At 35.9% G+C, this 52630-nt stretch overlaps 9 protein-coding genes and 1 long non-coding RNA gene across 14 annotated transcripts; 6 read left to right on the top strand and 4 right to left on the bottom strand.

The window, feature by feature from the left end:
- Positions 1-3939: 3939 nt before the first annotated feature.
- On the bottom strand, positions 3940-4394 carry LOC119080926. The gene is made up of 2 exons (XR_005088402.1): positions 4130-4394; positions 3940-4069 (listed from the first exon to the last, which is right to left on the bottom strand). It is a non-coding gene; the product is annotated as an uncharacterized LOC119080926 (long non-coding RNA).
- A 3617-nt stretch (positions 4395-8011) lies between these two features.
- LOC119080924 lies at positions 8012-10462 on the top strand. Its single transcript, XM_037189544.1, has 4 exons — positions 8012-8166; positions 8936-9082; positions 9692-9855; positions 9919-10462. Exons 2-4 carry the CDS (start codon positions 8956-8958, stop codon positions 10084-10086), a joined length of 459 nt encoding a protein of 152 aa, XP_037045439.1. The 5' UTR covers positions 8012-8166; positions 8936-8955; the 3' UTR covers positions 10087-10462.
- Positions 10083-10462, top strand: LOC119080925. Its single transcript, XM_037189545.1, has one exon. It carries the CDS (start codon positions 10118-10120, stop codon positions 10292-10294), a length of 177 nt encoding a protein of 58 aa, XP_037045440.1. The 5' UTR covers positions 10083-10117; the 3' UTR covers positions 10295-10462.
- A 765-nt stretch (positions 10463-11227) lies between these two features.
- Positions 11228-13187, bottom strand: LOC119080923 (zinc finger protein 558-like). Of its 2 annotated transcripts, none has more exons than XM_037189543.1 (5): positions 12865-13187; positions 12398-12797; positions 11936-12272; positions 11580-11802; positions 11228-11516 (listed from the first exon to the last, which is right to left on the bottom strand). In XM_037189543.1, exons 1-5 carry the CDS (start codon positions 13020-13022, stop codon positions 11309-11311), a joined length of 1326 nt encoding a protein of 441 aa, XP_037045438.1. In that variant the 5' UTR covers positions 13023-13187; the 3' UTR covers positions 11228-11308. The 2 variants fall into 2 exon arrangements, with proteins under 2 accessions (XP_037045438.1, XP_037045437.1); XM_037189542.1 differs by having other exon boundaries at positions 11870-12272; positions 12865-13171.
- Positions 13188-15649: 2462 nt separating this feature from the next.
- Positions 15650-18244, top strand: LOC119080922 (esterase B1-like). Its single transcript, XM_037189541.1, has 5 exons — positions 15650-16142; positions 16200-16518; positions 16734-16861; positions 16919-17547; positions 17761-18244. The coding sequence occupies exons 1-5, from the start codon at positions 16002-16004 to the stop codon at positions 18194-18196; spliced, it is 1653 nt and encodes a 550-aa protein (XP_037045436.1). The 5' UTR covers positions 15650-16001; the 3' UTR covers positions 18197-18244.
- Positions 18245-20005: 1761 nt separating this feature from the next.
- On the top strand, positions 20006-21549 carry LOC119080921 (multiple inositol polyphosphate phosphatase 1-like). The gene is made up of 2 exons (XM_037189540.1): positions 20006-21205; positions 21272-21549. The coding sequence occupies exons 1-2, from the start codon at positions 20043-20045 to the stop codon at positions 21516-21518; spliced, it is 1410 nt and encodes a 469-aa protein (XP_037045435.1). The 5' UTR covers positions 20006-20042; the 3' UTR covers positions 21519-21549.
- Positions 21550-22965: 1416 nt separating this feature from the next.
- On the bottom strand, positions 22966-36831 carry LOC119080920 (PAN2-PAN3 deadenylation complex subunit PAN3). 4 transcript variants are annotated; one of them, XM_037189536.1, is made up of 17 exons: positions 36217-36831; positions 31862-31929; positions 31557-31649; positions 30585-30744; positions 30411-30523; positions 30205-30340; positions 29993-30142; positions 29779-29919; positions 29593-29709; positions 29414-29537; positions 29262-29347; positions 28440-28606; positions 28238-28374; positions 27970-28164; positions 27739-27901; positions 27508-27676; positions 22966-25469 (listed from the first exon to the last, which is right to left on the bottom strand). In XM_037189536.1, the coding sequence occupies exons 1-16, from the start codon at positions 36245-36247 to the stop codon at positions 27572-27574; spliced, it is 1986 nt and encodes a 661-aa protein (XP_037045431.1). In that variant the 5' UTR covers positions 36248-36831; the 3' UTR covers positions 22966-25469; positions 27508-27571. The 4 variants fall into 4 exon arrangements, with proteins under 4 accessions (XP_037045431.1, XP_037045432.1, XP_037045434.1 ...); XM_037189537.1 differs by lacking the exon at positions 36217-36831 and adding an exon at positions 35408-35449; XM_037189539.1 differs by lacking the exon at positions 36217-36831 and adding an exon at positions 33125-33269.
- A 1334-nt stretch (positions 36832-38165) lies between these two features.
- On the top strand, positions 38166-39612 carry LOC119080918 (syntaxin-17). The gene is made up of 2 exons (XM_037189534.1): positions 38166-38637; positions 38706-39612. The coding sequence occupies exons 1-2, from the start codon at positions 38322-38324 to the stop codon at positions 39221-39223; spliced, it is 834 nt and encodes a 277-aa protein (XP_037045429.1). The 5' UTR covers positions 38166-38321; the 3' UTR covers positions 39224-39612.
- A 12-nt stretch (positions 39613-39624) lies between these two features.
- Positions 39625-41160, bottom strand: LOC119080919 (protein LLP homolog). The gene is made up of 3 exons (XM_037189535.1): positions 40883-41160; positions 40723-40815; positions 39625-39929 (listed from the first exon to the last, which is right to left on the bottom strand). The coding sequence occupies exons 1-3, from the start codon at positions 40973-40975 to the stop codon at positions 39675-39677; spliced, it is 441 nt and encodes a 146-aa protein (XP_037045430.1). The 5' UTR covers positions 40976-41160; the 3' UTR covers positions 39625-39674.
- A 1455-nt stretch (positions 41161-42615) lies between these two features.
- LOC119080917 (protein argonaute-3) lies at positions 42616-46088 on the top strand. Its single transcript, XM_037189533.1, has 6 exons — positions 42616-43245; positions 43457-44877; positions 44944-45293; positions 45349-45496; positions 45567-45815; positions 45883-46088. Exons 1-6 carry the CDS (start codon positions 42795-42797, stop codon positions 45967-45969), a joined length of 2706 nt encoding a protein of 901 aa, XP_037045428.1. The 5' UTR covers positions 42616-42794; the 3' UTR covers positions 45970-46088.
- The last annotated feature ends 6542 nt before the right edge of the window (positions 46089-52630 follow it).

Raw genomic sequence — 52630 nt, 5'->3', positions numbered from 1 at the left:
AGAAGTTGTTAAGATGTTAAAATTTTCGTATTATTGGTTCACGTGGCAACAATAAACCGATTCCTTCTCTATGTTCAGGTATACCATAAAACAATGAAAATGGTTTTGATCGTTTCGTATTTTCAATTTCTGAACTGTTTTCTTTGACAATAAGTCTAAGTAGCATACAAAGAATAGTTGTTACTGTCTTGATAAAAAAGTAATTTCTTAAAGTTTTGGAACGTTATCTTACGTTATCTTATTAAATTTGTTACTTCTGAGGTTACTTCACATATCTAATGTAACTACCAGTGTTTGTTTCAATCCATCACGTTTGTCACATTTGTTTTATCATAAATCTCCCCAAATAAATCTTAGCTCATGTTTTCGTCTTTTTGGTCAGTTAATACTCTATACAGATGATCAACCGATCATTCCTAAATTGTAAGGCTCGGAAAAGTGCCTTTACCTGATACTTCAGGTCAGGTCAGATTTTTATTTTTGTAGAAACTTATATACAAATAGATTGTGGATCTGAGCACTATTTCACAGGACTATCAATGATTGACGCTGTCGGCAAGTCGGTCACTTTATCGAACAATATTTTCATGGACAATGTGATCGAAAATTTTCCTAACAAATGCTATTGATTTTTAAATTTCGTATCTCCAAAGACCGATTTAAAGGCAGTGCCATCGCTGATTTTTGCGGTAGTGACGAAACAATTTCCACAATCTTATAGATTGTTTGATACATTTGATACAAATTTATACCTGCCAGGATTCAGGTCAGGTCTGACCTGATCACTAAATTCATGTTTCAGGCCAGGTCAAAATTTTTAGAATCAGGTTCAGGACATAACGAGTGTCAGGTAAATCTAGCCCCAGTAAAAAAAAATTGTAAATGATACTTCTCAAAAGCCTAAATCGAACGAATTCAGATTTCTCACTCCTCAGCTTCATACAAAATTTTCCTCACTGAGACAGTTAGAAGTCTGAATTCGATCGATTTAGGGATTATGAGAACTTTTTTTTCACTCGACAGGTCAGGTTCAGGGAAACCTGACCTGTTCCGAGCCTTCCTAAAATTGTATATTTGCTAGGGACATGAACAACCTCAAAGTTTTTGAATTTAATTTAAAATTTTGATGAATCAATTAGATCTTCGATATAAGAAATAATTAACACAAAAATCGTGTTCATTATCCAATTCAAGCTGTTTATTCTGTGAGAAAATAAGAGACAGATCTTGGACATGTCATTCTTCAAATCTGTAGAGAGGAAATGTTTATGACTAAATAGCCTCAATACAAACAACACACACTCTACGGATAATAGCGGCAGAGTCAAAATGACCCAAAATTATATCGGCTAAATTCGAAGTTTTTGGACAAAATGATGTATGGACGACTTGTTCATTATCAAAAATAAGAGGCACCTTCCATAAATCACTTTTCGATTGGACCACAGGAACCACCTGGAACCACTTGCAAAAATCAAGCAAAATTTCGACTCTGCCGCTATTATCCGTAGAGTGTGTGTTGTTTGTATTGAGGCTATTTATTTATGACTAATCTCAATGTGTTGGTCGTTTCCTTTCCTTTATATTCAGATTTATCGAATCATCTCAAGTCCAGCAATACTAATATAGAAGAATATGTTTACGCACAACAGGCTTACCAGGTGCTTAGGTGCTAGGGTAACTAAACTACCCACTTACACTAATATGGAAGAAACTTATGGTCAGTTTATTATATGAACCTGACATGGCAAGAATATATAATCAGCGAAGATTACGAAGACAGTGAACGCATATTTTTCACTGATATAGGCATTATTGGTCGAAAGCTGGACGTTTTGTATTCCGTCTGTTTGTGCATTTGGTGTATTATCGAGTAATTTATGTCTTTCCATGTACCATGGTGGAGACTTAGAAAGATAAACAAATAAACAAACGCTATATTCACATGCTTCTCATCTGTTATCAACAACAACAACCAACGAGCTCTGGCTAGTGTTCCTTTTTATAACAAAAAGTATGGTTAAACAAACGAAGTAAAAGATTTATCAAATACCATGTAATTAAGTACCGGATTTAATGAATATACGCTAGGCATCAGGCTTGCCGTTTATTACAGTTTAAAGATAATATTGTTAAGTAATATCTACGCACGAATGATTGATCAAAATGGGATATTTTCTGCTGTTAAGATGCTGTGTATATACTGCGGTTCTGAATTTATTCGATAAACATCTAATGAAAGCTTACCAAATAAATCTAGTTGAACACACGAAAAATATTTCTTGAGGACCTACAGCTTCGACATTATAACGACGCAGAAACAGGTTCTACACGAATAATGTGGAAAAGCGAGTCTGCAATCTTTGACCCCCAACAAAACAAAAAATGTAAGTCATAAAAACTCATTATTCATCGTCGTATTCAGGGTCTCTGACCTTTTCCTCTACATATATTTATATGTACGTATACGTAAATGTTTTAAGAGTAAATAAAACACGACGAATACCTAGAATCCAAGAGTGAACGACAACAGCATAAATATGAAACTTCGAAGAAGATTATGTTCTGTTCTGGGTGAAAGTATGTTAATATAAGGCTAACAATATACACAACACAAACAGCTTTTTTTTGTTGTTAAGTGAATATATATAACATTGCTCCTAGTCTCATACACAAAACCCCACGTCGTACTTGTTCATGTTAAATTGATAAAATACATCAACGTTCAACACATTATGCAGAATGTAAATGTTCAAAGATTTTCGAAATGTTGATGCTTTGGCTATGTTGTGTGTTTAACAAATTTTATCTTTTTTTATTTACTATTTGAAAGAGCATGAAGTGGAATTGAAATAACTCAATTCGATTACAAAAACTAGCGAAAAAAAAAATGCGAAGCAATTGCCCGTCTGGTTTAATTCAATGAAAATTCAATGAAACAAATTCCGAAATTTACGACCCTTGTTTGGATGTATGTACGTACACGGCTTTACTCAAACATTTTCCATCCAAACAGAAGGTTTTTCGGTTGTATAGTATACATTTATCGATCTGTTGTTTTTTTTTTCCTTCTGTGTACATTCATACGAGTGATCTAAATACAATATATAAATATATAGGAAAGAAGATGTCTGTCTACATTACCCGAACCTATAATAGATTTGGGAAGATGGAGTGTACAAAATAATAATTCATGAGCGTTCAGACGTAAATGTCGATACAATGCTCCGGCATCAACGGATTTATGTAAAATTGGAATCACTTAGACTTGTGAACGAAACGTTTTATATGGCAATGTTAATATATTTGATGGATAAATTAGAATATGTGGAACGCACCTATTCAAGCATCAATACATTTAATGGTTTAAACACCCTAATGGAGAGAAATTTCCTCAACTGCCATTTGAAATGTTTAACAGATTTATGCAGAGATTATTTTGTGCTAGAAAAATACATCGACCTACTTGTACCTACACAAACGAAAACGTTTTCAAAACTCATTATTCATTTTTAAATCTACTGACGAAATTATTCGCTTAAAACTCGGTAAAACTAATTAAACAGCAAAGTGATTCCGAAACGAAATTTCTCCTGTTTAAACAATTAAGAAAGCTCTCGGAAATTCGCATAAACTTTGAGGACAATATTTTAGAACTGTCGCTACATTGTCGGAGATTATTACCATTATACTTGTGCAGAATCAAAATAAAATTTAAAAAGTTTTTTTATTTAGTTTTTCATTAACACTATTACAGTCCTGGGTTCTGAATGTGGCAATTTAAGTTAATTAGACCAAATACAATTAGAATTTAAGCTAATACAAAAATGTATTGTCTTGGAAAATGTTGGTATGGGGGGACATTTACTAAAAATTATTAAAACATCGACGGGAACCAACTTTAACTATTACCAATTACACTTTTTGCAAGCTTCGGAGTTTCTGCATATTTCAAATTTATTTTCATTACATAATTAACATAATTACAGTTAAAAAACACGATTACACCATGCATCACTAACTTTCATTATCGCCTAATCACATTTCCCTTTGTGTGTAATAGTATATTCTAAAAGAGACAATGCAATCAGAAAATATATTTCCATTTGTTAACGTTCTGTGAACTTACGATGCTTTGAATAACCACAATCGGCGGCCTGTACTAAGCAAGGGCTGTCAAACGTTCTCGGTGGTCCACCGTTTGCATTGTCAGCGGTCGGCGTTGCACACACAGGATCCACTTCTCGAGAACAAGCTACACAGGGTAACATTGCTTCAGCGGCTACTGATGCTATTATAGCAACACAAGTAAAAATTAAAATTACGCTTCTCATTGTGAGTTTGTTTGGCTATGGTTTGTTCGGGACTAGAGTTGTGATTTTCATCGGTTTGAATGAGTTGAAAAATTTATTGTAATTCAAGGCCTCTGTTGATAACCCAACCTGATTTGATAAGCATTATTGCAATTAGAAATGAGATTTTCATTTAAGTAGATCATTTGCATAACTATACAAAAAAATGAATAGTTTCAATAGCAAACACCCGTGAATCCATTTTCAGTGCTGGTCTTTTTAACGTTTCAGAGTGATAATGGTCCTAAGAAACTCAGTCCAAAATAAACGTTTTTCGGAGTTTTTACTGCGTAATATTAATACTCGAGCACCGTCATACCCAGTGATTGGGAGGGCATTACTGTACCGTGTAACGTAACATACAAATCGGATTAGCATTAAATTTGATGCTAAAATGCTCGGTGGAGCTAACCGTTTAAGAAAAAATTTAGGTTCTGACTGAAAGAATGAGCTCAGACATCTCTGAGGCTCTGAGTTGATCGATAATGAGGTGACTTCAACTTGACAAAAAAAAACCTTTTGTGGAATTTTGTGTCATTTTAGAATAATTCAAGGCTACCTGGTGATGTATCAGCAAAGCACCTACAAGGATAATAGAAAAAAATAGAGTAGTACTATAGTCAAATTTTGACGTGGTAAAACCTCTATTACCCTGCTAGGTGCTTTGGTATCAGAAATTGGAGCAACAAAATTGCCAACCTTTCCGTACGGCCATATATCCCCCTAATATGTTTCTTCCTTGATTATTTAATATTTACTTCGGAAACAGGAACATCGTTTTTTAAATGCAGTGTAGTTTTAATGCGAACCGAAGGCAAGGAATGTGACTACACGTATATAGAGCAAAATTCCCATTCCCATCCTAGTCATGAATGTGAACAGCTCATCTTCATGCCAACAATGTCGTAATTAATATTTTCGCAAATATTTAAATTGTACGGACGTTTTTTACGATATACATTTTTATGACAGAGAAAAAAAGCAATGAGGTTGTAATGCAATGTTAAATAAAACAAAAAAATGAATGTAAATGCAGATCCACAAAAAATGTTCTTTATTTTTTTTTACGGGTGTTCAGATTACTCCAGTAACAAAGAAGTGAGTCAATAAATTAACTAATTACTCAACTCTGTAATTACATTTTATTTACATTCGTGGAACGAAAGTGTAACGAAAAGCAACATTTCATTTTTCACATTCAGAAGTAGTTGTTGTATGCACTTGCACACTGACGACAAACATTTAGAACGCAGAGTGTGAATGGCTTTTCGATTCATTAATCAAAACGATAGTGAAATAACTCAATTTGTTCGTCTCTATAGAAATTGTACACAAATATTCCATGATTAAGAGGCATCGATGCTTTGCTAAAAAGCATACATTTTTTGAACAGTGGATTTTAGTTTACTTTGATGCCTCTGCTTTGCGATTTTTAAATACTGTATTTTAGTTTACTTTTGATGATATCTTTCCATCAGAATCCTCTTTGAAAAATGTACGACCGCAATTTCGACCACGAATGTGGTAGCTTTCAACAGAAAATACATTTGGTTGTAGCAATTTGAGTTCTGAGAAATGATGAAATGAAAATTTCGTTAAACTGCTCACTGCTCAGAGCTGTTGAAAGCTAACACATTCGTGGTCGGAATTACGGTCGTACATTTTTGAAAAAGGATTCTGATGGAAAGATATCATCAAAAGTAAACTAAAATCCAGTATTTAAAAATCGCCTTAATGTATGCTTTTCGGTAAAGTAACGGTGCCTCTTAAGAGGCACTGGTACTTTGTTAAAATTGTAGCCTACATTTGTGTGCCTCATATTTCATTTTTGATTATATCCTTCATAGCACTAGAACCCTTTTTAACGGATGTTTAGCCTCTCTAATATGATCTGTCAGGAAATAAACATTTTTTTTAAACCGCCACCAGTATAAATTTAATGATAGCCTCTAAAGTGACACAAATTTAAAATTTTTAGTTCAAAATGTAAACAAGTAGGTCATTTCAAACAGATTTATAGAAATTCGCACATATAATTGTCAAATATTATTATTTAATTAAAATTTGTCAATAAACATTTTATTATCGAAACCAAAATACTGTCAACAACTAGAGCATGTGTGTCCAAAATATATAATAGTACACCGGCAACTCTCATCTTTTATAATATGACAACATAGTAGGGTTGCATATGCAGGCCCCTCTTGAAAATTCTGTTCTACTGCTTGGTTGCAGATGCTATGTATCTTTCCATCCGAATCCTTTTTCAAAAATGTACGACCGCAATTCCGACCACGAATGTGTTAGCTTTCAACATAATTTACATTTGGCTGTATAGTAGTTGTTTGACCAGCTCTGAGAAAAGTGAACAGTTTAACGAAATTTTCATAAACTGATCACGTTTCTCAGAGCCGGTCAAACTGCTACAACCAAATGTATTTTCTGTTAAAAGCTACCACCACATTTGTGGTCGGAATTGCGGTCGTACATTTTTGAAAGGATTCTGGTGGAAAGATATCAAAAGTTAAAAAAAAATCCAGTATTTAAAAAACGACCAAATGTATGCTTTTCAGCATTTCTTAAAGTGTGTTTGTAGTGTTTGATACAAAATCTTTTGCTTCATGTATTTTGCTATACATTTACATTCTACTGTAATACAGTGAACGACATCTCAAATGTCTCACTGTCATTTTTTTCAGAGAATGTCATTGTGAATTTGCAATGACACAATAAAATTCTCAGAAAAATTTGACAGTGAGACATTTGAGATGTCGTTCACTGTATACTAGGCATGCACATGTTTACTTTAAACAAAAGAACTTGAGGCAAGAAGTATAAGAAAATGCTAGCAATAGTTGATTGCTTTCCCATATAGGTGTAACCTCGATTGTTGCTAAGAGATCGTCTAAGGTTCAATGTTCGAATTCCGTGTATTTAGGATTCTTTTTTTGCAATTATTTTACGATTATTGCGAAAATTAAGCTTAAATATTGTGTTGGTAGTGATTTAACAGCGTAGTTACGCATTTGTAAATATATGAAAATTGTTTCAAGCAAATATGCGGAAAAAATAGGCTGTCAATTATTCATAATTGATCGCAAACACTAATTGAACTTTTTTTCTCTAATTTATTTCCGTTGTATAAATTGAACCCAATTTATTGGAATTCCATTTCCCACATACATATATTTTCTGCAAACACACCGAGTCAAGCCACACATGCTAAATTCGTAAATTACTTTTTCAGTTTGAGTTTAACAATGGTCTCAACTTAATTTTACTAATTGCTTCATTTAACGACGAATGCATTATTTGAGTTAAATTTTTTTTTTCAGAAAAGTATAAACGTTGAGCCATGTATATACGTCGAACAAATATATACGACAGAATGCCACAGAAAATAAATCACCTGCAGTAGAATTATATTATATCTACTTGTTCGCCGTATCCACCATCCATATTTCTATTTCACTGTTTAGTTCTTTAATGAATTTAATGAATTACACGATCCGAAAGCTGTTTCTTTCTCGGTAATATCAGTCCATCTCTCTTCAGCATACATTCAAGACAACCAGGGAAACTAACTCACAACATACTCGCATATATAACACTTTTGTAAAAGCGAGACATGTACCGTGTCGTTGCAAGGTGGTATAGTCGCATTATATATTCCATTCAGTTAAATTTGATGACGACATCAAATTCATTCAGCAAGATTTCTACTAACTGACGGTTAAAGGCGCGTTTCGTTCAGTTTGGAAGTTTGTTTTAGTTTTTGTGGTCGAAATTAACAAGTGGAATTATTTAATTATTTGTAAGTATTTGGATAAGACTTGAATAACGGTCCCTAGCATTACATAGAATGACTACATCCACGAGAAACTTAATATTTCTCGTTGCTGAGACTATATAAACCGCAATTTAATTTGTTTTATTAAGTTGTTGTGATGTTTTGATCGTACCACACCCAAAATAATAATTCTGTGTACCAACACGAAGCACGTTTGCCATATTTCCAGATCTAAATTTAATTCAAAATGAAGACAGTTTTAGTGGAACAGTTTAGAATATCTTGCCTTTAAATTTCGACTTTCCCAACTTTTGAACCTTCCTAGACGTAGACAGATTCCTTAACATTCATTCTTACAAAGAGTGCTGTTTCAACACAAACACAATGATGAAATGGTTAACGAAGAGTAATTAATACATAAAAAAGATGTATTGTCATACGCATGCACGGGTGTGTTAAGTTAATCCGAACGAATGCAATTATAAACATAATAACTAATTCTAAAACATCAACGAAAGTAATTGCAGAGCCAATTGTTGACATACTTTAACATCAACAAAATAGATGGTTAAGTTGTACGTATAAAATTTGTCTACACCGGTCGTTAGAGGACAAAATTGTGTGCGATTAGGAACATTCTCAATATTGACACAGAATAATCGAAATATTGTAATTTTACGTGTGACTAGGGCGTGACCACAAGCTTCCTTCAAAAGATCGTTTTTTTCGAGAGCTATTAAAATTGCAGTATTACATTGCTCGTCGGGATGTGACTAAATGAATTCTTTTTCAGCCAAATGACTACAATCTACGATGACTACTATTGAAGAACGTTCAGCATACTTGAACAATCCATTCAATTCAAAGCCGCTATTCGGAGATTACTCAGCATTTTACATTACCATTGCAATTTGCACCGTTCTGTTTACATTCCTCGTTGGTGAGTAGTGTTTTAATACGTTAAAGTAAAGTAAAAAGAGCAGTCGCAACGTACCACGGGTATGAACTTTTTATATCACCCAGCATCTGTTGTACAGCAGTACTAAATAAGCAGTGAGATCTGTACATAGTACACACGCGTTGTTGAAAAATGCTAAATAGCTAAACTTTTAGAAAGAACGGGTCTATTAGTTCAATTGATGTAACTATTTTCAATTGACTGATTTCAGATTTTTTACTAAATTTTTTTGAACATGCTTTGAGCTGTATAAGACCGCATTAGTCAGAGCTTTTGCCTTTTATTCCTGAAGTCATTATCGATAACAGATGGTAACCATCTGGTTAATAGTTAGTGTGTTTATTCCCGCAATTAACTCGATATTTTCGGCATTACGCTAGACAAAGTTTGGCAAAGTTTTACTTTAGGGGACAAGTCGCGATCGGTATTTCTTTTGTTCCAATAGATCGAGTATGACCCACTGATGTCATAAATGAATATCGAATAATTAAGTTCCCAAAGTTTCGAGCCAAATTTTTTATTTCTGTAAATAATTTGAGATCAAAACGTGCTATGTTCTAATGCACATGACTTTCCACTATTTTCATCTAGCAATCAACATTATTCTCGGCTGCTGCTCTCGTCATAAGTATTACTGGCAAGACAGACATACAGGAAATCGTTGGCTGGTTTCAATTTGGTCGGCAACACCACACAAACAACCACCACTAGATTTTACTGAACTACAGGACGTTTCATACTTCCAACAAGCTCCGGTAAGATTTTAAAAATTAAATTTTCTTCTGCGAATTTGAAAATTTTACTTTTGATCAATTCAGTTGGAACAAACCGAATACGTCGTTTCGCCACCACGACCTGACGAACCCAGGGGATTCGGCCGATTAGCCCATCAACTCCATCATCATCAACAACAGCAGCAGCATCACCAACATCATCCACAAGCCGAAGAATACGTTGAATTGCAGAAACGCGAGAGTGACATTTAATTAGCATTCGTAGTCCATCCCTATATTGAAAATGGTGTTTCTGGTAATGTACCCCGCAGTTGCACTGCTGGCTATGTTTATTGTGGGTGTCATTATAATTTTGTTGCGATTCGGTCCGGTAATTTGTGGTGTAAGACATCATGCGTTACCGGATATAAAGGAGTGGGAAGATGAAAAGGCATACGATCAGAGGGTTAGTTATGCATAAGTGCTAGGAGCCATAAAAATGTTAAATTTTAAGTTTACACATAACGTTCAGTGTAACGATAGTAATCTCACTTTGGCCTTAAATTTGCAATTTATTAACATTCCACGCAGCGTACGATTTTGTGCGTTGCAGGTATCTAGTAGAGTAGAATTATGGTAACTTCTAATAGTAATAAGTATTCGCATGCACAATTGAAAAAAGAGTTTTTCACACGTACAAGCGCAAAGAGCTATTTTCAACGTCTTTAGCCGTAACTGGGGGAGAAAATATTCTTTTGACCTGTGCAGTCACATTCCTCGTCTTCGACTTGGTTTGTTACTTCTGCTCATGTAAAAAAATATTTGCTCGTTGGCTGCGTAAGCCGACTTAGATGTTCCGATGAATTTTTAGTCGTTTCTCAGTAGTACCATGGGTTTCAGATCTGTGTTCATTTTGTGCATCTATCTACAAATTTGTAAATGAAGAATCGTCGATATTAAGAAGGAAATTTAAATGATCCGTCCAAACAAAAGTATATTTAAGAAATGATCCACGTCCCTGCATCTCATATTTGTACCGAGCATGTAAATGTTTTTTTCTATTTTAATAAAAGACAATTTTTAAAGTAAACTGTTTTTCCTTCTGGTAACGGTACAGTCACTTTTTAGACTATCACATGAAGAAAAGGACGGATAGACCTCAAAATACCACACGCACCGGGTCTACGAATTCTGGGCTTGATGAAAATCAATTAGATAGTACAGATTGAGTGGCTTTACTTGAATTCTAACCAACGCACTACAACCATTCCCTGCACTGCACTGTAGAGATTTCTTAAAAGAGGACCTCTCGAAGCTATGGCCATAAATTCATTTAAGTTTGGAATGTTACAGAAAAAGAGGAGGCGTAATTAAAAGCAGCGAACGTCAATCATTTCAATTCGATAAACTTGAAAATTCAAACAAAATTTATTGGAGGAGGTTTCAATCAATGAAACAGTGGCAGGTCACATAGCGTCCAAATACAACATTTCCTTTAGTCCGAATGTTTTCTCTCGGTGTGAGCCTTCAACAAACAGTTATAAGCAAAGGCCTCGCCACATTTACAACAAATAAATGGTTTTTCCATCGTATGGACTCGACGATGTACCCGCAGAGTATACGCATTTTGAAATCGCTTTCCACAGTCGTCGCAATGGAACATTCGCTCGGTATGGCTCTTTTGGTGTTTGTACACCGATGATCTGGTGGAAAGCAAAAAAAATTGTGTAAAACAAAAACTCGAAAGAAAAACGGCATCATCTTACCGGCTTCTTAGTAGCTTCCCACAGATTTTACATGGTATCGTCGGAGGAAAATGTATGGTTCGATGGATTTTCAATTTTTCCGCTTTTGTGTAAGCTTTTTCGCAAATGTCGCATTTGAATTGCGGATCGATGCAATGGACGTTGAGAATATGACTTTTGCGGTTCATTGGCGAGTAGAAGCTCTTATCACAAAATGGCTCTGTACAAGTAAATGGTTTCACATCTGAAATTCAATTTGAAGAATTTGGTGTAAACCCCGAATAAGCTAGAACAAAAGAATGTTTACCGACCATTATGTCTGTTCAGGTGATACTGCAACGATTGGCTTTCTTCAAATATCTTTCCGCAGAACTCACATTGTACGTCACCTGTAATCTTTTCGTCCTTTTCTACATTAACGATTTGTCTAGCAGGGCGGTAGGTGGTTGGATTCCGTTTCGCGTTCAGGAATGACTTCGGTAAAGGCTTCAGACGAATGACTTTGATCAGTTTTTTCATTGGCTGTGAGCTCGCAGTGTTGACGACCACTTGATCTTGTTCATTTTCCTTGCACAACCGTTGGCTTGAGTCATTTACCATTGAACTGAGAGAGCTTTGTGAGCGTATGGACTTCTCTCGAAATTTGTGTACGAACCGTAGGCTCAAAAAACATTGTTCACAAAGTTTGTTCGGCAAATTATCGTTACTGGATATCTAAAAAATCAATAGAGAATTGAAAAATGTTGTCGTGCCAAAGGTGTTTAGACAAAGAAGCAATCCGGTTTGTTACAACATCAAACTTTCAGTCAGTCATCTACGAGTTTTGACTCTCAACCTACCCTGACAGTGGTGGATTGTTCGATAATTTCCGTTATATTCGAGGGTGTAATTTCATCACAGCCATCAAACGGTTCCTTCGAAAATATTTCGATCCAATGGCCCTCATCTTTCACCATACAGAGCCTGCACATATTTTTGAATTCAGTGGGCACTGAAGGATCTCCTATCACGGCTTCACTTGAGATCGGTTCAATTTTTAGCATCGTTGTGATTGATCCGGCCGATGCATTTGAGATACCTTGAGAGTTATCGCCGATGGGTAATTCATCCAATTGTTTATCAAAAATTAACGGAGGTTCCTCCTCCGACTTTATCACAAATAATGGATCCTGTGTATCGTGTACATTAGTTACAGTTGTCAACGTCGACGTCTTGTGTTCTGTGTCAGAAACGGAATTTCTGAAAATCCATTTCTATAGCTTAGCTCGAAAATAATTCGAATTAAAAGCAAAACGAAAAGACTTACAGAATCGAAACAACATCTACCACAACAGTACGTCCAACAGTTTCATCCGTTGAAACTTTATTGTTTTCCGTCACCGCGGTGTTGTTAATTTTCCGTAATAGGTTCTTATAATTATTCAGCCTCTTTCTGCGAGGGGCGCGATTTGCCTTGTTACCCATCTGATGGTATGGAAGTACGAACGAACAGACTTAAAGTCGTTTTAAGTTGAATGCGAAAGAAACTCTCAAATATTGACAGGAAATTAATGTGACATTTGTAAGAACATGTTCAATTTACATTGCAACAAAAAAAATTAATGTCACCCTTAACACATATAACGTATATAACTCTGAATAGTGAACGGAACACGGAAAATACACAATCCTACACAAATATTTTTATGATCCACTTGGACTCACAAATTCAACGTTCATTAGATCGATCACCACTTTTAGTATTATCTCTTTAAAAGATTTTAGCCAGTGGTATTACAATAGTGGTATTTGAGTACAAGTGAATTAATACAGACCACCGGCTGCTTAGATTAATGATTTCTTCTTAGGCGCAATGAAATCTATAATCTATAGATAGATTCAGTGATGCTTAAAGACCACAGCCTCGGACCATATTTTGGTTCAATATTCTGAGAAAGAAACATTGCTTAAATTGTAAAGGGTGTATAGATCAAATCCTAGTAACTGTAAACCAGAACACTGACAGGTACAGGCTACACCGTCATCCATAGACTGTTATGATGAAAGAGAAAGAAATATTTTGACAAGTACCCCAAGACAACTTATAATAGACTGGTCTTCGGTCCTCTCGCTCTCAACGCAACATGTTGAAAGAGAAAGCAATATTTTGACAAGTACCCCAAGGCAAGTTATAATTAACTAGTCTTCGGTTCTCTCGGTCTGATCATAACAGTCTATAGAGAACCCTAACCCTCAACTCGGTGAAAAAAAGATTATTGTCAATGTCGTTTGAGATGTCAAACGAGCTGTCATTTTTACAAAGCTAACCACAATGTTACAAAAATTTATATGGAGCTGTCATTGATTGAGGTTAGTTTTGTGAAATTGACAACTCATTTGACACTATAGAGAAGAAACCGTTACGTGACACTGATCTATTGAGATGCTGTTTAATTTTATGTTTTGTCCGGATCTACAAAAACTTTTAATTTAATGTTTCTTGTATAGCGTAAGTGTTTCAGCTCAATATTTTACAAGCAAGCCATGAGAACCTCGATGAGAACCATTCAAACATTTGTTTCTACTCAAACTTGAACAAAGTGACTGCTAATTTTCACTGCACATTCTTTCAGGTTAGGGTTCTCCTTGGATGATTTTTGACATTTCGAATAACCTTGGACTTGATCTTTATAATACAAGTTCAAATTAAAGAGAACTATTGCGGTATCCGAGCCGACAGCTAGATGCCGTATTCACACTTCAGTTTTCGTCGTTAGTCGTTTATAATGTGTCGTCCTCCATAGCAATAGCAGTTTTTTCGATTTCTCGAGCATGAAAATTTTTCTGAGTATCGATCTTGGACGATTCAGTTAACGCAATTTCAAATGTGGCCCATTATAGTCCAGCTATAGTTTCTGTTACCTTTAGTCAGAAAACTAAGACGCTTTCCAGTGTAAAATTTGATATTTCACGCAAATCCAGTGTACTTATAAAAGTACAGGCCTGACTTTAATTACATTGGAGCTCGTACAAGAATTGTATTTCATTTAGCCTGAGCCCAGCTAAAGTCGAAATTTCGACATTTTAAAATGGTGATATGTCCAAGATGAAGAGAGTTTGAAACTCTTTAAATGGCATTGATAGAGGATTCCATGCTCTATTCCATTTTACAAAATTTGTCTGAATTGTACAATTTTTGAAAAAGTTTATTTTCATCCTCCTCGGCGAAACTTGAACTCCTCTGTAATACACAGGTAGACCCTTCTTGCAACAAAACAATAATGCCTGATCAGCCTGCAGTCTAAGCTTTACAACAATACCAAACTTACCATACCAGCCTCACAACAAGTATCTGTTACGAAATTTTGTTTGCAACAAGGTCACCCTACGACAAAATTTTCAATTTATAAAGTGCCCGTTCCTTTAGGATGAGTGGAATTGTCATCCATTCTTCATAAATAAGTGGTTTAAGTTATTTGAAGCATTTCTTACAATGATTACGTGTATCTGTAGTCGGTTAAAGCTAGCCGTTAGAGCAAATTTACCCAAAATTATGTAGAAATCAGCTTTAAACGACTTGGAGTATAAAAACTTCATTTCAGCACAATTTAGTATTTAAGTACAAATGTGACCTCTGCTATAGAATTTCTCTTCTTTTCGGCCGTAGAATTCCTGGAGAAGGATTCTTCATCGTAACCCCAAGTGAAGGGTGGTTTTTAAAGAAGTCTTAGTTTCTGAATCCAAGTCTTAGTTTCTGAATCCAGGACAGTTCTTTCTGGGACATTCTGGGAAAAATGTGTTTCCGGACTACTAATCTAGTAGATGTACATATAGCGGAATTTATAATAAAAATATTGAACTAAAAGATTTTGAGATATTTAACAAAATGAAGTAACAGATTTGGGATCATTAATAATTTGCATCTATTTCTATCACATTTTTATCAATAACTTGCGTCTCTATCACGCTCGTGACATACTTTTCTATATATTTTGTACTTCCTTAAGATTCAATCGTTTATCAATTTCGTGTTCTGTTTGACGAACTGTAATAATGGGATTGTTTCACGACTCGTTTGCTAGTAATCCATTCTTTCCATTTAGTTTGTCTATTTTCAGAATTTTCATTAGTCGATTCGATAGCCAGTTATACTTTGATTTTATTGCAAATCTGCTGAGTGATAAAAATCAATTCAACATACGCTCATTTTCCGGTAATATAACTGGCTAAACTCCATGCTCTACACAAACAAACAATTAATTTCATTTGTTTATCGATCAAAACGTTATCTCCTCAAAAGTTAATGTTCTGATAAGAGTAAGTTGAAACGGTTTTTTGCTTCACAATCTTTAGTGGAAAGTGAATGTCAAGCATCTCCGATATCCATTTACTATTTGCTTTTTCTGTCGAAAATTGCATTCATTATTCGACCTATCGATTAGTTGACAGTAAAAAGTGATTGAAATGAGCCATTCGACGTTGGTAATTGACACGAATTCTGGTCCGGTTCGTGGCATCAAGAGAACAACAATCTTAGGGGATGACTACCTAAGCTTTCAAAGCATACCGTATGCCAAACCACCGATAGGATCATTGAGATTTCGGGTAATAAAATTTCGAAATCCTGTTTTTTGTTTAATCAAATTAACTCGTAAATTGAAGGATCCCGTACCCATTGAACCTTGGAGTGAACCAATCGATGGGACTATCCAAGGACCGCCGTGTTGGGCTTTCGATAAAGTCTATCAGCAGACTATGGGCGATGAAAATTGTCTGCATTTAAATGTTTTCACTAACGATGTTCATCGCAAAAGAGATGGCAGTGTTTATATGAAATGCAAGAAACGGAGACCGGTCATGGTGTACTTGTATGGGGGAGGTTTCATGTGGGGATCAAGTGGAATCGAAATGTATGGCCCCGATTATTTGATGCAGAAGGACGTCGTATTTGTGTCGCTCAATTACCGTGTAGGAGCATTCGGTAATGTGTATATTTGATACGGACTCATGACTCATCCGTATTTTAGTCTATGTCTCCTCGATATCTTGATATAATTGCTTTAAACTTTAAATTCTCTTTAATCTTCAAAAACCATTCCGTCACGAAGTTTTTTAGATCTGACTTATACATAAGTTATCGTTGCGGTTTCATATTTCACCTCTAAATGTTTCATTCGTTCTCTTTGTCAACGTTAGGTTTTCTCAGCATCAAAAATCCCAAACTAGCGGTACCAGGTAATGCAGGCTTAAAAGATCAGGCGATGGCTCTCAAATGGATTAAGAATAACATCCAATGCTTCGGTGGAGATCCAAATAACATAACGGTTTGCGTTAAACAAAGAATCGGTTAACTTATGTAAATGACCGGAAATCTCTTGCAGCTATTCGGTGAAAGTGCAGGTGGATGTTCTGTTCACTACATGATGATGTCAGACCTCGCTAAAGACTTGTTCAGCAAGGCCATCTTAATGTCTGGTTGTGGTTTGAACAACTGGTCAATCGTTGCCGATACGAATTCATATAAAAAGTTGGCTGCTTTATTAGGATGGGACGAAACGGGTGGCGACGAAAAGGCCTTGGAAGTACTACAGAATGCTGATCCGGCCGATATTGCAAAACTGCAAATGGTTTTGACGACATCCGAAGACGATAAGAAGCAAAATCTATTTGTATTCGGACCCGTTGTCGAGCCTTATGTGAGTGAACAATGTGCTCTTCCGGCGACACCTTTAGAGTTGGAAAGATACTCTTGGGGCAAAAAAATCCCATTATTAATTGGAGGAACGTCCGATGATGGCCTGTATTTGTATCGCCAAACGGTAGATAATCCAAAGTCCTTGAATCATATCACTTCATATCCGGAGTATTTGGTTCCGGTTGACATGGGACATGCGATTAATAGTGAAACATGTAAAGAGATTGGAACGAGGATAAAGAAGTTCTATTTTGGGGACAAGGAACCTTCGATGGATACACTTCTGGAATTCATTGACCTTGTAACGGACAAATGGTGAATTTTAGAATAAAAGCAATGGCGTCTTTAACACATCGGATATGAGTCACAAAAGTGTCACACGTTCAATTCTTATAAAGATATTCGTACGCACTACTTGTCCATATCCGACGTATTGCAGTTCGATGTCACTTTATAACGTGACCATCATGCGTCATCTGTTTGGTATTAGTCATGAACTTCCCTAAGACTGTTATCATCTCGTTCCAGGTTCTGGCATGGTCTACATCGCACAATTTTGGCACGCATAAGTGATGATCGCAGTGGACCAACATACGTCTATCGATTCAACTTTGATTCAGACACATTCAATCACTACAAAATTAGAGTCTGTGGCAAAGGAGTTCGCGGATCATGCCATGCGGATGATTTGTCCTATATTTTTCGAAATATCTTCGTAGAATCGATTCAACTAGATAGTGCAGAATGGTTGACAATTTCCAGAATGATTGGTATATGGACAACGTTTGCCGAATTGGGTAATCCTAATGATTCTCTCATCGAGCCGATTGATTGGAAGCCGGTTCAGTCTATCGACAAATACATGTGTTTAAATATTTCGACCGATTTGTCGTACATAGAGTTGCCGGAGAAAAAACGAATGGAATTCTGGGACAGTTTGTACGAAAAAGATAAATTGATTTGATTTTTTGTTTGATAATAAATCTTAACTTCTCGTGACTGTGGCTTTGAAACAAACATTTTAATCTTTTAGAGAGCATTTCGTGGTGTTAACCTGATACAGACGGCAAGCATATGACCAATACTCTCTCTCTTGTTGCTGGAGAGAGCATTGATATGAACAGTATTATTATCTTGTTTATTACTTCCATCATAGCAATAGAACAGATTTTTCTAACGGTCAGTTGGCCCTTCATTTTTGAAAATTGCTGCTGCGTTCCAATTAATTTAATTATTTTTTTCTACTGCGTCGAGAAGGCCCCTCTTGAAAATTCTGTTCTAGTGCTTTGTTCAGTGCTGTGCTTCCATCGATCAAAGTATTTTTAATCTCTTGACTTCAATTTTTTAAACATATATTTTGCTATATAAAGGGCCGTTTTACTCAGAGCTTGTCATTATTTTTGTCTTAATTTAAAAAAATTATTTTTGTCGTCGTTATTGATAATTGATGAATAGCCGTATGTGACAGGTTAATCTAATAATTCAGAAACTGAGTTAGAAATTCTATCTTATCCTTTTCCTATGACATGGAGTCTCCGTCATGAAGATGTTCAATGTTTTGTCAAAATACGCACACATGCGTGTGAACATGTGATTTATATATGACAAAATGCCTGTTGAAATAGTTGAAGATTTATTCTCGATTAAATAGAACAAACTAACAGAGCTGACAGTGCTGGTATGTTTACCGACATGCTTCTCGATTGTTAACAGCTTTGCTGGATGATGAGATTTGTACAATCAATTGGCCTAAAGCAGTCACTTAACTCGCTGAACTCTCTATGTTCACAGTGGATTCGGCAGTTTTCAATAATGATAATGTTTTGTTTGAGATGTCTATCTGGAGTGTACCTACAACTTTTGTATAGTTAAACTTACAAATGGTATACGACCATGCAATCTACAATAGACAAGTAACACACACGAAGGAATACTGAGAAGAAAAGGTTGAGGTGCTCCTGTTCCTACTCTGAAGTAGGAGACGTATAGTTTTCCGCTGAGTAGTTCTTACGTGTACAACTGTGAGTTCAATGATTGCAGTCTGACCGAAATCGAAAAGCAAATCGATTACCGTTGGCAGCGATAATGATTTATGCTGCACACCACAGTTGCAACTGTTACACCAACTGGAATTTCGATGAAGAAAATGAAGTTCGATCAATAAGAAGAAAGTGCAAATAGACTCTTTCTTCTATAAGCAAAGGTCTATAAGATGAAGCAACAACGATCGTCGATCGAATGAACTTTCCACCAAAGAATACTCCAGCAACTAGCTTTGATCAAGAGATCGTGATTGCTCAAAGAACTCCACCCAACATTTTTTTTAAGTTTTGCTAAGTGGAAATTCAGGAGTACATTTAAGGTTGTGAAAAAACTTTATATAAATAACCTAAAAGCTTTATCAAAAGTTTTAACCTTTTAGAAACGGCTATGTCATCTTCCATGTACCTACAACAATGACAAAAAAAGTGAAATATTTTATGCTAAAAAATATATTAGATCAAATGAAGTAAAAGATTTACATATAAAATACCAAAATATATTTTAAATAAATTCTTGCTATTATTTTGTTCATGATTATGCTTGCCGTCTGTGAAAGGTTAAGAAGCGCAACTGGTGGTTGACGATGATTTTTTGTTTGTAAAAATGAATCGATCATCAGGCGGAATGTAATTGATGTTTTTATCATTTTTTTATCAAGCATTTTATCTAGTTTCTAGTAGATATAAAACCGTTTCAGCATCACATTTCAACTTTTATTAGTGAATTAAAAACTGCAAAGTGTAGAAGAAAAAGTTTTCAAAACGAAAATGATAAAAGTTTTAATTTTTCTTATTTGTGCTGTCTCCATCGGACTTGCTGATCCAAACTATTGTTTTTCGTCGGATCCACTTCGATTGAGACTTCATTTAAACAAATATTCTGTGTTCACTGCGTACGATGTCGTACGTGGAACGTTCAACCCAGCAACATCAACTTGCACTCCATCAAAGTTTTGGTTTTACACTCGTCACCCTTCTCGCCTTCCTTTCAATGAAGAAATTGGAAGAATTCGAAACATTCAACCACAAGTCGAAAATATTAAAGCGGCCAGAAGTGCTGGACAGGGAACTCTTTGCCAGCAAGATTTCGATTTAATTGACACATGGAATTTCGATCCGAACATAACAGCTGAATACGAAACTTTACTAACTATATCCGGATCGAACGAAATGAAAGAAATAGCTCAACGATTTCAACAGGCCTTTCCTACCCTTTTGCCAACGACGTATAATCGAACACACTTTGTCTTCAAAAGAACAGCACCCGAACGTTCCGAAGCTACTGTCAAAGCATTTTCAGATGGATTATTCGGTGATTATGAACAAATATTTATAGAACCAACACCCGATCCAGATATGCTTTTGAGACCTCATGAAGCAGACTGTTTACTCTTCGATGAAGCTAGTGTTAGATCAGCTGTGGAGCAAGCTGCGTTTATAAATGGACCGCATTTCCAAAACATGTTGAATCGCGTTAATGATAAACTGGGCCTTACCGGAAATCAACGTTTGACTGAGAGACAAGTTCGCACTCTTTGGGAGATCTGTTATTATGAGCAAGCCTGGAATATGTCAGTTCCAGCACCATTTTGCGGCACTTTTTCGTTGGATGACCTCTTGATTTTGGAATACTTGGAGGACCTTCACTTCTACATCGACTGGGGTCATGGTGGTCCACAACTTCTTTTCGAAAATTTGAATTGTGGAGTCATTCAAGAGCTTCTGGACTTTATGGACAACGATGGTGGAGATGATCGCGTTCGACTATATGTGTCACATGCCGACCACTTCCAATTTCTTTTGGTAGCACTGCGCGTTTTCGGAAACGATGAACCGTTGACTGCGGCAAATTATAATCAACAGGCCAATCGAGAATGGAAATCTTCTATTATCTCACCAATGGCTACAAATATTGCTGCGATTCGTTACGAGTAAGTTACAAGGTGTCAAGTTTGATAAATCAATGTTCGTTCAAATTAGTCAAATAATAATTTTAGTTGCCCTGGAGGCGATAACGACATCTTATTCTTGATAAACGAGCAACCGCTGGTTATTCCTGGATGTCAATCAAATGGTCTCTGCAAGGTCAGTTTTATTCGACAACGTTATGGAAGATTCATTGGCGCCAATTGCACCGTTATTTCATGCAGTGAAACCTCGTTCGCAGTTACTAGCTTCCAATCGAACACGATAATTTTTGCAACACTTGCCTTCCTGAATATCTTCATTTTGTTTTGGAAATAGAAAGAATAATTTCCTAATTCTGTTTCGGAATAGAAGGCTCTTCATAAACGAGTAAATTTTTGTTTAAAAAAATTGAACAAAATTGATCAAGAATTTGGCAATCGGAAAAGTTTTCATTAGCCGTTTGATTGGTTCTGCTACGGAGCTGTCGTTTTCAATGCATTGACGATTCAATAAAAAAACAAAATTAACAAAAACATAATTGTTTCATTTTGGAGCATTTTATCGTCAAAGAAAAGTAGATTTCTTGAAGCCAGACCAGTCCTCGGACCAGACTTTCTCAATGTAAATAAGTATCCCTAGTGCGTACTTGAAATTATTTCCCACCTAGCCCAATTGCGGCATGTGCAAATTTTCTAAAAGTTTTCATCTTTAACCTGTCACATCTGTTATCGATAACGACGAGAAAAATAATGACATAATCTGGTCATTTATTACATATGTAGTAAAATGCATGTAGTAAAAATTGAAGTACAAGATTTGAAATTACCAGATTAAAAATACTTTGATCGATGGAAGTAATAGACCCGATAATAATACTGATCATATGCTTACGGTCTGTAACAGGTTAAAATTGCGCATAGCGCAACTGCGAAAGCCCGTACGAAATACATTTCAAATGAAACAAAAATTTACGATGCAATTTTAGTAACACAAATTTGAAACTCTTTTACTAACTTTCTATTCGGTATTGAATAACGTGTTGATGAAATGAGTTAGATGCTAGACAAATTAGTTTTATTTCCTCAAACTTCCCCGCATAGATGTGTAGGGGGTGAAACTGAAATAAATAAAATAAAATGAAACGTAGAGAAAACCGACACCCACCGTTGTTATTTGATTAATAAATGTTTTCTCTAGTGGAAGCACAGAATCTGATTGATACACAACAGATTATTTTTAATAAACATATATTTTTCGTAATGTTTCATTATACATTTTGACATAAATTTGTTTCCATTTACATCAGTAAATCCTTAAAATAAATCAGATCGAAAAATAAATTATCCAAAAATATGTTACACAGACACATTGCGTTTGTAATTATTTTCACTTTCCAGTTCTTTACAGTTTTTTGTTGTTTTATTTGCATCGAAAATCGATTGTTATACATTGTTTTTGTTGTTTTGCTGGGTGGTGCGCTCTATTTCAATATTTCTTTTAAGCCACACTGCTCCAATCATCTCTGTTTTTCTATGTAATTAATACTTTCTCACTTTTCTGACTTAATTTTAGTTTAAAATATTTTTTTTTTCGTTTTTATGCCATTCATTCTTTGTTTTCACTTCATTCTTTTCATTTTCTTTTAATTTTTAATTGTTTTTTTGCTGAACGGAACTATTTTATTTAACATTTCGTTTGCATCGCAATAAGTCGGTATCTGTCGATGAAATATAATCTATAAAACTCAATGCACAATTCATTCGACAAAATAATTATTTTCTCCTCTTCTTCGAAGAAAGAAAAAGCTGCGAAATTAAACATAAAATCACAGAAGAAAAGAGTTTTCCTACTAAAAAAAAACGAAAGTAAAGTTAAGAAATAGACACAACTAACTCCATCAAAAAAATGCTAATTTTATATTCTTTGTAGGATGATTATTTTGTTCTTTCTTCTTCTTTTAATCAATTAATTTATTAATTTTTCAACATCAATTCAACTCTAAATGTAACCAAAAAAAAATTCTTCAAACTTTTCCTTTGTTGTTTTATTTTCGTTTTTTTTTCTCTTACGTCGAAAGCTGCCCATTTTAGAAAATACTATAAATTGTACGTATCGCATCTTAAATCAATTTTAGATTTTAATTACTTTTTCCTTGTCGTTTCAGTACTAGTTTTATACTTAAATATTCATTCACATTGTCACAATTAAGATAAAATTAAAAGAAAAGAAAAATTAAATTATTTCGTCATTCATCACACATCCATAATGGGTTTCCTATATCAGACAATCATCGTTGCATGTTGTAATATACTAAAAAATGTCTTTTTTCTTTGTAAAATGTTCTCTTTTCCATTAACTTAATTAGTACAACAAAAATTTGTGCTTCTTGGTTCAAAACATTTTTCATTTAAATTCTCTGAATGATATCTTCTGTGCAGCTTAACGTTTTGGATGCATTACAGTTTAATCAAATAAGGATAATTAAACAAACGATTTGATAGTACTCGAAATCATAGAATTGAAGTGAGACCTTGGGATGAGAAATCTTTTTCATCCACAAGTTCCTATAAACTCATATAAAAAAAAGTTGATCAGTTAGGTAGCCGTTTTAAGCACGTCAAAATGTGGCATGTTATTGAAAAATGAAAATGAAAAATTGCTTCTGTTTTCAGCACTTTTCGTATCGTCATATAATGTCAAACTTACATTTGCTGCTAAGCTTTCTCTTTTGAAATGAATCAACCAAAGAAAATTGGTAGCAAATGCAGGTTTCACATTTTACAATGTGAAAAGAGCTGCAAACAAAAGCAATTTTTGTTAACTTTACATTGATTTGATATGCAAATCAAGAGTAAGCAATGTGCTCTGGCCAGAGTTTTCTCATGATGAGAGATGGATGATTAATATTTTTAAGTGAGAGATGCTTTCTACAAATGAAGTACAGTCAGAGACAGAAATTTCAGCATGAACTCGTTTCAACTGATCCACACAAGCAAACAAAACTGTTTATACGTTTGAAGCTTATACACGCACGCGCTGTGCATCTTGTAAACTTCTACTCTAATTATTCAAAACAAACCAAAACCTTTCCGATTCTGATATCATTCAGAGTTTTATTTTCCTATTCATCATTTGCAGACCTCAAAGCAATCTCTTGAATTCTCTTAATCAGATGCAATCAGTTGTTTTTCGAACTTTTGAGTCTTTCACCCGGAACATCTCTTTCGGAGAGATGTTATCTGTCTGCAAATGGTTTTAATGTCGATTTTTCGGTGATTTTTATTTAACGAAACTTTTGACTGGTTACGAAACATGGAATTTTCTTTTTGTTTTAAATTTTAGTTTCTAAATCACAATTTTTATCCTTATTTACACTACTAAAGTAAAAATTATAAACAAAGAAAAATTGAAGAAAAGCTGCTTCTCCACAAACATATTTTTGAAAAATCGACGGTACGTCGGTATCGGCGGAAACGAAACACATTTCTTCAGTTGCATTGATAGGGACGATGTTTTTAGGCCTTAGATTAAGACACTCGAAAAATCTACAAATTTCTTCAAAATCAAAAAAGAGCTTCGTTTTCAAGTAAAGAACAATAAAACAAAAGAGGAAAATTAAATCCATCGCAGCTTTTCATAACTATATTTCATATTATTGATAAAAAAATGCAAAAAAAATTATTGTTTTTGTTGGTTGACATGCATATATCGCCATACAATCATTTAAAAAAAATTTAGATGCGCTTATTTCTTAGTACCACTAAATTCTAATGAGAAATCTTTTTATACTGTGGCGACAATCATAATCTACTAAAAAATATTTTTTTGTTTAAAAAAAAATGTATAAGAAACGACAATATTTCTACCGTAATCAATCACAAAGAATTTCAAAACACAATCTTTCACTTATTACGACATTATTCATGAATGAAGCATTCCAAAAGAAATTAAATTTTTTTCTTGTTAAAATAAAAAAATCACAAAAATTGAAATTATACTTCAGTGAATTCACAGGATATGTCCTAATGACATCATTATCCGATCCATTTTCATTTCAAATCGTAATTGTATCTTCATCTCTTTTTTTTGTTTATCCTTTCGTGTTGCTTTATTTTTCGTTTAATTTAGTCATCATAAAAAAAATAACCACGTGCGTAATGTCTCATCAAGTCAACCACATTCATTGTTTCCATTTTTTTCTTCTTCATTTTATCTGAATTCATTTCCACTAAAAGTAACTAATTGCTAATAAAACGGTGTGTTTTTTCTTGCTTTTCTCGATAAAACCTGCAACAAAAAAGAATTTGATGAAAAACGGACAATTTACAGAAGTAGGTAGCTTCGAAACGACAGCACCAAGAAGGTTAATCTTTAACACGTTGCCAGTTATTGTGACTCGTCAACTTTAGGCACACTGGAAAGTGCTAAGGGAGTCGAGGAATACCTCCGAATAAATTTTTTTAAATCCTCGACCAACTTAGGACTTTTCGGCGTGCCCGTGCTCGAACATTATCCCCTACGTCTAATTTGCCAATGACACAAGTAATAGCAGAGGTGAGCCCTTGCTAGCTTGGGATAACCACTGTGGAATTTTTTGGGACAGGCCAATGGAATTTTCGGAATTTAGTGGAATCTTTGGAAGTTAGTGGAATTTTGGAATTTGTTGGAATTATCACTTTTGAAACCACGGAATTTTCGGAACTAAAAAAAATTGTGGAACTCAATGGAATTTTTGGAATTGAATAGTGTAATTGAAACAGTTCGGACAGATTTTTCCACAGTGGTTATCCCCTCCGTTTATTTTTAAGCAATAGTTTTTTTTAGTAATCATTCCCACAACAATAATATGCTCGAGACCATCCAGAGTCAAATCCCTCAAAAGTCACTGAACGAGAATTATGATTATTCGATAGTTATAACTACTCGAGGGCTTTAAGTCGAGCCAGAGTAACTCGGTAACTCCTGCACAGTTATGCGGCTCAAGATTATCAAGAAAAACCAATAGAGCTTGAGTCGAAACTGAACTAGTGAGGAAATTAACGTTGCCGATATTTTCTTATACCATAGCAAAGGTAATATTAACCTGTTACAGACGGTTGTCATCTGTTATCGACAACGGCAGAATAAACGACAAGCTCTGACTCATGAGGTGTTATATGGCAAACAGAATGTTCAAAAAAATGAAGTAAAAGATTTGACATCAATCTTTTGGAAATAATTCGATCTTTGAAGTAGTAGTCTGTTCATATAGTAAAACTGTTAATATGCTAGCCGTCTGTGACAGGTTAAAGCCGTTATGAATACTGTTACAACTTCTCAAAATCTGAAACTTGAAAAACCTATTAAGTTAAGACAACAGAACGTACGATGGTCGTGAGATATTGCCACTCTCATTACTGGTTGTTTGAAGTCGTAAAAGGGTCCCACTAGACTTTCCACCATCTCACTTCGGACTTTCCAAATTTTGGACGAATTTTAGTTTCACTTTTGAATTTGGATTTATATAAAACCTTGTTAGGTTGGTCAAAGTAAGTATAACAAAGTGGCTACAATTTAGGGCTCGGAACAGATCAGATCAATCTGAATTTTTTTCGGATTGATCTGAAATTTACCCGATCTGATTCTGATCTGAAAATTTTGATCTGATCTGATTCTGATCTGAAATCTGAAGACTCTGATCTGATCTGATCCAATCTGAATGATCTGAAGTCCCAAGAATAAAATTTGAAATTCCAAAACTTGCTACTATTATAGAAATATTTTTGATTTTATTAGTTCCCCTGCACTCGCGGAGCCCAGCAGTTCAAGAATTTCTAATAAATTAGCGTTTGTTTAGTCATACTGATTTTCAGATTTCAGATTGATCCGAAAATTTCCAGATTCAAATTTTCAGTTTTCAGATCAGACCTGCTTCCAATTTTAAGATTTCAGATCAGATCAGATCAAGCCGCCAGAGGTCTGAATCTGAATCTGAAATTTTCAGATCGCTTTTTTCCAGATTCAGATCAGGTCAGAACGATCTGTTTCGAGGACTACTACAATAAATTAAAGTGATGGAAGTCGTTTAAAAAAAAAATTGGCTTCACGGGACATAAAAAAAGTTTGTTGGAAAATGTGTCCGATTTTGGTACGTACGTTTTCAAAAAAAAATCTTGGCTTGAAATAGCTAACTTCCTTAATGAACATGAGTATTTAAATTTAAATTATGGTCAACTAAGAAGTTGCAGCATCTTCAACTGAAAAATCACACACACAAACATTCACACACACCATGTCTCATTCAACAATCATTTTATTTTCAGTATTTATGGACGAACCAATTTACCTTCACAACATCTGTGGAAACAGATTAAGTCAATAATAATACACCGCGGAAATTTTAATAACTTTTATACGCTTGAGGTCAGCTCGGCAAACGACTGCTCCAAGCAATGCTTTAATTCGGCATAAGTAACAACTAAAACGGACTGTTCGTCTCTGGACATTAAGTTGACCTGAAATATGGAAGAGTTAAACCAATGCAATATAAGCCTCTACTGTCGGGTAAAATGCATACCTTTTCTGCTGTACCAGCGTCAAGTTTATTCAAACATTGCAAAATATGTGCGTGATCCAGCCAAGGTCTTCCATCTTCGGTGATCATATGGAACAGATAGTCTCTAAATAATTTGAGCATGTAGCGATCGCCTGTCTCAGACCAGGTGGCGTCTAAACTTAATCTTTACAAAAGAAAAAAAATTAAACAATTGGCACAATGACGATGCAGTCGGATATGTTTAAGACGTACTCAGGTCTTTCGTTAATACAGCCTAATTTCACCAGCATTCGATAGAGTCGACCATTTTCCAGTTCTTTAGCCAATTCGTCTTCCTGTTTGTCGCACTGTGTTTGCAAAGCATCCAATTGAGTGTAGAATCGGGCGCCGATCATTGGCATCAAATCGGTGACACAACGTCTCGTCGATGTGATCGTTAAAAGATATCTGAACGAACAAAAACAAAATTGTGAGTCAGGAAACTCGAGGATTTTCTTAGAATTTCACAAAAATGTCTTACAAAATCAAATTCTTCAAATCGGACGAATAATTTCGCGTTACATATTGTATGCTGGATTGGATTTTTTCTTCGTGAACGGATTTATAGCATCGACAGGCCAATGCTAGAACCAATTTGCCAAGTGATGTTAGATCCTCCTGCGCAACCATTTCGAAAATTCGTTATTCAAGCAGATTTCCTTTCAAACAAATAGTTGGTTTACCTGTTGGTAGTTGGATATAGCACTCATTTGGTTCGTTTGGTTCGGATCAAAGTATGCGATATCCGAGATACCCAGGAAACTGAAGCGGACACGTTTTCCGGTTACAATAATTTTTGTCGGATCGAGTGTGCGACAAGCCAGACCGGCTTGATGTATTGCACGAAGGCCTAAAACAGAGACACACCAAATGAATGAAATTTAAACGGACATATAACAGAGTCATAGTTAGTTCCAACCACTTAAGTTGCTACCCGGCGACCCCACCGACACAATGTATTAAAAAGTATCTAAAAACGAGAATAATTTCTGAGAGTTACGTATGTCTAAACATCAAATCTTGTCTTCTGACTTCTCCTACATCAATGCTAGCGAGTTGACTTTAATGCCGAAAAGCTGTCTCTTTTTTATAAAAATCCGTGCTACAAAAATCGAGATATAGTTACGGTCAGGCCGTAAGTTATTTGAGTAAGTTATACAGTTACGGAGCAGTATTGGTTCAGTCGGTTGTTCAGTCGATTTTTGAAGAGGTGTACAATGTACATCATAAAAATTCAAATCAACAAGGACCGTGACCAAAACTGTCCTACCAAATTATGGGCAAAATTCACATCCTTTGCTTAAATTGCATACCTCCGAGACACCCAACAAGAGAGTTTAAGATTTATTTTAAAAAATAACGAGAAATGTCTGTGAACGCAAGAATGGTAAAAGTAACTCGTTGTTCCAATCTCTAAAATCATTAGCAGTGACAAAAGTGATTAATATCCAAGTCCGACGACCATACGATAAACGTTAATGAAATAATCTTCAAAAGTAACTTACCAGCGGTCAGTTGCATAATAATGGCCCATATCTCCGTTTCTTGTAGCAATGGTCCGTTCGGTATTCTTTGTAGATTGGATTTGTGACTGTTTCAAACGGTCGTACGATTAATACAACGGTAACCAGGCGGACAGAATTTAGTCAATACGAACCTAAATGGTCGAGCATCTCCTTGGAATGGATCGGTGTAGCCGTTCGTTTCGTTCGGTGGCGTAAAATATTTCGATAATAGCGTCTGCGAGCCGGGATGATAATCGTAAACTAATACTAGGGCGGCTATAAATAAACGAAATGATGACTTGGAACATCGCTGAATTATTGCCGGGCTTACATTGATCGCCAAAACATTTTGTCGTAAAAACTTCTTTCAGTTGTACTACATTGGAGTGCTGCAGTCGTTTCCATTGATCAACAACGGTCAAACACTTCTTTGATTGCAATCGGAAACCTGAAAGACGAAGAACGAATTTTTAGATCGAACTTTCTACAAACATTACTTGTGTAGGTGACACCATACCATGTATCCTACGCAAACAATATTTTATGCCAGTCGTATTGTGCGTAGCTTTGTAGGTCTGTGATAGAGTAAGCTTTCCATGACCTGACGGTGGTGTTTCGAGAGGATACAGTGAATGATAGTTATCGATTTCTTCGAGATCTGTGAATGTTTAAAAGTAATTAATCAACGTCCACACACCTTCTACCACCGCATCTGAAAAGTGTCTACCCACCTGAGTTTGGATTTGTATCAACAAGGTTTGCAGTTTCATTTCTCCCCAAAATGTCGTTACGCATTTCATCTGGAATGAAAAATGCCGAAGACAATTGTGTTCGAGGTTGCATCCCTATAACATTGGAAGCCGGTCCTGGATACACATGACCTGAAAAGCATTGACAGAGGTTATTCGGCCATTGTACGAGAACGAAGATTTCAAAAATTCACCTGGATGCGGGTAGTTAAGGCTTTGTGAATTACTGTGTGATGTAAGTGCTTGTTCCGAACCAACCGTTGATGCTACCTGATTGGTTGTGTGATTGGCTGAGGTGGGATAAAAATATGTGGTACCGCCAACATTTTCCTGAAGGATGAAGTACAACGAAAAGTTGAATTCAAATACTCGAACAACAATCTGTGTATCATAATATCACCTGATGTATTCCAGTAGCCACACCACCAGTCGGCGGAGGAGGTGATGATTGTGGAGTTTGTTTTGGAGAATCACCACTACTGAGAGGTGAATCGCCTCTCAGTAGATTTCTTCCTGCAATTGGCTTTCAATGATCAAACCGAATCAATTAATATCATAGACGTTGGTCACAAACCTTTGTTAGGAGTTGTGGAATAATTATTACCACCCAATATGGGCGTTACATTATTTTGTTTAAGTGGCGTTAATCCCCCACTGATCACAGAATACGGCGAATAAAAGTTTGGAGATGAATTTACTCTCGACGGAATAAATTCTGGCGATTGAGGAGTTACCTAAATGCGAATGGTTTGTTAATACGGTCTTGTTTCTATGATCAAACGATCATATCGACACAAAGATGCATATTTGCGATGTTGAGAGTGGTGAATAAACATTTAATTTTATGTACACAAAGTTTTTCCAATAAATGAAATCACATTCTAAAGGCCGATATACACTCACGCCGTGAAATTTAATAAGTCTTCGAGTTCTTTACTTAGGGCAAGTTTTATTGTTTCAATTTGACATTTTGAGAACTGGCAGTTCGAAGAAGAAATGGTACAACTGGTAATTGATAACATTATCAATCATCAGCTTCCAAGGATGTACACCCTGGGGGAAGCGCTAAGCGGCAAGATGTGCAGGTGACAAACCTTTTTCAAATTGTTATATGAAATTGTCGGTGCCACCCACGCACTTGTTCACCTTGCTGTTACTCTCCAGATGGACACAGCCTTGATCTCTTCCATGACATCTACGACTATTACAAAGATAGATGTTTCGATCCAACGTGATGAGAACGTAAAAGGTAAACGTCGATCTACCAGTGCCTCGATATTCGATCACTAAAAACTTATTTCATTTCACGGGCAAGTGAACCCGGTGCTTTATAATACAAAATCTAATCATAAGGTTATTCAGAAATGTATTATGATGAACCGCTTGTTATGTATTAAAATTAGACTTATCAATAGAAAATATGTAATGTTACAACTGGTTACCTTATCCTAAAAACAAAAGAATTTTTCGTATCTTCTCCATCTAACTTTTAAAACCAAGAATACAAAATACAATAAATTCATGTGTTAACCGCCAAATCAATTACCTGAACTTTTTTGTTTGATATGGGCGAATCGATTGAAATTTTGGATAACCCAGTTGTCAAACCGTATGTCGGAGTTGTTACATTCGGTCGGTTCTGCCACAATTAGTAAATGAAAGATAAAAACGTAAATTTTAGACCCCCGAAACCATTTGATAAAAATATTTTACAGGTAAATTTATTATTTACAATGGCATGCATGTACTGTGCACAACATTTTGTTGAGTTGTCATGGATATGGATATTTTGTATAATGCATCTTAAACAAAATGATAAATGGAATTTTTTTTTTGGTTCTATTGACTCACCAGGTATGTGGCAAGTTTGCTCTCCGATGGCAAGCCGCCATAGAGCATGCCATCCATTCGAATTGAATCTGGAATTGAAATAAAAAAAATTTGTTCATGTTTTGTATTTTAGCGTGGGAAAATCAAAAGAATGACGAGAGACCAGGCATTTGAGGATTTTTCAGTTTTTAGTTATCCACAACAGCAACATCGATTCAAAAATTGAACTGTTACATTAAGAAATTTTAAATTGTTCAGTCAAGATATACAGTGGAGCCCTAGAACGGTAGTTCTACCAGACTAAACTCAAAGTGTCAGAACAGTTTTTCAGCGTAAAAGTACTATGAACATGTCTTGTATTTCAATCATGATCCTTCTGATAGATTTTTTGTTGACAATTTCTGAGCTCCTAGTCTAAGTCTACCGGTCTAATCCGAATATGTGTATTTTTCAACGACACCTTACATTTGTGGTCAATGTGCGAATGATAAACAAATGTTTGTCTTGTATCGATTCGTAGGGAGTTAGTCTGATGCGAATGCTGTCACGAGATATTTATTTTATGCTCTGAACAATATCAACAACTTTTTCAATTTATGTCACTAGTATTGATTTATAAACATTTACAGCATTTCGTTGCTGCCTTGGTTCACTCACACGCTAACGAAACTAGACCGCCGTAACTTCCCGTCACGAGTGTTCAAGTAAAATAACACTAAATCAGAATGCTCAGGTGTGAGTCTCTTAGAATAACCCATACAGAGAGCGACTTGACCTATGCCGTCATAATAGCGAAACGCTTTCGTACAAAAGTATATATTGAGACCTCATTTCAAAGAAATAAACAATTTTCGTTTTGGCAGTGAATCTCGTTGTGTTACCACTCTTGAGTGTAATTATCTTAAGAGCCAAAACTATTTTCCGACTCTTAACTACATAATGTACACAATACACATAACCGAGCATGTGCCATTTTAAATAACGTGACAAATTCTGTTAATGATTTCATTAACCTTTCAGCAGGCATCTTTTAATCGATGACTCAGGCTGATGTGTTGTTATATATAGCAACATGTTGAAATAAACAAATGAAGTAACAGATTTTGTTATGTTGGACGTTGTGCGGAAGAAGTGATAGATTGAATATATTGGTGTGGTATAGAAAGTTGATGTCATGGACAACAAATTCCTTAGGAGTGTGGACAAATAAATCAGAAGTGTCGATATCGATAACAAAATAAAATGAAATCAGATGATTGATTTCAAACGACGGGACCGTCTTACTTATATTGTCAATTTCGTGTTGTATTGAATTGCCCCGCTTGGCGAACACTGAACATATTTTCCAATTTAATAGTGATGGAGAATCGAAAAACAATCTTCCATTTCGCTTTAGCTTATCTGCCACACGGCTCCAAGACTGTTGACCTCAATATAATAAATATACTACCGCATGTAGGTAGATCGATCAGACGACAAGTAGCAGATATGGAATTGTTATTCTGTATTTTGTGTTTTTTTTTTTACAAAATTCAACCAATTCGGCAATATTGCTTGACCTTGTGTATGGTTTTTAATACTTCGATATTTCGAGTCAAGGTTCTGCTGGTTGAAAAAGAGTGGCGTATCTTATCAGGAAAATAACAGTATAGAAATTGATTAGCGAAAATAGTCTGTGTTGTCAGATCAGAAACATTGCACACAATTAAATAATTCAGAGAGCGTTAATAGTAACATACCCATTATGATATAGTAAAGTTTACTGTATTTGACCATAAAAAAGTGTAAACAAAGAAATTCACAATGTTAATCAGGAGGAAGAGATCAGAAAATTTTCGAGATTTAGAGAATAGTGTAGAGTCGGTGGAAATAGTGGCGCAATTAGTTATGGCAAAGGGCTAATGCTTAGTTTCCTCTTACCAATAAAGTACACCGTGTGAGAGACAAAATTGAATTTTTAGCCCCGTACGAAGTACAAAGGGGCTGATAGGATTACGATGCCGTGTGTAATTGATGGAATTCGAAGCAGACGGTAAGGGCAAAGTGTTTGCCTATGTTCGAATGACGAATCTGCAATAAAAATTTTGTCTGTCTGTCTGTAACGTCGATATCTTGAGCAAATCAAATCCGATTTCAATTTTTTTTTTCCTGAAAGTTAGTTGAAATAGTGAGGCTAAGTTCGAAGATGGGAGATTTTGGGTTTTCCGAAGATTTCTCTGGCCATTTAAAGGCTACACTTGTAACTGATACGTCAAATGAAAGCTATTTACAATTCCGATCGACAAAAAAAAGTTTATGAAAATTGGATGACCGACTCGTGAGTTAGACCCCTTGGTGTGAACTAGGTACAGGGCGGGAAGCCGTTTTTGCTTGAAGGCTGGCCAAATTTGAACGGATTTAGATGAATTTTGCTTTATTAGATAGGTATTGACCGCACCAACCGGGAAAATAAAAGTTTGTGAAATTCAGTTCACCGGAGCGTGAGCTAGGTCTCTTGGAGTGAGCTTATATGTGGCTACTCGGTCGTACAGTAAATGTGGTGTTTTTTTTGTTAATATCTCGAGTAAACTGTGTTCGAATTTCATGATTTTTTGTTTTGTTTGAAAGGTACTAACGAATGTAAAACAGCCGTCCTACTTTCCATCTCCTAACAAAATGGCAATCGGCCACCATTTTGGATTTTTGTAAAAACGATATAAATCGGTGAAAATGATAAACACAAAGTCACTGATCAGTGGGAGGTGATTGGTTATGTGTGTGGGGTGTTTCAATCATCCCAAATATGGATATCTATATATAAATATATACAGCTATATTGAGCTATATAACGATGTTATAACAGTTATTTCGAGCTATATACTAGCATATTCATCAGTAAATTGATTATTTATAGGTAATATAGGTTAATTGTTGAAAAAATTTAAGTTTGGGTCCTAGGACTGAGAAAATTTTAGGTCAATTCGAAATTTGTGTTACATTTGAAAGGAAAGTCGTACTGGGCTTCGTAATTGCGCTATGCGCAATTTTTAAGACGTACACATTTCATCAGAATTTTACTTTACCGACGTTTACAGGCGCAGTAGGCTTACGGTAAGAGTAGGGCGACGGACGAACTAGGGTCACGTACGCAATAGATGTAAAGGGTTCGTACGGGGCTCAGTCACAGCAAACACTTCGACTGTTCTGACGGCTCGTTTCAGTTTTTTCTTTGTTTATTTGACAACTTGCTCTCTCACGGCTCTCTCACGGAGTACTTTTTGTTGAGTGGAGTGGACACTTAAAGAATACACCTGTGATCAGTAGTATTTTCAAAAATTTTCCAGCAAATATGTCGCAAGCATCACATCATACAACTTTTTATGAGACAAAAAGAATTTCTCAGAAATCATTGGAAATTGTCTCAACTCTTATACCGAAATTAGGCACAAAACAATATTCAACGCATCGTTGGACAACAGCCAAAAATGCTTCACGGGAACATAAAACAATTCGCTTTCCGAAATTGATTTCCAGAATTAGTCAAAAACGAAGAAACATACACAAACCGGAATATGATAAATAAATTACCGTTGCAGCTGTTTTTATTGAATTAATATGGCGTCCGGGAGATAATCATGAATCCGAAATTATTCTTTTTATAATAAAATGCATGAACCACACACTCTTTTTTATGAGAATGCATGGTTGTGTGTACAAACAAAGGATTTTGTTCGGTTTCAGCGTTACATCCGAACATAAAGAACGAGATCGTTTTGTTTTCTACTTCTTCGAAAACAACCGATATACGAGATGTGTTTATGAAGGTGGTACACACTTTGCCTTCAACTTGAATATATTTTTTTTTGTCTTTTTATATTTACCTTCATTCATATACGCACCTTTAAGACTTTAAAAATAGACAGAAAATATGCAACAAATTAATTTTTTCTCTCGAAATTAAACACAAACTGCAGCTTTGCCGAAAAGAAAACCTAAAAATAATCAGAAACGTATGATTGAAATTTCGAAACAAGGTCAACGCAATTTAGTTCAAGTTTGATACCGCTGTATGTATCAAAAAAAAAAAACATAAAAAAGCCACAGACAGACCAATGAAGCAACAACGTCACATAATAATATTTATAGTCGTATACGCAATATATAATACGCTTCGTATATCCATCCACTCTACATATCTTTTTTCAATTGAGATCAATGAGACGTAGAATTTTTTTTTGTTGAAGAAACCATTTTAGTTTTTTGGTTTTCTTGTACGAAATCCTGATGACCCGACCGTATTGTTTGATTATTACGTAAAAAAAAACAGCAATCTCGATTCGATGAGGAAAAACGGATTGGCAATATTGTAGAAATTAGATCGAAAATGAAACACTTGCCTGTCTGTTGAAAATTGTTGTCGAAAAACATTTGTTGTCCGTTTTGGATCTCATCGGATTACCCAGCAGCACGGGTCGGTTTAGCACCAACAATAAATAAAATTTTCTTGTTGAATTAACTTTTCGACGTTAATTTTCGAATAAATTGCGATCAATCTTGTTAATCGAATTCGCGATACTAATTACTTCAGAGAATATTTATTTTAAAAAAGAAGCTTTGCATGCACCGAGAACAATATTTTCATTTGGCGAAATTCGTTTAAAGTTTAACTGAAGAAAAAACTGTAATTCGTCCATTCATTAATGCACTGTTGAAACTGTTTTAAATTTCGTGTTTTTATTTTTCGTTGGCACTTTTTTTTCTGCGTTCTCAATTTATTATTTTGTCGACAAATCAAAAAAATTTCAAGCAATTTCCCGAGTAAACAATGGAAGTTACAAACGCTTCGGAATCGTTTCAATCGGAACGACGCACTTGTTCGTTTATTTTTCAGTATTTATTTCGATCAATTTAGATGCGAGTTAAACGGAATCATTTAGCATCATTTTAATTTATATTTTCAAACAGCTGAGAGACAGACATTTTCCAAAATATATTTTTCACCATTTTTCACTAAAACAAAGCTATCACATAACTGTATTCAACATATTGTGGTGACTATGATAGGTTGGGTGAATCAAAATTTTCAACATAAATTCAAATTGCGACGCGGGAGTTTAGACTATTTTTAATGTCGAAAGTGATTGCCTGATAGATTGATGTTAGTTTGATTTTATTTTTTTGCTTTAACTTTTATAATTGAATGAAAATAATTCAAGAGAAATGATACTTTTGGCCTGATTTTACACCTATTTCATTTTGACTGTAGATATTGACTTAAGGCTCAGTCAGCTCTAGTATTTTCATTTTGGAAGAATTTTCATGAACATCGATATTTCCTTGAAAGTTCGTAAATAGCGGTGTAGGTTCGATTGGTCGCATTTATATTTTATATGAATGAGTTGAACTTTACTAGATTTTTCGATCAATGAGAAGTAACAGGTAAGCATACCTTATGAGAAATGTTAATGGAATTAATTTTGTCTTTGAATGACGCTCAGTGCGAACTCAACTAGAACAGTTGTGTTCTTGAACATATTATTGAAGCCTCAACATTTCGGCAAATCGTACCAATCGTCAGTCAAGTCATTCAAGTTGATATGTTGATATGGGTACTTAACCGAAAGTTGTTAGGAGAACTTTAGGTTAGGTGCGAAAACATGTCGACACCGCGAGTGTGCAAGTGTTAACTACTATTAGTTAGTTAAATAAACAATCTTCGGTAAAACTGGGACTAGTGACTTTTAACTGAAATGTCGGTCACTGCAATCTATATTTTGTATCTAAAATCCATTGCTAGACGGTTTTTGCAACGAATGATAGTTTCAGAAATAGGTAATAATTGGAACGACGATTATGTTTCAAAAATACAGGACGCGAAAGAGACCAAATTTTGCTTTTGTCACACTGACAAACTTGACAAAAGAACAAAAGAAAATTTGATCCGGTCTGCTTCGCTTCGCTATGTGTAGCTAGAGTAAGAAGTACAAATAATCGAAGGCTGTAAACTTTGGGGAGGTCACGCAGATACGGATACGCGGGTGACACACCACACTTGATGATAACATGGCGGATACAAAAATCATACAAAAATTCACCTGCTGTGATTATTGTCATCGCCGTGATGATGTGGTGAATTTTTGTGTTTGTAAAATCATTAGACGTGATGTGTTCCCGCGTATTTAATAGAATGGCCCCCAAAGTTTACAGCCTTGCAAATAATCAACTTCACCTTCATTGTTGGATTTTTCCAATTTTTTCAAAAAAACACAACCCTGCCTAAAATTATCAACAGTAGTGATTCAGAATTATGTTTATTGCCGTTGGGTTGGTACAATTGGTACACACACCATTAGATCATATGTCATTTTAAGTAAAAATTGAAAAACAAAACAAAGAGCACAATAATAGAAACTTTGAACTAGAACATCGTATAATACGTCTGAGAACCATATAAAAAGAAAATCACAATTGGAACGCATCTAGCGCATCTTAGTCATCAACAATGTTAGATGAAGAAAGAATTCCGTTGAAACGCGCTGAAATATCCATTCAGAAATTCAACGACGTTGGAATACCCCATCATCGTAGTCTTCTGCGAAATCATAAATCAAACATTAAAAAATGTCTCGCATTGAGCGATTGGGACAAAATCCAAAAAGAAGAAATCAATGCAACGCGGGTAGTGAAACAGCTGAAAACCTTGCTGATGGAAATGGACAGTCTACGGAGTAAATTGGTCAGGGAAGACGTAAAAAAATTCGACGAATTGATATGGAAGAGTCGTCAAAGTGCAATGGAAGAAATGAAATCTTACATGGGTATAATGTCACCAATCAAGTTTGTTGGGACATAACTCTCTAAAATTAAGTTTTTGTTTTCCGTATAGAACTCCAACTGAAATCACCGTCAACATCCAAATCTTCATTCGATGAGGACGATGACAATTCCGAAACAACTATGGACATTCATAGCGTACCACAGATTCAGACACAATTCCAATTATCCGATCATCAAATCAAATCGAGAGAGGCATGTTTGGCACAATTCGAGCAATTACAAAGCGAAATTGGAGACCTACACGACATGTTCAATAAATTGAATTGCGAAGTTCATTCGCAGAAGGACGGCATCAATGTGATTGCTGACAATGTGGAGGTAGCTCAAGTACAAGTTGAACAGGGCGAGCAGAGCCTAAAACAGGCCGTACGGTACAAAAAAGCCATGTATCCATTGTGCGGTGGACTGATTGGAATGTGTGTTGGAGGACCCATTGGAATGTTAGCGGGTGCGAAAATTGGGGCTGGAGCTGCGGTTTGCTGTGCATTTCTGGGATTCACTGGCGGCAATGTAATAAAAAAGCAGGAGGAAAGGGGTGAACCGATGATGGAACAAAAGAATGAATGATACAGGTGTGTAGTCCAGTAAGGGACTTCATTGTGGTAAGGTGTTTTGGTTATTGCGGTTTTGAAAACGTTCAATTGAATGTCATGTCTGTTGACGTGATGTCGAGAAGTTGGTTCATTATATTTAGAGAGTAAATTTAAATTAGTAGAGGTCGCATAGTCGTCGTCGTTATTTAGTTAAATTGTTTATACGTGGACATACATGGGCAATGATTTATTTACAATTTTATTACCAAAAGATTTGCTTCATATGCCACCATCAATCATAGCTTTAAAACTCGTTAATCGGATTCCTAATGGTACAAAATTCAAGCGACACTTCTTGTCTGCTATTTGTATCTTTCAACTCTATTCAATGCTAGCATAACTGATGAAATAAATCGATTTACAGAAACAAAATTTTTGTTAGAATTTTCCTTAAAAAAACATTTTATTGTTAAACGTTAGGTGAATTACAGCGGTATATATTGTGTACACCAGGCCTGATTGAACTTCAATTTCTGACTGTGAATTCGTTTGTTGATTTTCCGTTGTGTTTTCTTTGTTTTCTTCCACGCCGGCAATGTACCGAACTGATCGCGGAACGTTTTCGTATTGTACACATGAACCTTTTGTGTACTTTCGTTCACCACTTCCACGCTCTCACCTTTGTCTTCTTCTTCGTTAAGTTCGTCCAGGATTTTTTTCTCTTCCTTTTCCTGTTTTTCCTGAAAGAAAAGAGATCGAAAAATGGTTAACTAAGTTTTACACGTCGATGGATTCAGAGGAGGTTGTTCGAAGGTAAACAGATGTTGAACCTGTTGGCTGTTCAACCTTCTCTCCGTCTCACCTTTTTCTTATCAACGCTAAGAAAAATGTGAAATTATGAGGTCAATGTTCCTGCTAGGCCTTCACTTAAAACTATTACCCAATTCATTGTTTCAGTTGCGTTGGATTTATTTCATATCAATGCCAAGAAGAAGGATTCTTATCGGTCAACTAACAGAGAGTAAATAAGAATGGCTTGAACATAGATAGGAAAGAGGTTGAGTCTACTATCCAGATATCGTGTCATTCAGGCACTGTTAATATTGTCATGCCTTTTAATTTCAATCGACTGTGCAAGTTCACAAATACTGCTAGAGCCAAGAATTTTAGATCTCCACAGGAGGAGCTTCGGGGGAATCTACTTTGATAAAAATCCTTAGAAGATTCTGTTCCATCAATTTGTAACATCTAAATTTCGATACATAAAAAATGTGGATTTGAAGGCTGAACAAGGTAGACGAGCATAGTGCATTACTGCCTCGCTGGGATATTTGTTGAGACGTGTGTGGAGTTTGTATTTCGAGCCGAAGGCGAGTTTTCCGTTGAGTACGGTGCTTTGTTTGCTTGCGGTCAGAAAATACGAAAAACATAATATGGACGAGACACTAAATTATAATTAGGACGCAAGGATACAAAATATTTTCATCACATTTGCCGATGAATCACGTAACTTAAGTCAATCAAATCAGTTACCTTTTTTAATTGCGCAGCAGTTTTCACCTCGGCAATACCATCCAGTTCCATTTTTATGTCATTTCCATCAGCATCCACGAGTCCAAGTGTTTTCTGGAAAATGGAATAGTTTTGTGGTTGATGTTAATATAGATCCCATCATGCTCGGTTGATAATATACCTTTAGCCGAGCGAGTTCCTTCTTTGCATTTCGTTCACGTTTCACTCGATTCATGGCATCTTTGCGTTTACGAGAACGTCCTGATCGGCCCATTTTTGTTTACTTATCGAACTATTTATTAAAACTAATGTGATGAAATCAACGATTTGCAAATTTACTGTGAGAATTATTAATTTGGTTGGATACTTTAAGACAAAGCCTTTTCCAGTTTAAGATTCGGTTTCAAAGAAGAAAACAGCACATGTATGCATAAAATGACTTCTGTCAGAAACATTTTTGTCGGAACACTCATGTTGGCAACCTTATAAAAATAAAAACAAAACAGTGTACTGAGCCGGTGTACATAAATATTGATCGCCTCCTGACCCTCCTGACTGATAAATTCAAAATGTAGGAATTTTTACAAATAAAGCAAAATAAAGCATAAATATTTCCAGTGCGGTGACGAATTGTTAAAATTTTAATGAGGATTGAGCGCTTTAATTAAGCACTGACATTTCGTTTCGTTTAAGTGTTTCGAAAGTCATATAGCTTGTGGAAATCTGTTTTCCAAGAAAATAGTCATTTTCTACCCTCTGCTTAAACTTCAAAAGTCTACTAATGAAAGTATAAACCAGGTATGGTCTGTTCATACAAACCGGAGGACATGGCCATTTCATATAAACAAACTCACCTCTCATGACATGTGAGTTTCTTTATATGAAATCCAAAGTATATAAACACTGACACGGTGGGACTGAACCACATTATTTTGAGACTTCCGTGAACATGGAGATATTGGTTTGGAAATGATTGGAGAATGTTTTTTGAGTGATTTGACCGCAAAATCAAAATCGTTTGGGTGGGAATGCTCGCAAAAGCTATATTTGTTGCTCAAAATGTAATCGATGGAACACTCCTGATTAAGCCGCGAATCAGAATGTTTTAGAATAATGTTTTAAGGTTGTAAAATGATTTGTATGACTCAAATAAGTCTCTACCATTCAACTGAAACCTATTTCACAGGTTATTAGACGATAAAAACTTAATTTTAAGATATTTAGTGTCCCCCACGCCCCTCCTCAACAAAAAAGAAGTTTTTCCGAAATGTACCCAAAAACTAAAAACGCACATCGATTCAGGGACCTTTTGGGAGCTCAGAACAGCATTCAGTAAAATCGGACCAGCTCCTTCCCTATACAAAAAATTTCATTTCATGAAATTTCATGCACCCCTTCGAAACCATTTTGTCACAAAAGTTCACTGAGTTTACATATTTTGATCGAAGTTAATTTGTATCTTATAGTCAGAGGTCATACCTTTCTAACGATACCCTTGACTTGTGTCCAACATTATAAAAACTATATTCACCCGAAACTTTGGATCCGTATTTGCGGATTTACGTTACCTTCAGTGTTTATATACTTTGATTCCCTGAGGGTTTGCGTTACCTCAGTATGATTATATACCTTGCACAAAGAAGCCAACACAACCTTATTTAGAAGTTTTAACGAAAAAATTAGTTTAAGTTGCGGTTATGTATGCTTCATCGGATGACTATCGATTGTTTTCAGTCTGTCAAAATTCGTTTTTATACAGTACGAAAAACCTATCGCTTAACTTTTTGTATTTTTTTTGATGTTAGATACTACAAAAAATGGCTGCTCAGACCGCTTTTGGTCACCATTTATCAATTTTAAAGACCCTACTCACCTACTCACCCTACCAAACACAACTCTTTTGAAACTTACTCACCTAACTCACCATAATATCTGTGTAGATCTTGTAAAACGTCGCCATCTTTTTTGGAAAAGGAAAAAAAGCGTGCTTGTCCACAAAAGCTAAAAATCAAGTTAACGCAAAACTATAGAATTAATGAAAACAGAAAATTTTCAGTAATTAATGTCATAAACCTGAACAAACGACTAGAAATATGTCTATCAGAGGTGGTAGTGGTCGAGGTGCATTTTTGCGATCGTTGCAAGGCAGCACAGATGAAAGCAGCAAAGATACTGATTCTCATACAAAACCAAGCGTTCTGGATAGTGGCCTGGGGCTGAGCAAAGGTGCTGGACGGGGACGTTTTTTACTCGAAAAAACAGATGATAGTGACAATACTCCAGCTTCTGTAACAAACACCCCAAGCCATGATGGATCTTCTTCGTTAAGTCATGCAACATCTGGCATTGAAGCTTCTTTTCTACCGAAGCCTACGTCGGGACGTGGCAAAATTTTACATCTGTTACTGGAGGAGAAGCAGAAAACTCTCTCCAGTAACGTTTGTTTTGAGGAAGCCGTTGAGTCGGCTACGGAAGAACTTGAAGAAATAAATATCGGAGCGGTTGAGACTGAGCAGGATCCAGTTATTCGCCGTGGAACAAAAGGTTCGTGTACATTTCTTTTGAATACATCTGTAAAAGTATTTGTCATTTTGATGTGATTGTTGACTTAACAATGATCTCAACGGCAAAGTAGTATTCCGTTACTCTTCAGTTGGATTTGTTTTTTTTTTAATTTTGAAGCATTCTTCCAAACGGCGCCATTGCCGATAACTAGCCGCTTGTATCATTCATTTTTCTTAATTTTTTAATTCAGGACGCCCAGTGAACATTGCGGCCAATTACATTCGTCTAAATACCGACCCGGACAAGGGCGTCTTCGAATATGAAGTAAGATTCGCCCCAGCTATTCACTCGTTACAATTGAGATACAAGCTGTTGAATCAACATCGCGATACCATTGGTAACACGAGAACTTTCGATGGATCCGTATTGTACTTACCGTTCCTGTTACCGGACAGTCGAACTATGCTGATTTCAAACAATGATAACGACAACAGTAAGGTCACCGTAACCATCATCTTCAAAAAGAAGAAATTGCTGAAGGATTGCATTCACTTGTACAACGTACTGTTCGAACGGATTATGAAAATTCTTAAATTGGTTCGATTCGGCCGGAAGAATTTTGATCCTACTGCACCGAAACCCATTCCTCAGCATAAACTGGAGATATGGCCTGGCTACGTGACTGCTGTTGACGAATATGAAGATGGTGTCATGCTTTGTTTGGATGTTTCACATCGTCTCCTATGCACAGAAACTGTGCTCGACATTTTGACGCACGCCTATGTATCGGACAAAAATAACTTTCAGCAAAAGGCGATGGAGGCATTGCTTGGGCAAGTCGTCCTAACACGGTACAATAATAAGACCTACAGAATCGATGACATACTCTTCAACGAATCACCACAATCCACTTTCACAATGAGTGGTAAAGACGTAAGCTACATGGAGTACTACAAAAACCATTACAACATTGATCTTGCTGATACGAAACAACCTCTTCTGTTAAGTCGCGAAGAACGACGCGTTTCGGGCAAACCGGACAAAGAGACGATAACTTTTTGCCTGATACCGGAAATATGTTACTTGACTGGCATCACCGATGCCCTACGCAGCGATCTGAAAGTAATGAGAGACATTGCAACAATCACTCGAGTGACGCCTAACCAACGTGTGGATGCGATGAATACTTTCTGTAAGAACTTGAACGCCAGCAAAGAAGCAACAGATGTACTTAAGAACTGGGGCCTGACATTGGAAACGAATCCATTAAAATTGAGTGGCAGACAACTGGAAGACGAAGAAATACTATTCGGGCGTGGAAAGACAATCATCGCCGAGAGGGGCGACTTCAATAAATATTGTTGTAATAATCAACTGTTCAAAGTGATCAATCTGACCAACTGGATGGTGATACATACGAAACGAGACATGAAATGCGCCCAAAATTTTATTGAAACGATTATGACGAATTCGGCTCCGATGGGCCTGAAAGTCAATACACCGAAAGTTGAAGTTCTGAATGATGACAAGAACGAGCAATATGTTCAGCTACTTCGCAGAGTCGTCAATCCTTCTCTGCAAATTATTGTGATAATTTGTCCATCGTCACGCGATGATCGCTACGCTGCCATTAAGAAGGTGTGCTGTGGCGAATTACCCATACCTACTCAGGTAAATATTTTCTAGAGCGGCTACGATCTCACCATTGTCTAATTTTGATTAAAAAAACCATTTCAGGTCATCAATAGCCGAACACTGGCTAATGAAGCTAAAAGCCGTTCAATCATAGCCAAAATTGCACTTCAAATGAATTGCAAAATCGGAGGTTCTTTGTGGAGCATCAAAATTCCGCTGAAAAATGTCATGATCTGTGGCATCGACACTTACCATGACACGAAGAAAAAGGATAATTCTGTGGGAGCATTTATTGCATCGTTAAATGGTACATACACCGAATGGTACAGCCGGGCCGTCATTCAATCGCAAAAAGAAGAGCTGATCAATGGTTTAGCTCAAGCGTTGATTAGCGCTCTACATGCATACAAGCAACGAAACGAAGCGCTTCCGGACAAAATCATTATATATCGGTAACTGATTGAAGTCCCTACGAAAAACGATTTTTCTTTTCACATATCAATTTAGCGACGGTGTTGGTGATGGACAACTGAAAATGGTCAGCGAATACGAACTACCACAGCTCGTTAAAGCTTGTACGTTACAGAATCCGGATTACAAACCGCAATTCACTTTCATAGTCGTCCAGAAACGTATCAACACACGACTTTTCCTTGTAAGCGAAGATTCTTTAACATTTTGGCTGAGTCATAACCGACATTGACCTGAGAATCTTTTATCTGTAGGCTAAAGGCAACGGATACGACAATCCTGCTCCTGGTTGTATCATTGACCACTCGATTACTCGGCGGTTTTTGTACGACTTTTTCTTGGTTCCACAAAATGTAAGACAAGGAACCGTGACGCCTACACATTTCATTGTGCTGCACGACGACAACAATTATTCACCGGACGTTTTGCAGCGTCTGACCTACAAAATGTGTTTCCTGTATTACAATTGGCCGGGAACTGTTCGCGTTCCAGCCTGTTGTCAGGTAAATATTTTGTTACCTTTCCTCCAATCAATTCTAGGTGGTGAAAATTTTTGGATTTTATTTCCAGTACGCTCATAAATTGGCTTTCTTGGTTGGCCAATCCGTTAAGAAACCACCCGCTGAAATGCTGGCCGACAAACTGTACTATTTGTAGTATAATCGTTTTGTAAAATAATATTGAACACAAATATTCTTAAGTTCTACCGATAATATTGAATTGTTGATTCCTTTTCATTTCACTAACCTTTTTTGTCGTAAATAAAACAGTTTTTGAACGAACTAGTTCGTTTAGTCTGCTTAATGACACCCATTATCGAAGCAGCCATGAATACGTCCATATTTTAGGTAGTAAAAATCATTGAATGAAAGGCGGAAAACAAACTAGCAATTTTGCATTGATGGGATCGACAATTATGGATTACCCTCTCTAGCAACCAAACTACTTTTATTAACGTGGTGAAAGAATCAAGTAGCCTTTGGAATTTACATGTACATTACAGCGTAGTCAGTCAAAATGTAAAATAGTGTTTGTTGATAAAAAGAAATAAGGTGTGAATTGGACACAGAGAGGTGAGGGTTTGTTTGCTAGAGAGAGTATTGTTTGAACATTTCGTTTTTTACTTGCTACCCGTGTTATGGTCTAAGAATAATAAGTATTGGGATTACTCAAGTTATTGTGTTATCAAGGAATGAACAAGGTGTGACAAAAAAATTTCATGTATTTAAGGCACCCGGTACCATTAGCAACAGGGAACATGGCACAAGGTTTTATCTCCTGTAATGTCATAATCACCATAAAAAACAAATTTAAAAAATCAAACTGAAATATAAACACGTTATGACACCGTCACTCATTCATATTCCCCACAAATAAAACACACATCTAGTATACTGTCAAGAATTTGTCAATTTTCAGTGAATAAATGAGAAATTATCGAAGTTTTCCGTGAATAAATGTGAAATTATCGAAGTTAGCCGTGCGCAAATGACCATTTATCGAAATTTTCAGTTAATAAACGTACGTTCTGTGAATGACGTGTTTAAATCTAGCCCATTTTGATTCTAAAAGTGACATTCAAATTGTGAATATTATGACATTACAGGAGATAAAGAAACTATTGGCAATCAATATAAAATGTAGATTGGAAATATTGGAAAAGTGAAAATTTGAATTTCCGGAGATTTCGAAAAATAAAGTTGTTTCGCGCAGAATACTAGGAATTATTCTTTTACGAAATTTCAATATTCTCATCTCATCTTTTTCTTCACTTTTCTTCTCCTTTCTTTTCTGTTCTGTTCTTTTGTCCAATAAACTTTTTCGACCGAAATTGAACAGCGATCAGGGTTTTCCAAAAAATTGTCCTGGAAAATTCATCAACTCTGACGCAATTTTCGCTGTCTATTTTCGAACCGATTTTCATAAGTGAGTAGGTTATTTCTACATCAATAAAAAGTAGATAGTAGTGATTTGGGATACTTATTCTACAGCTCTCTACACAAGTCTTGAGGCACTTTTTCCCCTTTACCTCATTGTTACCATAGAAGAGAATATAAACAGACTGTCGAGATGGAAACTGGTCCAACGTGTGCATCAAGAATTCTGGAATGTACAGCGAATATTTGTCACGTTTGCAACAACGTCCAAAATGGTTAAAAGCGCAAGAAAACATCAAAGAAGGTCAATTGGTCTTACTGCGTGAAGAAAGTAAAATACCAGTAAAGTGGCCAGTGGCAAGAATTTTGAATGTTTATGCAGGAGATGATGACAAACAATGTGAGGGTGGTTAAATTGGAAAAGCACACGGCGAGTATAGATCCTCCGATTCCTAGATTTTTCGAAGTATGTTGCTAAGCTAAAGACGCACAAGTCGATTTTTAAACGTAACGTTTCTAAGATATCAGTTTTGCCTATCGAAGAAAATCGTATTTATAGTAAAAGCCAATTTTCAAACGTTAATTTTCGTTCATTTAAATTCTAATTACGAAGTGGCGGCGGTTAGTTGTTGTTTTCAAAAGTTTCAAGTAAATTTTCATTTGACGGTAGAGGTAAATTAACTTGTTAGAAATTTTGATTTTCAATTTTGGTTCGTTTGTGGATTTTGTTTGAGGTTCAGGATCAAATTAATTTAAGAATTTGTTGTCAACTAGCGTGAGATGAATTTGAAAATTGCTGACGTAGTTTTAAGATTATTATAACGATTTGAAAAGGTTTAATGGCCCCTTTGGGATATCTTCTCCAGTCTTACAGAAAAGAAGCTTTAGCACAATTTTGAATTAAAATTTTGTGAGAATGAACCTGTTTTTGGGTAACGTAAATTTTTCTTCACCTTTTAATTAATTTTGAAGTATGAATGCTTCAAGGGTGGGAATATGTTCAGGTAATAATTAAACTGGCTTCACTGCCGAAAGTTTATTCACCACACTGTGGTCTCATTATATTTGTTTACGATTATTCAATTCATTGCCAATCGATGGCTGTACAAGTGAACAAGTCAATATTTAATATAGAACATTCATTCTCATAGAAAGTGGTTTTATTGCAAGTCTCACAAGTTCCTGTTCCTGTTTCCAAAGGACCCTGATTAGGAAATTCTGGATTTAACTGTTCACTTTGATTATTCAAATATTGCTGAATATTGATACTTGAATGAAAAATGAATTGATACTGCAATACTTGTGTAGAGATCTCTTGAATAAGTATGCCAACCATCTACCTTCTATCGATGTAGAAAGAACGTTATAAATTATAGCCTGGACACACAAGACTATTCCAGGTACTTTTGTTGGGTTTCTCGGGAGAGTTTTTGCCCTACGTGTTAGAGTCTGAAGTACTAGACCGTGCTTTTCAAACGACACAACATTTATGAAAATAGGTTCGGAAATATAGTCAGTTAAAATGGCTTCAAAGTAAATCCATTTTCCGGAAAAACATGGAAGCTCATTAATGCTAGAATTAGGATAAAAATTACCTTTTCTTTTCGCAATTTTGCCCTCAAAATGATATTGTTGAACGCATCATTAACACCGAGTCCATTCTTTGAAAAACATTCATACATCTCAAAATTTGGGCACCAGGTTTTGCACCATCTATAAACCACAGAAAATTTCACCTTCAAAATACCGTTAACACGTAGGGGATAATGCTCGAGCAGTAAAATTTTTGATTTTTAGAATTTTATTTGAAGGTTTTCCTTGACTCCTTTAGCACTTTCCGGTGTGCCTGAAGTTGACAAGTCACAATAATCGGCAACGTGTTAAAATTAGCATGCTGCCGGAAATAATAACACATAGTCCAGCCCCTTGTGTCAGAAAAATCCGGCCGGAAAGGCGGTTTATATGAAAAATATTAAAAGTCAAATATCTACCGAATGTGAATTCAAAAATTCTTTGCGCACACTGATAGAAAAGTTACCGCGCTGGACATAGTATACGTAGTGGACGTGTAAATTGGCTGGCAGACAGCTATTTTCGGATCGTACTTCGGGTACGTTAGTAGACGTGTGGTGTCAGGACGTTTGCTCTGGTATCCGAAATAAAATGAAATTTTGATGTACATTATTCCATCAAATTTCGTTATTTTTTTTCTTCGTGTTATTATTCAATTATATCGTAAGTCTTTCTTGGATAATTTTTTTTTTCATGTTAGTTGCTGGGTTTGAACTGGGGACCTCTTGATCTCGGAGCGGCGCTTCAACCAATGTTGCTATTAATACATTGAGTTAGTAAATTGATAGTCGCATTGTTAAGTGTTGGTAGAAGAAGGTAAACGTGGAGCAAACTCAAAATCAATAGGAGCGTCTGAACTCAAAGATTTTTCGCAGGAAAATTTTACTCAAACGAGCCGTCAGAACAGTCGGAGCGTTTGCTGCGACTGAGCCCCGTACAAACCCGTACATTTATTGCGTACGTGACCCTAGTTCGTCCGTCGCCCTACTCTTACAGTAAGCCTACTGCGCCCGTAAACGTCGGTAAAGTAAAATTCTTATGAAATGTGTACGTCTTAAAAATTGCGCATAGCGCATAGCCCCGTACGACGTTCCTTTCAAATGTAACACAAATTTCGAATTGACCTAAAATTAAGTAAGTATCATTTTCACCGATTTATATTGATTTTACAAAAATCCAAAATGGCGGCCGACGGCCATTTTGTTAGGAGGTGGAAAGTAGTACGGCTGCTTTACATTCGTTAGTACCTTTCAAACAAAAAAAAAATTTAAATTCGGTCAAAGTTTACTCGAGATATTAACAAAAAACACCACCTTCACTGTACGGCCGAGTAGCCACATATAAGCTCACTCCAAGAGACCGGTGAATCGAATTTCATAAACTTTTTTTTCCCTGATTGGTACGGTCAATACCTATCATAAAGCAAAATCCATCTAAATACGTTCAAATTTGGCCAACCTACAAGCAAAAACGGCTTGCCGCCCTGTACCTAGTTCACACCAAGGGGTCTAACTCACGAGTCGGTCATCCAATTTTCATAAACTTTTTTTTTGTCGATCGGTATTGTAAATACCTTTCATTTGACGTATCACTTACAAGTGTAGTGCTTAAATGTCTGGAGATATCGTCGAAAAACAGTTAGGCACTTATTGGGCCCCAGCTCCGGAAGGGTCGACCCAAAATCGCCCATCTTCGAACTTAGCCTCACTATTTTGACTATCAGGGAAAAAAAATTTTTGAAATCGGATTTGATTTACTCAAGATATCGACGTGACAGACGGACGGACAGACGGACAGACGGACAGACAAAGTTTTTATTGCGGATTCGTTATCTATGAACATAGGCAAACACTTTGCCCTTACCGTCTGCTTCGAATTCCATCAATTACACACGGCATCGTAATCCTATAAGCCCCTTCGTACTTCGTACGGGGCTAAAAAGAAATTTCCCCAAAAATGGCAGACGATCCGGCATCCTTCTTGTAATTTTCTTAAAAGTAGTGATGTTGCACCATCTGTGACTTGTGACACAATATTTCAGTAGAAACGTAGAATGCGCCACTCTTAGCGATATCAGTTATTTTGCAAATGAACACACAGAGACAAAGTGTTCGCGTCACCTTTATTCCTTAAAAAAGTATAGTTTGCTACATCAAATAGTTCGTATAACGCAAAATCTTCGAACCGTCATTAAAGTAGGCTGTTTATGTCAAGATCAATCCAAGTTTATACCTTAAACCTGATGGAAGTTGAGATATGCCAGAGAAATTAACTTCATCAACTAGGAGTCATCATGGCAGCAGGTTTATTATGTCGAAAATAACCTCAAGAATTATGCTGTTTTTCCATTGTAATTCAATATTCACCACAGGCTAAACAATGGAAAACGCAGCATAATTGTCCCATCAATGCAAAATTGCTCGTGTGCTTTCAACCAAAGATTTTCTCACCGTCCCGTCCCGATACTTTTTGAAGTTATGCATCGCAGCTGTGGTTGGCGCCACGGCTGCCGTATTGTGCGTGGTTGTAGTGACAATTCATTTATTGTCACTAAAATTACCAAAAACACATTGTCGGATGTGAGAGATCCAAAAAGCTGTATGTGAGAGATATTGCACGAAACACAAAGAGTTTTTAACAAATGACGAAAAAGTGTGTGTATGCTCGTACAATTGAAGCGATTGCTCACTTCAGTTTGTGTAGCGCTGATATGCACATGGTCATCGCAAGACATAGGTGCACTGATGATGGCGTGATACAGCATTTTGTCCTGTTGTTCGTCCATTATGATTGTAAACAGTAAAACTTTTCGTCACGAATCGTAAACGGTAACACGTTTCGTTCGCCATTCGTTGAATAATAAATATTATGCACGTATGACAAAGCGGTCGAGGCTTGCCGAGACGGCTTGTCATACGTGCATATTCTTTTTTATCTACCTAGGTGAAATAATAGCAGTTAAAAAGTGCTATTATTTCGCCGTCGGTAGATAAAATAGCGTTTTCACCTCTGTCCAAATGTTTATTTAGACACTTAGGGTTATAACATTCGCCTTCGTCTCATGCAACAACTCCCCAAGTGTCTAAATAAACATGTGGACAGAGGTGAATAATCTACTATTATCGCATAAGCGAAAACGAGACAACAAGATATGCGAATGACACTTTGACAATTTACAGAAGTATAATGTTTGTTTATATTATCCTAGGTGAATAATTTTTTCGGGGAATCACACGGCGTATGCGATAATAAATATTATGCACGTATGACAAAGCGGTAGAGGCTTGCCGAGGGGGTTTGTCATACGTGCATATTCTTTTTTATCTGTCTAGAACGATAATCTCGAGCTTATCCCTCTAGGGAGTGTTTGTTTATCTCGATATATCTGTTCTCGACAGATAAAATATGATATGCACCTATTGCCAGACTGTTATTTTGACGTGTAGGCATTATGACCCACGCCTTCGGCTAGGGCAATAATGTCCTACACGTCAAAATACCAATCTTGGCAACAGGTGCATAATATATATTATCGCATAAGCGAAAACGAGACAACAAGACATGCGAATGACACTTTGACAATTTACAGAAGTATAATGTTTGTTTATCCTAGGTGAATAATTTTTTCGGGGAATCACACCACGTATGCGATAAAAGAAATTTTTTCAACAATTTTGGTCAAGTCAAAGCAATACAACATTTTGTCAACAATATTTTTTTCAAAAAGTTTCTTCCATACAAGATTGTCTGAACCATGCTCAATGCAGCATTTAAAAATAAAATATAATGTTAAATTCGACTCATCCTATACAGATTCAGGTGTTTCCGTTTATGACTGTCATTCACTGTAGCCTTCAAAAGACTGTGCC

This window comes from Bradysia coprophila, unplaced genomic scaffold (assembly GCF_014529535.1).
Source record: "Bradysia coprophila strain Holo2 unplaced genomic scaffold, BU_Bcop_v1 contig_350, whole genome shotgun sequence".
In the NCBI taxonomy this organism is placed as follows: domain Eukaryota; kingdom Metazoa; phylum Arthropoda; class Insecta; order Diptera; family Sciaridae; genus Bradysia; species Bradysia coprophila.
Note: the sequence above shows the minus strand (reverse complement) of the source record. Positions and strands in the feature narration are given on the sequence as shown.

Bases quoted from the DNA above. Each gene is read 5' to 3' on its own strand.
- LOC119080917 (XM_037189533.1), top strand. From the start codon at position 42,795: ATGTCTATCAGAGGTGGTAGTGGTCGAGGTGCATTTTTGCGATCGTTG. The intron at 43,246-43,456 runs GTTCGTGTACAT...TTTTTAATTCAG, and splicing joins TATTCGCCGTGGAACAAAAG to GACGCCCAGTGAACATTGCG. The intron at 44,878-44,943 runs GTAAATATTTTC...AAACCATTTCAG, and splicing joins AATTACCCATACCTACTCAG to GTCATCAATAGCCGAACACT.
- LOC119080921 (XM_037189540.1), top strand. From the start codon at position 20,043: ATGATAAAAGTTTTAATTTTTCTTATTTGTGCTGTCTCCATCGGACTT. The intron at 21,206-21,271 runs GTAAGTTACAAG...TAATAATTTTAG, and splicing joins ATTGCTGCGATTCGTTACGA to TTGCCCTGGAGGCGATAACG.
- LOC119080924 (XM_037189544.1), top strand. From the start codon at position 8,956: ATGACTACTATTGAAGAACGTTCAGCATACTTGAACAATCCATTCAAT. The intron at 9,083-9,691 runs GTGAGTAGTGTT...ATTTTCATCTAG, and splicing joins TCTGTTTACATTCCTCGTTG to CAATCAACATTATTCTCGGC. The intron at 9,856-9,918 runs GTAAGATTTTAA...TGATCAATTCAG, and splicing joins CATACTTCCAACAAGCTCCG to TTGGAACAAACCGAATACGT.
- LOC119080922 (XM_037189541.1), top strand. From the start codon at position 16,002: ATGAGCCATTCGACGTTGGTAATTGACACGAATTCTGGTCCGGTTCGT. The intron at 16,143-16,199 runs GTAATAAAATTT...CGTAAATTGAAG, and splicing joins TAGGATCATTGAGATTTCGG to GATCCCGTACCCATTGAACC. The intron at 17,548-17,760 runs GTGAATTTTAGA...ATCTCGTTCCAG, and splicing joins GACCTTGTAACGGACAAATG to GTTCTGGCATGGTCTACATC.
- LOC119080920 (XM_037189536.1), bottom strand. From the start codon at position 36,247: ATGTTTTTCGACAACAATTTTCAACAGACAG. The intron at 30,524-30,584 runs GTTTGTGACCAA...AGCCAATTGCAG, and splicing joins TTCCACAACTCCTAACAAAG to GAAGAAATCTACTGAGAGGC. The intron at 29,348-29,413 runs GTTCGTATTGAC...CGTTTGAAACAG, and splicing joins GGAGATGCTCGACCATTTAG to TCACAAATCCAATCTACAAA.
- LOC119080923 (XM_037189542.1), bottom strand. From the start codon at position 13,022: ATGGGTAACAAGGCAAATCGCGCCCCTCGCAGAAAGAGGCTGAATAAT. The intron at 12,798-12,864 runs GTAAGTCTTTTC...ATGGATTTTCAG, and splicing joins GTAGATGTTGTTTCGATTCT to AAATTCCGTTTCTGACACAG. The intron at 12,273-12,397 runs GTAGGTTGAGAG...TTGATTTTTTAG, and splicing joins AACAATCCACCACTGTCAGG to ATATCCAGTAACGATAATTT.
- LOC119080918 (XM_037189534.1), top strand. From the start codon at position 38,322: ATGTTAGATGAAGAAAGAATTCCGTTGAAACGCGCTGAAATATCCATT. The intron at 38,638-38,705 runs GTATAATGTCAC...TTTTCCGTATAG, and splicing joins AGAAATGAAATCTTACATGG to AACTCCAACTGAAATCACCG.
- LOC119080925 (XM_037189545.1), top strand. From the start codon at position 10,118: ATGGTGTTTCTGGTAATGTACCCCGCAGTTGCACTGCTGGCTATGTTT.
- LOC119080919 (XM_037189535.1), bottom strand. From the start codon at position 40,975: ATGGGCCGATCAGGACGTTCTCGTAAACGCAAAGATGCCATGAATCGA. The intron at 40,816-40,882 runs GTATATTATCAA...TCCATTTTCCAG, and splicing joins AGGAACTCGCTCGGCTAAAG to AAAACACTTGGACTCGTGGA. The intron at 39,930-40,722 runs GTAACTGATTTG...CTTTTCTTTCAG, and splicing joins CTGCTGCGCAATTAAAAAAG to GAAAAACAGGAAAAGGAAGA.